This window comes from Cornus florida, unplaced genomic scaffold (assembly GCF_030987335.1).
Source record: "Cornus florida cultivar Cherokee Brave unplaced genomic scaffold, ASM3098733v1 CherokeeBrave_3.0.0_Hap2_Chr04, whole genome shotgun sequence".
NCBI lineage: Eukaryota > Viridiplantae > Streptophyta > Magnoliopsida > Cornales > Cornaceae > Cornus > Cornus florida.
Window position 1 is genome coordinate 57,090,030 of NW_026775574.1, and position 72,089 is coordinate 57,162,118.

A 72,089-nucleotide genomic window follows, 5' to 3' on the forward strand; every position below is an offset into this window, starting at 1 on the left:
TCTAGCCGAGCGCCAGGCACTTAAGCAAGATAAGTGGCAGCTGGCACCATTAGCCGAACGCCAGACACTTGCTAAAAATTTAAAGCCAAGTGGCAAGTGGCATTCTAGCCGAGCGCCAGGCACTTAAGCAAGATAAGTGGCAGCTGGCACCACAAGCCGAACGCCAGACACTTGCTAAAAATTTAAAGCCAAGTGGCAAGTGGCATTCTAGCCGAGCGCCAGGCACTTAAGCAAGACAAGTGGCAGCTGGCACCATAAGCCGAACGCCAAGCACTTGCCATAAACAAGCACACGACAAAGTTAATATAAAAGAAAATAGAGAAAAGGTATATATGTATTGAAAATAGGTTGAACAGAGCACAACACAAAGGAAAAAGGGAAAAAGAGTTCTGTCATTTCATTCATAATAAGCATTGAGTTTACAAAAAATGAGATATTCAAGTCACACTGTTACAAAAAAGTATGGAATCGAAGAGTCCGGAGGAGTCCTAGCTAGCTGCCTCAGTACCGACAGCATCCTGGTTGTGCCGACCCGCCTCCTCGGTCCCATCAGCCGTCTCACCCTCACGAGGTGGGGAATCAAGATGAATGACAGAATCGTTCTGCTGGGGGTCAACGTCAGCAGTGGCTATGGGAGGTACCACAGTTGACGATTGAGGAGCGGTTAGAGGCAGAGCGGTAGGAGGAGCTGTAATGATCCTAGAGGAAGCAATGTCCTGGCACTCATCAAATATGCGCTCCGCTTCGGTGGGTTCTGGGTCAACATAGACCCCCAGAGGGTCGATCCCTAAATCCTTGTCGACCTCATCTGGAGTGGAGCTGGTCTGTCCCTCATCCGGAACTCGGTCGGAGAAACCTTCTCGGAATCCTTGAGCATATCTAAGAGCACCGACCCTTGAGAACCGAGCATGAAGAGCCAGCATCCCACCGTTCACTCTGCTGATTGCATCAATCAGAGCGGTACGCTCGTCCAGAGCTCTCTTCTCAAAAGCCATCCGAGCAGACTGTTCATCAGCCAGAAGGCGCTGGAGCTCTGCCTTTTCGTCTCTGATTGAATCACGCTCAGTCTGCCAGACGCTCTTTTCAAGCTGGAGGGCATCCTTCTCATCCTGAAGAGAGTCGTTCTCCTTCTTCAGGACATCTCTCTCTTGTTCAGTTTTTTCAAGCCGAGCCAGTACCTCGGTATTCTTGCTGGCGAGAAGGTCGTTTTCTTTATTGGCCACCTCCAGGCTATCAGAAAACTTACGAGCCCTGGCGTTCCCCATCTCTACCTGCTTCTGCATAGCCATCATTCCGAACAAAGTCTGCATAGATGTACATTAATAACGGTTAAGCTAATAGTCAGGTCGGGCGAAGGCAAGGCCAAATAATATGAGAGAATTCATGAGTTGGAAAATAAAAGTCACCTCCATGGCAGATTGGGGAAAGCGGCTGAACACATCCTTTTGGGATAGGCCTTTCGCCGCCTCAAGGTCTTTCGGAGTCCACATGCTCCTGTAGTACGCCATGGCGGTCTGGCCATCCTTCAGCATGGTCTCGTTCGGTTTCACGAACGTCCCATCCGTTCGGGTGTACCGAGGGGCCCATGGTGGTAAGGTGGGAAGAGAAGGGGAGCCTGAAGCAGAAGCAGAGGCACCAGCTGCAATAGGCCCGGAGGGGGCAGGAGCTCTGACCGGGAGATGCAAGAGAGCACCCGGCCCGGAGACCTGGGTCCTTCTTATGAGAGGTTCCTCCTCAGGATCGACTCCACTGTCAGGATGAGGCCTTTTGCCTCGTTCTTTGTCCCGAGCGCCTCCCGCGGCAGCAGGGGCTGTGGTAATTTTGGGGGACGCGCTCGGGTTGGCAGCAGGGGTGCTGACAACAGAGTCAATAGCCACCGTGCTCGGGATAGTGTCAGAGATGGTGGCTGAGGAAGAGGCTGATGCTGGAGAGGAGGTTGCCCCAGCAGCAGTAGTGGCTGGGGGAGTATTTTTCTTCCTGCCAAAAGAAGGAATTTGAAGCCTGCTCATGTTGTAGCCGAGGGATGAGAGCGCTAGGAGGTTGTCTGAAGTGAGGAGGTCTGAGCAGGAAGGAATATCGTTCAGAACGTATTTCTTCAAGTAATTACTCCTATCCCTGCAAACACTGTAGCTCAAGTCATCACAAGGTATTCCTAAGGAACGGCATAAGAAAGTACAAAAGCGGGGAATGCATGTTTCGCAGGGGCAATCATGTTTGTGAGATTTGAATTTCTTATATGAGGAAACAGAACAGACGCCAAAGGCGCTCGGGATTGGGTAACCCTCTGCAGCCGGCGAAGACCAAGCCCCACTAATGCCCACGATGTTATCCTTCCAACCCTTTTCAGATTTTATTGTGTCCGTACATATGGACATCTTCTCGAACGGGTAGAGGTGATAGAAGGGCTCGTTAGTTCGGATCTTACTGACCTTATAACACAGAAGAAGATCTATGAGGTCAAGGTCCAGATTTCTGTCACGAATCAACAGAAGCATAACGGATATGATTCTAAAGAAATTGGGGTTTACCTGCAGGGGGGATATCCCCAGTCTATTGAAGACATAACTAAAGAAGGGGTGCAGAGGGAACCTAACGATATTCAATTGAAGGTTCGTGAATAAAACTTCACCGGGCAGGAGGCCGGCACCGGTCATAATATTAACATCCTTAGGGCAAACCCTAACTTCGATGTTGTCAGGAAGTCTAAGTCTCATACGAAGAACATCTAGATCTACAACCATAGTGGAAGTGTTTGAAGGATCTAAAAGAGGTAAAAAGAAGCCTGCCGAAAGTAAAAAGGAACAAAACTAACCTCTGAGGTAGAAAGCAACAAAGAGCACTGCAAGACCGCTGGAAGAACGACTCTTGAAGGATTTCACCGGAAAAAGCTTAGCGCTGTTCTAAAAAGAGAAAGATTTGACTGATGATGGAGACGGTAAAAAGGCATGGAGTGGCATTCTAGAGCCTTATAAAGGCGAGGGGGACCCGAGGGCCGAAGCGTCAGGAAGGTGAGAACTTCATCGAGCCCCGGAACATTGATTCTGGATCTGACCGTCCGTTCCCCCATGTGGGTTTCTCGAGCCGTCAACGTCATGATGAGACGCCTTCAATAATTACCCCCTTATTAAACAAGGGGTAATTATGGGGGCAGTTGAGGAGGCCCGATAGGACATGGGCCGGATATGACTTGCAAACGCGGCATTGAGTCCGTACAGGTAGGTCAGGCCCATAAAAAGGCACTACCATATGGGCCGAACGCGCATAGGCCCATCAAAGAGGACCGGGACTCATGGAGGAATGGGCCTAGATCCAGCAGTCCATCGACATTGGTAAATCTCTATAAATAGGAGGAGTAAGGTAAAGAAAAGGGGATCTTTTTGGTTGAGATATAGGAATTCTAGAGAGAGAGTGGGAGAAGGAATTTCTTGTATCTTCATCAATAGACCGTAAAAAGAATTTGATTGCTCCGTTTGCCCTTCGATTTTGTCTAAAGGTATTATATGTTAGTCCTGTAATCCATGGCCAGTGTGGTGTTGATATTCATTTGGTTCTGTAATCCATGGCTATGGCTATGGCGGTGCTTAGATTCAGTTTTGCTTATTTGTTTTGATGGATGAAAGATATCCGGATCGATCGATGTATTTAATTACCTGTTCAGACATGGAGGATTGCAGAAACGACGACGAATAAGAGAGGGTATCACAGAGAGAGAAGATTTCTGGATGCGCCCAATGGTAATTTTGAGAAGTATCATAGATGATGTGGCAGTCACATAAGTTGCCATGTAGGATTCGGACCAAAGCTCGGCGGACTATGTTATATTGTTTGAATTCTAAATTCAGCGTCACCCATCGTAGCATTTTCAATAGACTCTTTAAAATTATAGCCTCTGAATTTGCCACGTCAACATTTTAGAGTCTCCAAATTTTAACTACCGCATATACTCTAATAGTGTATTTTTACGCTCCAAAAATATTAATGTTTTAACACTTTTAAAATTTAAAATAAAATTTATTTTTTAACTTTTTCTGAACGACTATAATTTTCGTGTTATATAAACAACCATTTGTTTATCTTATCATTATTATATTCATCTCAACTTATTTTAACAAAATATCAATTCACATATCTTTCAATCTCAAAATTCCAATGACCTCATCACGATTTTTTCCTTTGTCAGGCTCTAATTCTTCATCTTCTTCATCATTCTCTTCATCAGATAACGTTATTAACGCAATGATTCAGCGTAATCAAGAAGCCTTTCGTGAGATTTTGAATTCAGTAAACCCAGAGATAGTAGAGCAAGTTTTTAAACCGTGTAAGAGGTGGTACATTCATCGTGATCGAGAGGGAAGCCACCGTCAACTAATGAAAGACTACTTTGACGAGAATTGCACATATCCACCGGAGTACTTTCACAGACGATTTAGGATGCGATGAGAACTATTTCTTCGTATCCTGAATGATGTTAAAGCTTATGACGACTACTTCATCCAAAAAAGGGATGCAATAGGTCGTTTGGGGTTGTTTTCTATACAAAAGATGACAACTGTAATACGTATACTCGTATATGGTTGTGCAACCGATCATTATGACGAGTATATTAAAATCAGTGAGAGCACTGCCATTGAAACCCTGATGACATTTTGTAAGGCTGTTATTGGTGTGTATGGGGAAGAGTACATGCGCCCACCCAACGAAGTCAACATAGCACGACTACTTCAAGAAGGGGAGGAGAGAGGATTCCCGGGTATGCTTGGTTCTATCGACTGTATGCACTGGGAGTTGAAAAATTGTCCAGTGGCGAAAGGACGTTTTCATACGGATACGCTCATATTGGAGGCGGTTGCCTCAAAAGATTTATGGATCTGGCATGCATTCTTTAGAATGCTTGGTTCACACAATGATATTAACGTGCTAGATCATTCTCTGGTATTCGACAGTATCGCTATTGGCCAAATTCCTTTGGTTAATTTCGTTGTGAATGGCCATTATCATACAATAGGGGTATTACCTATTTGATGGTATATACCCTAAGTGGGTAACTTTGATGCAGACCATCCCGCACCCAACTACAGTAAAAGAAAAACTTTTTGCTAAAAGACAAGAGGCCTGTAGGAAAGATGTGGAACGAGCTTTTGGGGTCTTACAGAGGAAGTGGACAATAACACATGGACCAGTGCATTTTTAGGATAAAGGGGACTTGTGCCTTATAATGAAAACGTGCATCATCCTTCACAACATGATCATTGAAGATGAGCGTCATGCCAATGTTGGAAGATGGACTCCGCCACCGGAGGAGACAATCTCAATTCTCACTTTAATTCAAAATCCATCAGTCTTAGCGGCACACATCTATCCTTGCCAAGTCCAAATTCGCAATAAAGAGACAAATACGCAGTTGAGGAAATATTTAATTAAAAATTTGTGGAACCGCTTTGGTGAAGCACGTGTTTAATTTATGTTGCATTATTTTATTTTTAAATTGTTATGAAGTTTATGTGATGGAATATTTATTGTGTAATGTTTTATTTTGAAATAAATAATTAAATTGTTTGTTGGTTAAATTATTTAGCCAATATGTATGAAATATTGATTAATGTCATTTGATTTATTAATTTATAGTGAAAACAAAGACATATTTTTTTTAAATAAAAAAAAAATCATATTTGAAATAAACAATGAAAGGTTTTTTTTTATTTATATTTTTTAATTATTATTATTTTTAAATAAATAAATATATAATTATTTTTTAAAAAAAGAAATTCAAAAAATAGGTTTTTGTGCCAATATAGCCGTTAAGGCACTGTTTGGGTGTGCTTAAAATGGCTATATGTCAGCAGGAATATTTTAAAAAGTAATTTTTTTTTTTTTAAAAAAAAAAAAAAATCACTTTTCTTTATTTTTTTTAAAACTTTTTTTGCCCAGAAAAGATTTTAAGGCACTGTTTAGGTCAGCCAAACAGTGCCTTAATGGCTCTTTGGTTCAATTATTTTGAGGAAAAAAAAAAGGAGACAAAAAGAAGCCAAAAATCTGTATATATATTTTTTTTCAAGCAAACATGCCCTTAGGAACAGTGTTCTGGGTTAAAACACTATTTGAGCCAGGATTAAAAAAAATAAAAGAATACCGTTGCGAGCTTGCCAATTGCCAAAGGGGTCGCTGCTTTCAGCGATCCATTCCCCGACCCAATGGGTGCGGCCCAATTTCTTGTGAGTCCATTGGAAGACTCCAATTGCGGAATTTGGCCCAAAATCACTGGATTTTGAACCATTGGACTTGCTCTCAGTAGACCGACAATGCAAGACCAATAGATCACCAAGTTAAGGTCCTGTTTGTAGGGGACAAACTGATTAACGGAAAGGCCCATTGGTATTTACCATTCTACATAAAAAAGGTGTAAGGGCCGTACGAGTATAAGTTTGGCCTAACTCACATAATTTCGTTCAGGAAGCCCAAAGTTGATACTTCATAAGCCCATTAAATAAAGTTTCATCTCAGCCATTAGATGTTAAAGCATCTCAACCGTTGGTTTTCTAAAGCTAAGACATATTATTACTAACCTAGAGGATATAACTAGAAGCCTAACACTGACGTGTCAGAAGTAGGGTTGCAAGTTGGGCCGGTTAGCCCAGCCCAGCCCAACCCCAACCCAAAAATTTTAAAATTTGGACACTCAATTTACAAATCGGGTTCATGCTCGGGTTGGGTTTTGTCAAAACCCAGACAATTCGGGTTGGGCTCGGGCTCAACCCGAACCCAACCCAAAACCCAAAATTAATTTTTTTTTTTTTTCTCTTTTCTCTCTCCTCCCCGAAATTTTTTTTCTCTCTCCTCTCTTTTCTTTCTCTTTCTTCTTTCTTCTTTTTGCCCGAAATTTTTTTTTTTTTTTTTCTCTCTCCTCTCTCTTCTTTCCCTTTCTTCTTTCTGCCCGAATTTTTTTTTTCTCTCTCTCCTCTCTCTTCTTTCTCTTTCTCTTTCTCTTTCTTCTTTCTTCTTTCTCTTTCTCTCTCTGCCCGAATTTTTTTTTTTTTTTTTTTCTCTTTTCTCTTTTCTTTTCTCTTCTTTCTCTTTCTCTCTCTCTCTGCCGCCGTCCTCAGCCGATTCACCGCCGCCGCCTTCACTTCCAAAAATAAAAACAAAATCCATACATACAAGTTAGCAGTTGCAGAGAGAGAGGGGGGCAAGCTTGAGACGGCTGAAGCTTGCGAACGGCAAGAACTGGAACAGCTGGCGATGGAAACTGAAACATATGGGTTTTGATTTTTTGAACAATCTGAAATGATCTGAAATATATGGATTTTGAACTTTTGATTCTTGCAGACAGATCTGAAATATATGGATTTTGAACTTCTGATTCTTGTAGATTTTGTGGTTTGAAGTTGCAGAGAGAGAGAGAGAGTTGAGAATGAGACAGGGGAGGCTGAAATGATTTGCCCTAATTTTTTTTTTGTTTTTTAATAATATATATATATATATATATATATATATATCTATATAATATATATATTTTCCAAAAAAAATATATAAATAATTTTTAAAAAGTCAACCCGTCAACCCGACCCGACCGGCCCAAAAATATTCGGGCTGGGTTTTTACTATAACCCATGTTAAGTATAATTCGGGTTGGCCCAACCCAACCTGATTCGGGTTGAGGTTGGGTTAGGACTGGGTTAGGTTGAACCCGTCTAACTTGCAGCCTTAGTCAGAAGTGCCGTTCCAGTTCGAGTTCCAGATCCACCACGTGATACAGCGCAGAGCCCTCCGCATGCGATACAACTCCCTGTCTGTCTCAAGGATCTTAAGGTGCAACACTTGCAAGATCTGTAATACAAATCTACAAGAGTCCGCTAAGTTACGCTTTCATCATGAAATTTTGTTCTGTAAATTTTCCTCGGATTTCGTGATCTAATGAACTGTCTTCAACAGTTTCCTTAAAAAGATTTTATTATTTATTTATTTTAGGATCAGCTCTCTCTTTATAGTAATTTTTGGAAAGAGTTTTTTATTTATTTTTTATGGATTTCTGTTTGTAAAACATTGAACGTCATAATAATAATACTTTTGAGACTCTCAAATTTGAGTCTGTTGTACTTCCCAGCACTTTATGAACACTTTTCTGCCTAGATCGATCGGTCAAAATAGTTGTTTGATTTATTGGTGTAAAACAATTATGACGTAACTAATAGACTGAAATATCTTTTCTTCCAAATATGCCCCTGCAGCAATACCGCTGATTTATTGGTGTAAAACAATTATGGCTTAACTAATAGACTTAAATATTTTTTTTCTTTCAAATATGCCCCTGCAGCAGTACCTTGATTATTCGACTTTATTTTTCTATTTTTCTCTAGAAAAGCGGCTTGGACCGGGCGTATGACATTGAACCTCCGTCAATGGGCCTCGAGGTCTTTTCCAAATACCAATTGCCTAAACCTGTATATATATGTGTGTGTGTGTGTGTGGGTGTGTGTGTGTTTTTAATAGGTTAAACCGGTATCACGTTGCCTAAGTTGTCTAATCGTGGTTAGACACTGAAACATGTTGTTATTACTTTCCAAGTCGGTACAAACCCAATTTAACCACTTCGCTCGCACAATGTATATAAAATCGTTCTCTTCTTTTTATCGTATAAGTTTATACACAAAATTGCTCTCTTCTTCGCTCTTGTTTGGTTTTTAAAAGCAAAACTTTCGCTGTGTAGGAAGAACGAACTTACGGGCGCAGAGCCCTCCGCATGCGATACAACTCCCTGTCTATCTCAAGGATCTTAAGGCGTAACACTTGCAAGATCTGTAATACGAATCTACAAGAGTTCTGTAAGTTTTGCTTTCATCATGAAATTTTGTTCTGTAAATTTTCCTTGACAAAAGATTAGATTTCGTGATCTATGTACTGTCTTCAACAGTTTCCTTAAAAATATTTTATTTATTTATTTTAGGATCAGCTCTCTCTTTTCTATAGTAATTTTTGGGAAGAGTTTTCTTTTTATTATTTTTATTATTGTTATTATGGATTTCTGTTTATAAAACATTGAACGTCATAATAATAATACTTTTGAGACACTCAAATTTGAGAAATTTGTACTTCCCAGCACTTTATGAACACTTTTCAGCCCAGATCTATTGGTCAAAATAGTTGTTTGATTTATTGGTGTGAAACAATTATGAATTAACTAATAGACTTAAATTTTTTTTCTTCCAAATATGCCCCTCCAGCAATACAGTGATTTATTGGTGTAAAGCAATTATGACTTAACTTTCAAATATGCCCCTGCAGCAATACCGTGATTATTCTACTTTCTCTTTCTATTTTTCTCCTATTTTTGACTTGGACCGGGCGTATGATATTGAACCTCCCTTAATGGGCCTCGAGGTCTTTTCCAAATACCAATTGCCTAAACGTGTATCAATTTATTTATTTATTTTTTAAAAGGTTAAACCGGTATCAAGTTGCCCGAGTTGCCTCATCCTAGTGAGACACTGAAACATATTATTACTTTCCAAGTCGCCCAATTTAACCACTTTGCTTGTTCAATGTATATGCATATAAAATTGTTCTCTTTTCCTTTTTATCGAATAAGTTTATACACAATTGCTCTCTTTTCGCTCTTGTTTGGTTTTTATATATCTCTAATCAGTTCATCTTCAATTATGCAGAAAACTGTAAGTTCAAATCCCATGGAGAAAACCAATAGACCAACCTCAATATGTTGTGCTAAAAACCCAAGGTACCATCTTTTTACTTATATATGGATTTATATTTCTCTATTTATTGATTTATTTTTTAGTGAATTAATATTGTTACAAAAATTCAGCACTACTGTGTTTCTGTTATCACACTTTCTTAATTATTTGTATTGTTTTTTTTCCTTCTTTAGTTGCAATAGTGATAAGGATGATAAAGGTGATAAGGATGATAAAGGAGGAGGGTTGTGTTTGGAGGATCACATTAGTGGACTTCCAGATGTTGTACTTGTTTCAATCTTGTCGCTATTGACAATGAAAGAAGCTGGAAGAACTTGTATCTTATCAAAGAGATGGAGGTATATCTGGACACACATTAGTAGTTTGAACTTCGATGCCTCACATATAATCAATGGAATTCTACTCGGTGAAAAGGAAGTTGAAGTAGAAAAGCCTTTGTATTTGAGTTGGGTTAATCAAGTCTTGAAATCGTACAACGCTTCAACTATAGATGAATTCAGAGTACAATTTGATTTTGATGAAAGTTATAGATTTGATATTGACAATTGGGTAAACTTTGCAATGGAAAAGAGAGTTAAAAGGCTTGAGTTGGACTTGACACAACGTACCGATTATAATAGAGCGGAAGAGGATTACAATTTTCCTGACCCCAATGGTATTACAAATCACCTGCCGTCATTGTCTCTCTGGTTTACTAGCTGCAACCACCTGACCAGTCTCTTGTTGACGCACGTCAATGTTACCGGACAAGTTCTCGAGTACTTCTTAACTAACTGTCCATTTTTGGAAAAATTGTATGTAAAACACTCTGACGTTCTCGTAAATCTGAAAGTTCCCCATCTATCACTCAAATTGAAGTATTTGGAGATAATTCGCTGCTTCAATGTGGAAAGTATTGAGATTTTTGCAACGAATCTCTTGTCATTTAAGTACTTCGGACCAAAAATAAGCCTGCCATTTAAGAATGTACAGCCGCCTGTTGATTTGTATATTGGGGGTGCATATTGCGATTATCTAATATATAAGTTTTTGGATATTTCAAGCTTTCTTTCTCAGCTAGAGAGCCTTACGTTGCATATTGCCAGCATGACGCAGGTTACGAACTTTAACTGATTCATTTGATCTCCTCCCCTTCATCTTTATTTTATTCCTTTTTTAACATAATTTTTTTTCATAATTATTATTTTTTACATAATTATCAATTTGTGCTGGTTGACTTTTTCTTTGATTTACTCAGCATACCTTTGAAGATCCTGGTCTTGAAGATACTAAATTTCCTGTATTACATAAACTCAAGCGACTGGAGTTGATAGTTGGTGCAACGGATGATGACAGCCTTACTGTTTTTACTCCCCTGATAGAAGCATGTCCTTTCTTGGCTAAATTTGTGTTCAAGGCAATAAGTTTTACTTTACAACCTGCATTTCTAAACTCTTGAGATTTATTGCTTTCATAACTGAATTTTCAAATAGAAATTTTGATTCATTTGGACAAGCTTTTAATTTTCACAAGTAATTGCTTCTTTATAGGTATTACAAAATTACAATATTACCAATGATAGGAAAAATGATCTTACAGTGCTTAGCTTAGCTTGCTTATTCTCCTGATTGTTCAAGTAATTTCTAAATGAATATTTATCATTAAGTTGTTCCCGTGTTGGTTTAATATTTACTGCCTTGGAGTTTTACTGGTCTTTTAATATGTTACACGTTCTTAGATGGCTTTATTTTCATGATTGTTCAAGAACTCCTCCCCGAGTAGGACCTCTTGAGGTCTGTGGCCTTTTTCGGTTAGATTTACTCTTGTTACTCTTCAAAACTCTGTGAATTCATTTTGAATGCAGTGTTTTCTTATGTCTAACATGTTCCATTTTGCCCGTGGTGGTTACTCCATTAAGCCAGTGTTTACTTATGTCTAAGTTGTTACATTTTATCTGTGGTGGTTATTCCATTAAGCCTGTTACTGTTGTGATTCTAACTTGAACGGTTATGATTAGATGCTTGGTAATTTGGTTTTGTATGCTAGTTGTCTTCAGGCGTTTGATTTCCCTGGTGTAGCAATGTTGTAATTTTAACTTGAGCAATTAGGATTTGATGCTTGGTAATTTGGTTTTGTATGCTAATAGCTGCCCATCATATGACTCCACTCCTCTTTGTTACAGCTTGTATGGGGCAAGCCATTTCGGAAAAGAATGCATGATAGGTTTACTTCTCGGCCCCATGAGTACCTTAAGGTGGTGGAGTTCATTGGTTTTGTTGGGCGTACAAATGATGTTGAGCTTGCCATGTATTTAATCAAAAGTGCTGTGAATCTTGATAAAATTACTTTTGATCCTCGAGATCCAGTTCTTATAGGAACTCCATGGGAATTCATGGTGACCAAGGAAAAAACAGCAGCGAGAAAGCGCGCCAAGAAGCTTGGAACCAAACTTCCTGTTGGGGCAGCTTTGGTAATCCTTTAATTATATATGTTTGTATAAGCTATTTCTTCTACATCCTTCTCATTCTTATTTTATGAAGGATCTTCAATCTGTATTGAACAATAATGGGAAAGAACACATTTTGTTTGTGGAATGACAGACGTTGAATAAAAATGAATTTACTAGCATTTTTTAGACTTTGTCCAATGTGTGTATAAGCCGTTGCATGTACATCCTTGCCTCATAAATTTATTTGGTATTATATATGCTTAAAAAAAATAAAAACTTGGGAAAAGGCTTTAAGTACAGAGATTTTTCATTTATTTTGTTTTTATTACAATATCAGAATTTTATTAATCCACTTTTTCTCAGTGGCTTCTTTGTTCTATTAGGCTTTTAAAACCCCGGAGTAGTAAGAAAGACATTTGGAATATTTATTTATTTATTTATTTTTATCTTGTTAGAAAAACAAAGAACTTTATTGTTTTCCTTAAATTCAATAATCAAAGGGAGATGGAAAATGAAAATCTAAAAAAACTATTGGATGCATCAATATGAAAATATTTGGTAAAAAAAAAAAAAAAGCCTGTATTGATTATATATGTGTGTGTGTGTTATATACCTGTGGCATTTGTTATAAAAAATGTCTAACCAAATTAAGCTTTATGTTGTGTTACCCAAAAAAAAAAAAAAAAAGGGAAAATTAGACTTTATGGTGTGATGCCAAAAAAGAAAAAAAAAATGCCGTTTAAAAAAAAAAAAAAAAAAAAAAAAAAGAAGGAAAGGAAAATTTAAAAGTTCTCTAGTTAATTTTGTTTAGAGTAATGATATTCTGTCCGATCAAATTGACCTACTCCTAGTCCGAATCCTATGTATAACTGTCACGAAATTATCTAAATAGTTGATATTTTATTGGGCACTAAAGATACCAAAAATAAATATGAAAAGAATTTCTCTATTCATCTTCTTTGTTCTGCTGCTCCCTTGATTCTTTTTCTCTCTTGTTTCTTTCTCTCTTTAACTCACAATTCATCATTACAATTCTTAATGAACCTCTTTTTTTTTTTTTTTTTTTTTTTAATTTAAATCAAATCCCCAAAATTGATACAATATACGGAAGCCAAAATATATATTAAAAATGAAAAAATACCTTCAATCTTATTAGTGTTCGTTTTGTCCTCTTCAAGCAAACACACACACACACACACATATATATATATATATATATATATATATATATATATATGTATGTATTTTCCCTTTTGATTTTATTAACCAATAGAGACTTCTCAATGCTTTGTTTTCCTGTCAATTTTGCAAAGTGGGAAAGAAAGAACCATGAGTTAAAGAGAGAAAGAATCAAAGAAGCAGCAGAACGAAATTGAGAGATAGAGAGAGTTTGTCAAAACATTTTCAGCTTTTTTTCATATTTATTTTTGGTATCGCAAATAAAATATCAACGATTTAGGTAATTAGTAGCAATTACACGTATGATTCGGACTAGGAGTATGTCATTTTCAGCTCTTTTTTTTGGGTGGGGGGGGGGAGGTCAGTGTAAGTAAGGTCATTCTCAGCCACTATGTGTAGTTAGGACAAACCTCACTGGGTGCAAGCAAGGACGGAGGCAGCTAATGCCCACAAGGGGCAGCTGTCCCCCCTGACTTTTTTTTTCCTTTGGATGTCATATATGTAAACTAGCCATAAGCCAAGGGTTGTGCCCCTCCTGAACCCAAATCCCAGCTCTGTCCTTGGTTACGAGTATAATTTACCTAATTCTCAATCATGTTTGTTATGCCCCAACTGTTACTAGGATTCTTAAAAGCTTGCTCCCTTACTCAAAGATGTTGCTCACTGACTGAAACCTATGTTCTCACACTTGTGGTGCAGTCTATAGATATAGGATTTCATACTATAGTCGGTTTTTTATTTGCATTATTAGTTATTACTTATTATACTGTCATGTAATGGGTCGGCATAATATTGACTTTCTTTGGGTCATGTTAAAGAGATTTTTGATTGTTTTATTGCTTTTCCTTTTTCAGGGACTAGCATATGAAGAAGTCATACAAAATCTGCATTTTAATACTGCTAAAAAAATGTGCTAGATGTATTTTTTTTCCCCGGATTTTAACTGTCTGTTTAAGGTTTAATGCTATCTTCATTCACTTCCTTCCAGAGAATAGGGTGCTAGGTTGAAGCCTCGGCTAGGATGTAGTTTTATGTCATAGTTTATATATATATATATATATATATATATATATATATTGTATAAGCACGACTTTTAATCTAATTGGGTGGACATATATTGTGGACGCAATGTTGGTGGAAACTGGAAAGAAGTACACGAAGGACCAATGTAGACAAAAATTCAACACAATAAGAGCACTGTACAAAGATTGCAAACAAATATTATCTGAGACTGGTGTAGGGTACAACAGTGAGACAGGGATGATTATGTTGGAAGCTGAAAGATGGGTTCGATTGTGTAAGGTTAGTATTTCAATACGTGTATATTTACCATATATAAAGTAGAAGGGCTTGATGAACAATAATTGTAAGGTAATAACGTGTAAGTTCTCAAGTATGGCAAAAAAATAAAAAAAACAGGGGTGCAAGAATTATGAGCAGATGGTAAGGATTTTTGGGGTTACACATGCTACTGGTAAGCATGTCCATCCTTCTACAAAAGCACCCAAACCTCACCAAATGGCAATAATGTCTCAAGTGGCAACACATGAAGCTGCAATTCATAACATTGAGTGCCATCCGGACAAGATTGATGTAGAACAACCTAATCTCCCAAACCTGTAGGTAAAAAACCTAAGAAAGAAAGTTTTTCCTCCACAATGTCTCAAGTGATGGCATGTTAGACTGATATTAGGAACACGAAAGCCGATCGAATTGTCAAAGCCATAGCAGAATCATCTTCTAGTTGTCAACTATCTCATGTTAAAGAAATGCCTAAAGTTGAATCTCCCAGTAAAAAAGAAAAAGAAATGGATCCCCAGCTTGAGGAGTGCCTTAGGATCATCAACACATTAGTGGGGATTGATGATACCCATTATGCTAAGATCATAAGAATGTTTGGTGAGGACAAGGTGTGGAGGGATACATTTCTCCACATTCCTGATGACAGGAAGGTTGGGTGGGTGATGAATCAGCCTCTGTGATATGTTCGCTATCTTACTTTTATATGCTTTTGGATGACTGTTTTATAACTCTTTTTACATTATTGTTGGATGACTGTATTTATTTTCTTTATCTACTGCTTTTACATTACTGTTGGAAGACTGTATTTAATTCCTCTATCTACTGCTTTTACATTAATGATGGATGCCTATTTATGTTCTATATCTATTGCTTTTATATTATTGCTGGATAATTCTATGATTTGCTATGTATTTTATTGTTTTTGTATTATTGCTGAATAATTGTATTATTTGCTATATATTTTTCAATTTTTCAATTTTCCTTGTATCATTGTGTTGTTTAATTTTCATTACAATAATTGCTTCTGTTTATTCTTAAATAGGATAGTAGATATGGATATAAGGACAATATTAACCATGTATGTTAATAATGATGAGGAGGAAATTCTTGTATTGATTGCAACCATATATGAGTACTATCATAAACATTTTGATAAGCAACGTTGTATGGATTCCATGTTACAAGGGGAAGATTACGTATTCGAGATTTTAAATGGACATGAAGATAGGTGTTATGAAAATTTTCGGATATACCCCAATACCTTTAAGGCTTTGTGTCGTGAGTTGAAATTGTTAGGATTGAAAGATTCTACATTTGTAACAGTAGAAGAACAAGTTGCAATTTTCCCACTTACCGTGTCTCACAATGAAAGGAATCGTGTCGTTACTGAAAGATTCCAACACTCTACATCCACAATTTCATATCACTTTCATGCTATCTTAAAGTTAATTTGTGAGTTTGGGACTAAGATTATTGTTCCCCCAGATTTGAATGAAATTCCTAAATAGATAAAGAAAAATTCAAAGTTTTACCCATACTTTAAGAATTGTGTAGGAGCGATAGATGGTACTCATATCCATGCTGTAGTGGCAGTTGATCAACAAATACCCTTTTGTGGTAGAAAGGGTGATACGACCCAAAATGTCATGGTTGTGTGTTCTTTTGATATGAAATTCACATACATTCTAGCAGGGTGGGAAGGGTCTTCTAATGATTCGAAGATTTTAAATGAGTGCATTCAGAATGAGGATTTGAATTATCCATCACCACCCGAAGGTAAGAAAATTACCTTTCCACATTTATATTTAACATTAAAAATACGTTAAGTTTATTTTTTAATATTTAACATGATATGTAAGTTTTATTTTGTGGACTCTGGGTACGCCAATATATTTATTTTTTTAATTTTTATTTATTTATGTTAATTTTTATTACTGTATTCTTGTGATTTATTTTGTTATTATAATAATGATTAAAATAGTACATATATACTATAGTACAATTAATTGAATTTTTATATTAGAGTGTTAGTAATACTATATTAAATTACTAATTAAGTAATTGGCAAATATGATGTGGCATTTCACTTAGATCCCTTCCGCTATCTAGCAGCTAGGACTAGGGGTGCAACTTGGGTTGGGTAACTCGAACCCAACCCGATTTTTCATGGGCTTGGGGTTGGGCTTGGGTTGAACAATCTCAACCCAAATTTAATTAGGGTTGGGCTTGGGTTGAAGTGCTATTAACCCGAACTAACCCAAAGCCGAATTCTAATATTATTTTCATATATATTTTTACTTTTAAATACATTATATATAATATTTAAACTATGATTACTTTTTTACTTTTCAACTTCTTTTGTTAAATTTTAACTTATTATATGTTAACATTTAAGAGAATTAATTTTTTAAAAATTTGTTTGTAATTTATTAAAAATCTATAATTTTTTTTTTTTGTTTAAAACTAATTTAAGATCATACTAAATTTTTGGTGCAAGGATTAGCCATATGAGTAATCCGAATTAACCCGAAGTTTTTATTAGTAATCTAAGCCCGAGTTGTAAGCCCGAACTTAAAAGTAGAAAGATGGGTTGGGCTTGGGTTGAGTAGTTAAGGTTGAGGATAGGGTTAGGGTTGGGCTTGGGTTTAGTATTTCATATGGTGGGTTGGGTTCAAGTTATACCTCAAACCTGCCCAACTCGCTCGAGTTGCAGCCCTAGCTAGGACTGCTAAATTGAAAATTTTGAAATATTGATTTACCTTTCAGTTGTTGAATAAGACAGAATTGGCCTTCGAATGTTTTGAAAAATTCCAATTTTGTCCTCTTCGTAGGGTCAAACCCAAAGGCCCACGGTTGCCTTAATTTCCTTCTCTCTCTCTGTGTGTGTCTAAAAAGACCCAGAGCTTTCTCTCATTTTGTTCTCTCTCCAACCACGATTACCCACCCACAATCTCATCAACTAATTTCCTTTTTCAAGGATTGAGTTGCATTCTCCCTCCTCTCTCTTATTCTTCTTCTTCAATATCTATACTGTAATTGAATGAGAGTGGTCACAGTCGCCATTGAAATAGCTTATCAGCTCTGATCGTTTCCGGCAACCTAAACCTATCCAAATACAGTAAACAAACAAAGGAGAACCTTGTGTATTGTGTAATCTCATCGAATGAGAATCCAAAAGGAAAAACTCTTCACAATCTCTATCTAATATATACCCAAACACACACACACACATAAATTTAATAATTATGATATTTTGCTATTGATTGTTTCGCTACCGTATGAAAAAGTTGTTCCCTCCATATAAAACATATAATAAAATTGAGCAATGAACCCGAATATTGCCATGAAGGACACTTACATTCACACACTCTTATTCTCACTGCACTCATTGTTGCTTAGTGAAATAGAGAGTTCATCTATGGATTCCTTTCAAGAGCATGAGATAGGCTATTGAAAGTTGGATGCACTGTAAATCTATCACAATGAACTGGGTTCTACAATCATAAAGGAATTCAACATCTATTGTGTCAATTTGCCAAGATGTTAAAATTGCACCATTGTCTTTTCACAATATTTTGATTCACAAATCAACCCATATTTAATGATTGAACATTTCACTGAACCAAAAACACAATCATTGCAATCATCATTGCCTATGAGACACCATCACCAATGGAAAGATACAATTGTTGGGAGAGATGACAATAAACAAACACAGCGGAATAATTCTTCTCCCTATATGCAAGCAAATATAGTATATCTCTACTTTTATATGTGCTGAAAATAATAGAGAACAAATCAATCACACCAAGCCACAAGAACACAAGCAATTTTTTACATGGAAAACTTCCCCAGTGTGAGGAAGAAAAACCACGGGACCTAGTCTAGTTAAAATCTCTACTATCAACCAAATAATGGGTACACAAAGTCTTCTCTAATCGCAATTAGAGGCTACAAAACATCTCATCAAGATAGCAACAATCTTGGCATAAAACAAAGAGAATTGGAAAGAAAAATACCAAAACTCGGTTACTGTTCACGGGAACGAATTACTGTTCCCGAGCTCAAAATCTGATCTCCACTGTTCAGATTGTGCGTCACTAAGTCATGAATCTCTCCTCCAAATTTCAGCTTGATCGGACCACGGACAAAGCGGGATCGGACGTTTGATCAAACTTGGGCAGAATGGAAAAACCTGCGTTTTTCTGCTCTTTGTTCTTTCACTTGCGGCTCACCTCTCTCTCTTTTTATACTAACTTCCTTAGGGTTTTTTTTTTTCCTAAAGGCGAGGCTTTGGGCTTTTAATAAAACCCACTTGGGCTTTCCTCCATATAGAAGGAAATAAACCCAACAAATTTCCCCCTTTCCGACTATGTGGAGGGAATCGCCATCCCGGCGATCGAACAACAAATTTCAAGCTTCTCTCTTGGTAATGTCTTTGTCAACATATCAGAGCCATTATCATCAGTGTGAACTTTCTCAAGTTCAAGAAACTTATTGTTCAGCGCATCTCTGATCCAATGGTATCGTACATCAATGTGTTTAGATCTTGCATAGAAACTGGAATTCTTAGCAAGATGAATAGCACTATGGCTATCACAAAACAACACATACCTCTGCTGCTTGAAACCAAGTTCTCTCAAGAACTTCTTTGCCCATAGGAACTCTTTAGTCGCTTCCGTTGCTATAATAAACTCTGCCTCTGTCGTCGAAAGAGCAATATACTTCTGAAGTCTTGATTGCCAACCTACAGCCCCACCTATAAAAGTGATCAAATAACCCGAATTAGACTTACGAGTATCCACATCCCCTGCTATATCTGCATCTGTGTAGCCAACTAACAATGGTTGTTCGTTTCCCAAACCAAGTCTCAAACTGGAAGTGCCTCGAAGATATCTCATAATCCACTTCACTGCATTCCAATGCTCTCTTCCCGGATTTGACAAGAATCGGCTAACTACACCAATTGCATGGGCTATATCTGGTCTTGTGCAAATCATTGCATACATCAAACTTCCTACTGCTGAGGCATAAGGAACTCTTTCCATGTCTTCCTTTTCCTTATCTGTAGAAGGGCATTCCTTTGTACTCAGTCTGAAGTGGGTAGTAAGAGGAGAGATAACCACTTTAGTATTGTCCATATTGAACCTCTAAAGCACTTTTTTAATGTACTCCTCCTGTGACAAATATAACTTCTTGGCACTCCTATCACGACTGATTCTTATGCCAAGAATTTTCTTTGCTGGCCCCAAATCCTTCATAGCAAATGACTTACTCAATTGCTTCTTCAACTGTTCAATCCTTGAAGCATTCCTACCAACAATCGACATGTCATCCACATAAAGCAGTAGAATAATAAAATCATCATCAGAGAATTTTTTAACAAATACACAGTGATTAGAAGTTGTCTTCTTGTAGCCTTGCTTCCCCATAACAGACTCAAACTTCTTATACCACTGTCTCGGTGCTTGTTTCAAACCATATAGGCTTTTCTTCAGCTTGCACACATAATTCTCTTTCCCTTTTACTTTGAAACCCTCTGGCTGCTTCATATAAATCTCTTCCTCCAAATCACCATGAAGGAAGGCAGTTTTCATATCCATCTGCTCAACTTCCAAGTCAAGACTAGCTGCTAGGCCGAGTGCTATATGGATCAATGACATCTTTACGACTGGAGAGAAGATCTCATCAAAGTCAATACCTTTTCTCTGACCGAACCCTTTGATAACCAATCTAGCTTTGTACCGTGGCCATGAAGGTAACTCATTTTGCTTCTTCCTGTAAATCCACTTGTTTTCCAAAGCTCTTTTTCCTTTAGGTAGTTTCACTAACTCAAAGGTGTGGTTATCATGCAATGACTGCATCTCATCTTGCATGGCCTCAACCTACTCTGTCTTTTGTTTATCTTCTATGGCTTCTACAAAAGGGTTCTCCCCCGTCAGTCAATAACACACACTGCTCTGCTGAATACCGAGTGGAAGGACGTCGGTCTCTGGCAGACTTCCTGGATGGAATCATTGGTGGAATCTCTGGCGCTGTCAACTACTCATCAGTTTCAACATCTCCCTGAACCTATAAGGGATCCGCATCACTTGTACACTAGTGGTCATCCTGACCATCATTCTCAACCTGAGATGGCAGATTCTTTAGAGGAGCTGGATCAATATCAGTCAAGATATCACCTTGTTGAGACATAGATTTCCCTGCTTTCTCAATATCCTGAATCGTCTGATCTTCTAAAAAACGACATCTCTGCTTCTCATAATTTTCTTCTCAACTGGATCATAAAGCTTGTACCCGAACTCATCTTGGCCATAGCCAAGTAATATACACTGTCGCGTTTTCACATCAAGTTTGGACCTTTCATCTTTTGGAATATGCACAAATGATTTGCACCCAAAAACCCGCAAATGATTATAGGATACATCCTTACCTGGCCAAACTCGGTCTGGCACATCCAACTGTAGAGGAACACAGGGTGTAAGATTCAACACATAAACAACTGTGCTCAATGCCTCCCCCCAAATTTTTTTTTGGCAATTGGGCTTGTGAAAGCAAACATCTCACTCTCTCAACCAGTGTCCTGTTTATCCTTTTTGCTACGCCATTCAACTGAGGAGTTTTTGGAGTTTTCTTTTGATGTCGGATGCCCTGTTGTCTACAATACTCATCAAAAGGACCAGAATACTCTCCGCCATTATCAGTACGAATGCATCTCAGTTTCTTCCCAGTCTGTCTCTCAACTAGGGCTTGGAATTGCTTGAACACTGCCAACACTTGGTCTTTTGAATTCAAGGTATATACCCACAACTTCCTTGAATAGTCATCTATGAAGGTCACAAAGTATCTAGACCCACCAAGTGTTCTCGTCTTCATAGGGCCACACACATTTGAATGTACTAAATCTAGTATCTCTGGCTTTTTCGAATGAGGGGAATTCTTGAAGGAGACTCTGCTCTGCTTCCCTGACAAACAATGAGTACACCTTTTCAGAAGTGTACTTTTCAATCCATATAGTAGACTTTTCTTCCCTAGTAGAGCTAATCCTTTCTCATTCATGTGAGCCAATCTCTTGTGCCACAATTCTGTTGTATCATTATCCTCCATCGCATTAACAATGTTGTTGGAGATCTTTGTTTGCAGAACGTACAGTGCAGAGTGCTTCATACCTCGAGCCACAACCATAGCACCCCTAGTGAGCTTCCACTGGCCATCACTGAAAGTGCTGCAATACCCTTCATCATTAAGTTTACCTGCAGAAATTAAATTCAAGCGAATGTCAGGAATATGCTTCACATCTCTGAGAACTAACCTCGTGCCATTATTCATCTTCAGATACACATCCCGAATTCCAATGACGTTAACCAAGCCATTGTTGCCCATCTTTACTGTTCCAAAATCACCAGATTTATAAGATGTAAAGAAATCCTTCCGAGATGTAGCATGAATTGAGGCACCACTGTCAATCACCTAATTAGTCTCATGGTATGCAACATTTATCATCTCATCATCATAAACAATGAGGAAGTCTGCAGGAGTGGTGGTAGCAACTTTGTCATCACCATCTTTGTCATCTCTATTCTTCTTTCCCTTCCCTTTCTCATTCTTGTTTTCTTTCTTCAATTGCCTACAATATTTCTTGATGTGTCCTTTTTTCCCTCAATAATAACACTCAACATTTGCAAACTTGTTGGACTTGCTTATGTTGTTATCTCTGTTCTTCAGACCTCTGCTTTTACTTCTCCCCCTCTTTTCTGTAACCAAGATCTCTGACTGTGAAGAGGATCCCTGTGTTTTTCTTCTCATCTCTTCATTTAGCAAACAACTTTTGGCCATATCCATTGTGATTACACCTTCTGGAACGGAGTTAGACAATGAAGTTCTGAGTGTCCCCCACGAGTCCGGTAATGAACCAAGCAACTATAACCCTTGTATCTCATCATCAAACTTAATACCCATTCCAGCTAGCTGATTAATAATTCCTTGGAATGTATTCAGGTGATCAGATAAAGGAGTCCCGTCCTGGTATCTCAAAGCCATCATCTGCTCAATCAGAAACAATTTATTATTTCTAGTCTGTCTAGCATATAGCTGTTCAAGCTTACTCCATAGAGAACGTGCATGTGTCTCTCCACTAATATGGTTCAAAACATTATCATCTACCCACTGCCTAATATACCCACACACCTGTTGATGTAATAAAGTCCATTCCACATCAGATTTGTTTTTTGGTTTTTCAGCACTAAACACCTGTAGGTAATAATCTTTCACATAAAGAAGATCCTCCATTTTTCCTTTCCATATGTGATAATTTGAACCATTTAAATTAATCATTCTACTCGTATTTGCTTCCATAACTCAAATTGCCAACCTAGCAATCTGTCAACCTAGAGCTCTGATACCACTTTGTTGAGAGAGATGACAATAAACAAACACAGCGGAATAATTCTTCTCCCTATATGCAAGCAAATATAGTATATCTCTACTTTTATATGTGCTAAAAATAATAGAGAACAAATCAATCACACCAAGCCACAGGAACACAAGCAATTTTTTACGTGGAAAACTTCCCCAGTGTGAGGAAGAAAAACCATGGGACCTAGTCCAGTTAAAATCTCCACTATCAACCAAATAATTGGTACACAAAGTCTTCTCTAATCGCATTAGAGGCTACAAAATATCTCATCAAGATAGCAACAATCTTGGCAAAAAACAAAGAGAATTGGAGAGAAAAATACCAAAACTCGGTTACTGTTCACAGGCACGAATCACTGTTCCCGAGCTCAAAATCTAATCTCCACCGTTCAGATTGTGCGTCACTGAGTCGTGAACCTCTCTTCCAAAATTTCAACTTGATCGGACCACAGACGAAGCGGGATCAGACGTTTGATCAAACCTGGGCAGAATGGAAAAACCTGCGTTTTTCGGCTCTTTGTTCTTTCACTTGCGGCTCATCTCTCTCTCTTTTTATACTAACTTCCTTAGGGTTTTCTTTTCCCTAAAGGCTGGGCTTTTAATAAAACCCACTTGGGCTTTCCTCCATATAGAAGGAAATAAACCCAACAACAATAAACCACACATGTTTCGCCGTAGAATCCAACTGCCGCTGCCCCATCATTGCCACTCTGGACAATTTTTTCAAGTAACATATGAAGAAGAAATCCAACCGCCGCTACCCCATCATTGCCACTCTAGACAATTTTGTCAAGTAACATATGAAGAAGAAATCCAACCGCCGCTGCCCCATCATTGCCCACTCTGGACAATTTTGTCGAGTAATATGTGAAGAAGAAATCCAACCGCCGCTTAATGGTGGTAGTGGTGGAGAGTGGTGGCAGTGGTTGGTGGAGAAGATAGATAGTAGAGAGTATGGAGGTTTGGTGGCGACAGCGGTGGAGAGTTTGACCAAAAAGAGAAGGGGTTGGAGTGGTGGGCAGGTGGAGAGAAAAAGGTTTGTGAATTAATATTATTGTAGAGGCGTTTTAGTCATTTTTAAGCGTGCTTGGGCGAGAGAAGTACTAGGATGGGTGACACCCTTGGAAGTCCTCATGTTGCACCCCCTTCAAACTAATCAAAAAAAATTGTCATTTCAATTTGTAAGAATTTTTTTTTTTTTTAGGGGGGGGAGGGGAGGGGTGACCAGCATCGATAAGGGAGGTCAGTGTAAGTGAGGTCATTCTCGGCCACTATGTGTAGTTAGGACAAACCTCACTGGGTGAAAGCAAGGACGGAGGCAGCTAATGTCCACAGGGGTGGCTGTCCCCCCTGACTTTCTTTTCCTTTGGATTTCATATATGTATTTTCTTATAATAGGACAAAATGCCCCATGTATTTTCTGTAATGTCACAAAATGCCCCCCAATTTTGCTGTTAGCCATAAGCCAAGGGATGTGCCCCTCTGAACCCAAATCCTAGCTCTATCCCTGGTTGCAAGTATAATTTTCCTAATTCTTAATCATGTTTGTTATGCCCCAACTGATCGGTTGGTCAATTAAACATCAACCTTCGCAATAGCACGAATCATTGTAAAATAGGGCTATTGGTCAGGTAAGTCGAACCACTGGGACTGCGCTAGTCTATGGCAACCTAAGAGTCTAGAATTGTTCTTAGAATGATAAGGGGTAATAAGGGTTTGTTTGATAGTCACTAAACTAGGAATTCAAAATGCATAAAACAATAGTGTGTTAGGAAGTAAAGAGATAGAACAATAGAGAAGAGACTAGGGAATTGACTTCACCACAAGCCATATAAACATGCCTAATTGCAATTAACTTTAGGAACAAAGTATACATGCAACCATAATATGTAGAAATGCAAGACAACTACAATATCTTCAAGAAGTTCACACATTCAAGAATTAAGTATAATCCATCCAAGGTTGGCATAAGTCATCTATCTAAACTAGGGTATAGAATGAAGTATCCTTCCTAAGCTATGAACTATCAAAGTCCTCAATTTGTGTGGTAAGTGCACATGAAGTCAAGAACTAAGCCATAATCCATCAAAGGTTTCCCTAAGCCATGGAATATCAAATTTCTTAAACAACATGCCATTAAAACCATTGTATAATCTCATCTTCATTCTCACTATAAAGATGTAAGTAGCATAATCATGAAGAAACAATTTCTAAGACAAGATAAGAGTCTCTACAAGATTAAATATGGAATGAAACACAAATACATCCAAGTGTATCTCTAGATTAGACAACTTGTTACATAAATGCAAATTTCCCCAAATATAAACGCAATTAATACATATTTACTTGACAAGGGTTACATTAACTCCCTAAGAAGAGGTTTAGTTACCTATGGTAGCTCTAGATGAAGGAGGAAGCAAGGCCTCCAACTCCATTTTCGTGCTCCCTTGTGTTGGCTTGAAGAACTCCTCTTTCTTGCTCTCTTCTCTCTCCTCTATCTTCTCAAAAAGAAGCTTAATAATGTGTGGCCTCCCTTCTCTTCTTTTGTATAGGTAAGGCCTCTCTTCCCCTTCCAAAAACATCCCCAACCACCTCATAAAGTAGTAAGTAGAAATGAGGAAACCAATGCACAAGTGGCTGCCAAACTGAGAATTCCCGAAGGCAATTCTGCCTGAATTTCGAGCACTCGAAGCAAGGCCTCGAGCACTCGAAATTGGAGCAGATTGCTCCATGCTTGCTTTGCTTCGCCCGGACCTACTTTGGTAAAATGGCGATAACTTTGTGCTCCGAACTCCGAATGACAAACCGTTTGAAGATTTGGAAAGAAAATTCAGAGCTCTAAAAACTTTATGTTTTGGTGGAGATCCAATTCTCAAGTCTGGTTGGTCGAAATTGAAGAACAAGGCAGACTTTCATTGCTGCCAGGCAGTTCTGAGCACCTCTAATAAGAAGATCATAACTCTCTGCTCCGAACTCTGAATGATGAACCGCTTAAAGATTTGGAAAGCTGATTCAGAGCTCTAAATCTTTCATGTTATGAGGGAAGTCCAGTTCTCGAGTTTGGTAGGTCAAAATAGCGAACAAAGTTTGGGCTTCACTGCTGCCAGAATTTCAGAATTGACACCTTGATATTCAAAAACTCTACAAAACACCCTTCTTGCTCCTTTATTGCAATTGAACCTGAAAATGCACAAAAACATACAAATGAAAGTAATCTACATAATTAAACGAACAATGGACTTAACTAATGCAATTAAGGGCGCTTAAATATGCAATATTCGGCGCTTATCACCAACTGTTACTCAAAGCTGTTGCTCATTGACCGAAACCTATGTTCTCACGCTTGTGGTGCAGTCTATAGATATAGGATTTCATACTATAGTCGGTTTTTTATTTGCATTATTAGTTATTACTTATTATACTGTCATGTAATGGGTCGGCATAATATTGACTTTCTTTGGGTCGTGTTAAAGAAATTTCTGATTGTTTTATTGCTTTTCCTTTTTCAGGGACTAGCATATGAAGTCATACAAAATCTGCATTTTAATAATGCTCACAAAATGTGCTAGATGCATATTTTTTTCCCCGGATTTTAACTGTCTGTTTAAGGTTTAATGCTATCCTCATTCACTTCCTTCCAGAGAACAGGGTGCAGGGTTGAAGTCTCGTTCAGGATGTAGTTTTATGTCATAGTAGATAAGGTAGTAAAATATGTTTGTTATTGCAGTGGTTTTTGTGATACGTACTTTTCTTTTGTTGTTGTATTGAGGAAAACAGTCTCTCTATGGTATATGGTGTATTTAACTCAATTTACGCTTTGCAACAATTTTGAAGTGGTTCTCCACTAGACATAGCTTTATTATAAAGCGCTGTTAAGAATAATCTAGTACTTAGTTTTATATGCATTTAAGTCCTCGCTTCTATAATGTTTTAATTTTCCATGCAGACTTGCGTTACAGAGATGCAATCTTATGTTTTAGATAAAATGGGAATCAATTGTTGTCCAGCAGTTTAATAGTATTAGATTGAAATTTTCCATTTAAAATTTTATGTGTTCCTACAGCACAAGTAATGAGTTGATTTTGCTTGGCACCTTTCATTTTAACCGGTAAGGCTACAATTTCATTCAAAGGCAAATTTGAGACCAAAATCTTTTGGGATCAATATCTAGTATAGTCTTTTCACTTTGTTGAAAAAGTACAAACTACTAAATAATTACTCCAACTTGTTTCCCAAAAAGGGGTAAAGAATTAGAGAGCATGATTAAGTAGTGGTGTTTTTGGGTCCTACATAGTTTTATTACTTCAGTATTCAATGGTGAGAGGGACGGAAGAGAATGAAGAACCCTAAGACAGTGGTGGGTCCTAGCTTCATCCTACCGTTCTAAATCTGGCTACTGCTGCTCCCACTAGTAGCTGCATATTTCGGATACTTTCACCTCTAATTAATTCTGTTTTTTTTTTTTTTTTTTTTTTTTTTTTTTTTTTTTTTTAAGTTAACATCATGAACTCACCTAGGCAGGGCCCCTTCGGGACCCACCCTAGGCTACAAACCTGGGAGTGCAGAGCCTCGCTCCAAGGATACACCGGGTAAATTGGAGAAATTGGAAGACTTGGTAGGAGTCAAATATTGGCCGATTGGATGCCAACCCCGAGCCACTACCATCACTGCTAAGCCCCCGGGGGCTAATTAATTCTTCTACTTGTCTTGCACACCTAAATTATGTGTTTATGGTTAGAAGTTAATTAAAATTTAATTTCAATCTCAACTCTTTTTTCGAACAGATCCTCTCAAAGAAAAGTTCTCTCCAATTATCTACATGTGTTAATTCTACGACTACAAAGACGTCACGTTAACAACTTATTTGAGTCATTCAAAATGCTAAAAGTTATTCCACTTTCTTAAAATATCTAATTACGTCAAATTACAAATTTACCCAAATAAAAAAATATATATTCTGTACAGATTGCTCTGTCTCTCTCTCTCTCTCTATATATATATATATCTACAAATTATATACGGTGGGAGTATTTCTTGATTCGCCATTGACAACTCTCTCTCTCTCTCAAACTTTCTCTTTCTTAAAATATCTAACTATATTAAATTACAAGTTTATCCAAATAAAAAAATAAAAAATTCTCTTTCTCCTCTCTTCGTTCTCTTTCCTATATAACACACACACACACACACACACACACACACACACACATATACAGATTGCTATATATATATATATATACAGATATGCCATTGAACAGTTTTGTTGATTGAAGGTTTGAAGCATTTGTTCGCCACTTTTCAATGGATTTTTGTTAACTTAATTCGATACGACACATAACTCTCTGAAACGACATAGAAAGAAAGAAAGAGGAGGTTTGAGAGAGAGAAAGAGAGTTGTCAATGGCGAATCAAGAAATACTCCCACTGTATATAATCTGTAGATATATATATATATATATTGCAATCTATATATATATATATATATATATATATATATGTTATATATAGGAGAGAGAAGGAAGAAAGGAGAAACATAATTTTTTTTTATTTGGGTAAATTTGTAATTTAATGTGGTTAGATATTTTAAGAAAGTGGAATAATTTAGTGTTTTGAATGACTCAAATAAGTTATTAATGTGAGGTTTTTGTAGTCGTAGGATTAATATATGTAGATGCTTGGAGAGAACTTTTCTTGGAGAGGATCCGTTCCCATAAAATTAGAGTGTTTTTTTTTTTTTTTTTTTTTTTTTTTCTAATTACCATTTATTATCAATTTGGTTACATTTTGTGCATAAAGGGAGTTGTCATCACCCAACCTCGTTTTGCCTTTTTGTTTATATTCACTAATTTTAGGGCATGTTTGGAAAATGTTATTTTGTTGATATTGATTTGAAATAGTTCACAATATGTCATATTTTTTTGCCAAACAAGCTCCGGATAGGGTGTGTGAGAGTACCAACTACAATATATATATATATATATATATATATATATATATATATATTCATATTCATGTGACTTGCATTTTAGCCTTAAATGTTAAGGTGGGTATGAAAGTTTCATTACAGTCGCTGCTTTGAAAATTAGTTATTACAACTGTATAATTTGTATGTGTTTCTATTTTTAGTAAGGGTTAAGTATAAAAAAAAACTCCCGTTATATATTAGATGCGTAAAAAACCTCTTATTGTTTCAATTTATGCAAATAAGTACATTATATCAAGGGTTAATTACAGCACTACCTCCTGAGCTTTGCTATATTGACAACTATATATAACTTAATTATTTTTTGGACAAAGATACCAACTGTGATAATTTGAATTCAAACAAACCCTTAAAACGTTAGAAAAAACGAAATTGCCCTTTAACATTTAATTCATTTTTATTGTAAAATATCAAAACTCATGAAAAGTCACATTTGCCCTTATATATATACACCATATATATATATATATATATATATATATATGTATGGAAGAGCAGAGGGGAAAAAGAGAGCAGCAGCATCGCCATCACTACCACCCACCATCACCCATCATCGCCACCACTACCACCATCACCCGCCATCGCCACCATCACCGCAGATCGACGTCGCGTATTGGTTCCAATCAAATCCTATGAGCCATTCATCAATACTGACGATACTCCTTGCCCCGAAACCCTAATCGTCAGTTTCGCTGTCGTGGGTGAGACAACCCATCTTCGCCGTAGATCGAAGATTCGTGTATTGGGGAGCACCGTCGCAGAGAGAGAGAGTATGTTGAAACAACCATAGAAGGTGGACGGTAGCTCTGGGAGAGTATGTCACAGACCCATATTCCTTCTCTGGTAGAACCAAAAGTAGTGGCGATGATAATGGTGGGTTAAATTGGGATTTTTTTATGGTGATGGAGCTTTGTACTGACGATGAGCTTTCCAATTGGATCATCGCCAAGGCACACTACTCTGAGCACGCGCTGATATGTGTTGCCAGATCGCAATTGTCGTGCACAACTACTTCGTCTTCTAGTTGGGAGGTGGTGGTTTGTCGATGGGTGAAGGGGAAAGGGTAAGGGGGTTTGGAGAAAGGGGTTGGGTGGTGGGCGAGGAAGGGCTCGTCTGCAAGAAGAGAGAGAAAGACCTTCAATCTCGCGTCATATTTGCATCAGTAAGCATGAAACGACTGATGGATTAGAGAGAGAAAGTAGTAAATAAATTAAATAATAAAGGGGGAATTATGATTGGTGTTTTTGGTCATTTTTCACTTTTGATATTTTTGTCAAAATTAATTAATTTAATAACTAATCAGAGGTATCATTGTTAACTTATTAAATATAAGGAGGTATATAGTTAAAAAATAGCCCAACTTATATATAACTTATGTAATTAACCCTTATATCAATTTAGCAATTGAAATGTCTAAAATGCCCTCATAAAAGAAATTTTTTTTTAAAATAATGAATGAACAAAATATTTTTATTTTCTGATCCACTCTCTTTTCAGCGATATTTTTTCTGTTACTTTCATATTTTCGGCTACCAAGGCTCGACGCCGATAGTGAGACAAACCAGCAGCAGTGAAGCAAGGACGGCTCAAGTTAACGAGGAGACGAAGACGACGAGTTGAAGATCAAAAGGTACATATCAAGTTAGACTCACCAACTACTTCACCCGAACTGGTTACCTCTGGCCCTCTCTCTCTTTCTCTATCCTTTTCCTTCTCATCTTCTCTCTCATCCTTCACACTTGCAAGATTTGTAATACGAATCTACAAGAGTTCTGTAAGTTTTGCTTTCATCATTAAATTTTGTTCTGTAAATTTTCCTTAACAAAAAATTAGATTTCAATCTACAAGAGTTCTGTAAGTTTTGCTTTCATCATTAAATTTTGTTCTGTAAATTTTCCTTGACAAAAAATTAGATTTCGTGATCTATATACTGTCTTCAATAGTTTCCTTAAAAAGATTTTATTTATTTATTTTAGGATCAGCTCTCTCTTTTATAGTAATTTTTGGGAAGAGTTTTCTTTTTATTATTATTATTATTATTATTATTTTTATGGATTTCTGTTTATAAAAAATTGAACGTCATAATAATAATACTTTTGAGACTCTCAAATTTCGCAAATTTGAGTCTGTTGTACTTCCCAGAACTTTATGAACACACTTTTCGCAAATCCTAGTAAGACACTGAAACATGTTGTTATTACTTTCCAAGTCGCCCAATTTAACCACTTTGCTCGCACAATGTATATGTATATAAAATCGTTTATTTTTCCTTTTTATCGAATAAGTTTTGTTGATGATGAATTCTGTGCAACCTGGATCTGATCTGACTTCCTGAATAAAGAGAAGAAAAAATAATCATACGAACACCGGTGTGTTACCGGTGGAGTAGGCTCCGACGAACAAGTTAGTGTGAATGATAATCTCCCTGGAGAAATCGATAAATTGAGTTAGGGTTTATTGCGTACCTCAAAACGTTGATTCCCCCGCCTTTTTTATAGGGCTTAGGTTAAGATGTCACGTAGAATTACCTTATTGTAATTTGTAGACTTAATCCTTATCGTAATCTTTAATCCTTATCACAATCTTTAATCCTTATCGTAATCTGTAAAGCCTATCTCAATCTGTAATCCTTATCGTAATCTGCAGAGCCTATCTCAATAGTGCGTTAATTTAGTAATCTTTCCTTAATTATGGATATTTAAATTATACATCCATCAGTTGCCCCCCGTTTCGGAGGATTGCTTGTCAAACCACCGGAACGTTAATTCCAAAATATCACACAATAATATATAGTTAGAATTGCAGAGCCTTGTCCATTAGCCTGACTTATATTGTCATTTCGCGAATACAGTCGGGGGTCATAGTATCACATTGGCAGCTCGTATATGTGGTAAGCTCGTATATTTGTCGTATATTGGCAAGCTTGTATATTTGTCGTAGTGCCACATTGGCAGCTCGTATATGTGGCAAGCTGCCATGCTGGTAGTCTACCGTTATGTGGCAAGCTGCCATGCCATGCTGCCGTGGCAAGCTGTCCTGCTGGCATGCTGTCGTCATTTGTCAAGTTGCCCTGGCAGGCAAGCTACTTTTATTTGGCAAGCTGCCCTGCTGGTATGCTGCCTTTATTTTGCAAGCTGTTATGCTAGCATGCTGCCGTTATTTGGCAAGCTGCCCTGCTGGCATGCTGCCTTTATTTGGTAAGCTGTCCTACTGGCATGCTGCCGTTGTTTGGCAAGCTACTCTGCTGGTATGCTGCCTTTATTTGGCAAGCTGCCCTGCTGGCATACTGCCTTTATTTGGTAAGCTGTCCTACTGGCATGCTGCCGTTATTTGGCAAGCTGCTCTGCTGGCATGCTGCCTTTATTTGGCAAGCTGCCCTGCTGGCATACTGCTTTTATTTGGTAAGCTGTCCTACTGGCATGCTGCCGTTATTTGGCAAGCTGCTCTGCTGGCATGCTGCCTTTATTTGGCAAGCTGCCCTGCTGGCATGCTCCTATTATTTGGCAACCTGCCCTGCTGGCATGCTACTGTTATTTTATACTTGATTTTATTGACATCTTTAGTCGGCTCGTCCCTTTAATAAGGAAAGTAGATTAAGACGAGTTTCACGTAACTCGTAATAAGGTAAGTAGATGAATACGAGCTTCACTTAGCTCACCCTTTAACAGGGGAAGTAGATTACTATGAGCTTCACCCAGCTCACCTTTTAACGAGGGAAGTAGATTACTATGAGCTTCACTCATCTCACCCTTTAACAAGGGAAGTAGATTAATACGAGCTTCACCCAGGTCACCCTTTAACAGGGGAAGTAGATTAATACGAGCTTCACTCAGCTCACCCTTTAACAAGGGAAGTAGTTAACCCCTCATCTTTTTATCGAGGGAAGAAGATGAAGCTGACCCTTCATTCTTTTAAGGGGGAAAGAGGTATGGTCTTGACATGGGAGTCATCTCCTCTGACGGTTGTCTCGGGATGTTGGCAAATCGTTGACACTTGTCGCACTTTTGAACGAAGTCAAGTGCATCTTTCTGCATGGTGGGCCAATAGTATCCTAGTCGGATGGCCTTGTTAGCAAGTGACCTACCCCCAGCATGGTTTCCACAAACTCCTAGGTGGATCTCCCTTAAAATGTAGTCAGCTTCCTCGCTAGAAACGCATCGTAAATACGACATGGAGAAGCTTCTCTTGTTGAGCACCCCTTTGATAAGCGTATACCTAGCTGCCCGCATCTTGACCTTTCGAGCTTCTGCTCGGTCTGTTGGTAGCACCCCATCCTTGATATATCGGATGATAGGATCTGCCCATTCCACACTCAATATCGCTTGTTGCACTTCAATTTGTCTCTCCTGAGATATAAATGGTTCGTCCAAATATTCCAGTGGTATATTCTTATTGATCTCAGGTTCAATGCAGTAGCTAGCCGGGCTAAAGCGTCTGCTTTCCCATTCTCTTCTCGTGGTATTTGATGAATTGAGAATCTTTGGAAGTGATTCTTTAATTCCTTCACCTTTTGTAGGTAACTCTTCATCTTCTCGTCTCGTGCCTCATATTCCGCTTGAACTTGTCCAGCGACCAGCTCGGAGTCGGTGTAATTGCTCAACCCCTAGGCATTTGCCACTTCTAATCCTGCTATCAAGGCTTCGTACTCTGCTTTGTTGTTGGTTGCGTTGAAACCAAACCGAAGTGCGTACTGTATACTTTCTCCCTCTGGGGAGACAAGAACAAGCCCGGCTCCGCTAACCTGAACATTAGATGACCCATCCACGAACAAGTCCCAGACTACTTCTGGGCCCATCTGCTCACTTAAACCTGGTTCTGTCGAAAATTGGGGTTGTTTATCCTCTTCTGGAGGGGTAAACTCAGCTAAGAAATCAGCCAACACCTGAGCCTTTACTACTGTTCTTGGCTTATACTGAATGTCGAACTCCTCTAACGCTACTGACCACTTCATCAGTCGACCAGAGCTTTCTAGCTTGTGTAGGACCTGTCGAAGGGGTTGATCTGTTAGGACCACTATCGTATGCGCTTGAAAGTATGGTCTCAGTTTCCTGGCGAACACAATTAAAGCAAAGGTCAACTGTTCCATCTTTGGATATCTTTCCTCCGCACCCCTAAGTGCTCTGCTCATGAAGTATACTGGCCTTTGGACCCCTTCTTCTTCTCGTATCAGAGCTGAACTGACAGCTGTCGTGGAGACTGCAAGGTATATGTATAGTTCCTCTCCCGGTATGGTTCGAGACAGTAGTGGGGGAGAACTAAGGTATTGCTTTAGTTCTTTGAATGCCTGCTCACACTCTGGGGTCCATTCAAACGCATTCCTTAGCACACGAAAGAAAGGTAGACACCTGTCAGTTGACCGAGAGATTAGCCTACTCAAGGCAGCAATCTTCCCTGTTAGTCAGTGTAGATCCTTGGTTGATCTTGTCGATCTCATGTCAATGACTGCTCGGATCTTCTCTGGATTGGCCTCAATTCCTCTTCTGCTTACCATATATCCCAAGAACTTTCCTGAGGAAACCCCAAAGGCACACTTGCTGGGGTTGAGTTTCATCTTATGCCTCCTAAGTACCTCGAAGGTCTCCTGCAGGTCAGTCAAATGGTTTTCAGCTTTTAAGCTTTTCACCAACATGTCATCAACATATACCTCCATGTTTCTACCAATTTGATGCTTAAACATTGCATTCATTAGCCTTTGGTATGTTGCACCAGCGTTCTTGAGCCCAAACGACATTACTTTGTAACAGTACAAACCTCTATCAATGATGAAGGCCATTTTTTCTTTATCTGAGGTGTACATAGATATCTGGTTGTATCCAGAATATGCATCCATGAAACTTAATAGTTCGTGTCCAGCCGTTCCCTCAACGAGCATATCGATTCTTGGGAGAGGAAAGCTGTCATTCGGGCAAGCTTTGTTAAGGTTGGTGAAATCCACACATAGCCTCCACTTCCCATTTGCCTTCTTCACTAAGACCACATTTTCCAGCCAGTCGGGGTAGTACACCTCTTGAATAAAGTCGACTTTTAAGAGCTTTTCCACCTCTTCTGATATAGCCTGATTCCTTTCTGGAACGAAAGTCCTCCTCTTTTGTCTGACAGGTTTAAAGTCAGGATTTACATTTAAGCGGTGCTCCATGATAGTGGGGTCTATACCCGGTATGTCTTCATGGACCCATGTAAATACGTCTCGATTCTTCCTGAGGAATTGAGTAAGTTTGTCTTTGATACCTGAGGGGAGTAAAGACCCTATACTCACTTTTTTCTCGGGCTCACCGTCACCAAGGATGACCTCTTCTAGCTCCTCTGTAGGTTCCGCTCTATGAAAGTCTGGTCTATCTTTCACTTCTAGCCCTTCAATCGTAAATGCCTCTTACGATTTTGTTTTTTTAAGAGAGGCGACATAACATTCGCGAGCCATTGTTTGGTCCCCTCTTAGCTCTCCCATACCATATTCAGTTGGGAAGCGCATCAGGAGATGGTAAGTGGACGTGATTGCTTTCATGGCATTCAATGTTGTCCTCCCCAGGATAATATTGTATGATGATGGGCAGTCCACCACTACGAAGTCCACCATTACAGTGACCTGCTTTGGATTGGTTCCTGCAGTAATTGGAAAGGTAACTGCCCCCAGTGGATGTACTTTATCGCCTGAAAATCCCACCAGTGGTGATTTCATGGGTCGGAGCTTCTCTCGGCCAATTTTCAATTTCTCGTATGCCCAGGGGGTCATCATGGGGCTGGTGAATTCCCTTGTCATCTTCTTCATAAAAGGTTATGACTGGCTCCTCAACTCGAGGTAATTTTGTTGGAGGACTTGTCATTCCAACTTCATTCACCTCTGAAAAACTCTAAATACTCCTAGCATGAGCCCTCCGAGCCGAACTCGTCTCACCACCACTAGCGAAGCCACCCGATATAACTTTGATCTCACCCATTGGTTGGTGTTGAGGAGGGCGATTATCTCGGCCCTCCCGGGCTGGGTTGGAGCCTCCTTTTCCATTTCCAGTTGTGAATTTGCGTAAATGACCTTTACGAACAAGGTTCTCGATTTGGTTTTTGAGGTCGAAACAATCTTTTGTGTTATGTCCATGGTCCCGGTGAAACCTACAGTATTTACCTAGAGACCTCTTTGTTGGATCAGCTTTTAGCTTTGGCGGCCATTTCAATGATGCGTCATCTTGAATCTGCAGAAAGATTTGATCTACAGATGTATTTAGGGGGTATTGTTATTATACCTGCCTGGGCTCACTTGGCGGCGAGACGATCTGTCAGCCTGGTTGTTTGAGAATTTCTTGTACTTTGATTCCTTTTCCTCCCTAATGTTAGGTGCTGGCCTCTTCTTCTCCGACCTCTTATCTTCACCACCTTTGTTTTTTCGTGCATTCATAGCATTCTCAGCGTTCATGTGCTTCCATGCTCTAACCATCAACTTTGTCATGCTTGTAGGGGCTTCTTTTGATAAGGAAAATAGGAACTTAGAAGTCTGTAGTCCTCCCATAAAGGCTGTGAGGGCAACCTTGTCGTCCACCTCTTCTACCTGCAGCATATCAGCGTTGAAACGACTTATGTAACCACGGAGAGGCTTTCCCTTCTGCTGTTTCACATTCAATAAGTGTGTTGCTGTCTCATATGCCTCTGCCCAGCAATAAAGTGTCCCATGAATTGTTTGCTCAACTCATTAAAGATTTCAATGGAGCCTGGCTTTATTAAACCAAGGACGAGCCCAACCCTTTAGTGTGGTAGGGAAAGCCCTGTATATAATCTCATCCGGTACGACTTGCAAATACATAAGAGCTTTGTAGGTCTCCAAATGATCGAGAGGGTCCCGCGTCCCATCGAAGCTCTCAAGAGTTGGCTGTAGGTCTCCAAATGATAAAGAGGGTCCCGCGTCCCATCGAAGCTCTCAAGAGTTGGCATATTAAATTTGCTAGGTAGAGGATAACTCATAACATAATAGCGAGGCTAAATGCTAGGTTAGTCTTCTGTACCAGATCGTTCACTGTGGCCTGGCCCTTCCCTTTCATTGCTTGCATGACGTCTTTAACCCTAGTTCTCAGATCTTGCATCTACAGATTAAAATAAGTGACGTCTTCAGTCTTGTCACCAACACAACTAGAGGTACCTACACGAAGCCTGGTATTATTCCGTTCAAGAGACCGATGGTGATGGCTTCTCTGTTGACCCCCTATTTGACTAAGCTCAGCGTCGTTGTCAATCCTACGGGAGTTATTCTTGGGTACTTCATTATTCTCCACCTCATTAAGGGCGGCTAAGCGTTGTAGAATCATTGAATTTTTCTGGACTAATTGGTTCATTCCCTTATTTAGGGTTTAAACCTGTTGTTCCAACGCTGTGACGCGTTCCTGATCGTTTGGGACGGCGGGGGGTTGCCTCGTCGAGTCCCCTTGATTAGAAGTTTGCAACGCTTCGTATTCGCCAGCAACCAGACCAGATCGCAATCGAACCACACTTTATTTAGAGAACTAAAATCGTTCCCACAGATGGCGCAAACTGTTGATGATAGATTCTGCGCAACCTGGATCTGATCTGACTTCCTGAATAAAGAGAAGAAAAAGTGATCCTACGAACACCGGTGTGTTATCGGTGGAGTAGGCTCCGACGAACAAGTCAGTGTGAATGATAATCTCCCTGGAGAAATCGAGAAATTGAGTTAGGGTTTATTGTGTACCTCAAAACGTTGATTCCCCCGCCTTTTTTATAGGGCTTAGGTTAAGATGTCACGTAGAATTACCTTATTGTAATCTGTAGACTTAATCCTCATCGTAATCTTTAATCCTTATCACAATCTTTAATTCTTATCGTAATCTATAAAGCCTATCTCAATCTGTAATCCTTATCGTAATCTGCAGAGCCTATCTCAATAGTGCGTTAAATTAGTAATCTTCCCTTAATTATGGATATTTAAATTATACATCCATCAAGTTTATACACAATTGCTCTTTGCTCTTGTTTGGTTTTTTTATATCTCTAATCAGTTCATCTTCTCCTCCTGCTATCTATTGGATCGGCAGATTTGTGTGTTAAATTATGCAGAGAACTGTAAGTTCAAATTCCATGGAGAAAACCAATAGACCAACCTCAATATGTTGTGCTAAAAACCCAAGGTACCATCTTTTTACTTATATATGGATTTATATGTCTCTATTTATTGATTTATTTTTTAATGAATTAATTTTGTTACAAAAATTCAGCACGACTATGTTTCTGTTATCACACTTTCTTAATTATTTGTATTTTTTTTTTTCCTTCTTTATTTGCAATAGTGATAAGGATGATAAAGGTGATAAGGATGATAAAGGAGGAGGGTTGTGTTTGGAGGATCACATTAGTGGACTTCCAGATGTTGTACTTGTTTCAATCTTGTCGCTATTGACAATGAAAGAAGCTGGAAGAACTTGTATCTTATCAAAGAGATGGAGGTATATCTGGACACACATTAGTAGTTTGAACTTCGATGCCTCACATATAATCAATGGAATTCTACTCGGTGAAAAGGAAGTTGAAGTAGAAAAGCGTTTGTATTTGAGTTGGGTTAATCAAGTCTTGAAATCGCACAACGCTTCAACTATAGATGAATTCAGAGTAAACTTTGATTTTGATGAAAGTTATAGATTTGATATTGACAATTGGGTTAACTTTGCAATGGAAAAGAGAGTTAAAAGGCTTGAGTTGGACTTCACACACCGTACCGATTATAATAGAGAGGAAGAGGATTACAATTTTCCTGACCCCAATGGTATTACAAATCACCTTCCTTCATTGTCTCTTTGGTTTACTAGTTGCAACCACCTGACCAATCTCTTGTTGACACACGTTAATGTTACCGGACAAGTTCTTGAGTACTTCTTAACTAACTGTCCATTTTTGGAAAAATTGTATGTAAAACATTCTGACTTTCTCGTAAATCTGAAAGTTCCCCATCTATCACTTAAATTGAAGCATTTGGAGATAATTCGCTGCTTTAATGTGGAAAGTATTGAGATTTTTGTAACGAATCTCATGTCATTTAAGTACTTCGGACCAAAAATAAGCCAACCATTTAAGAATGTACAGCCGCCTGTTGATTTGTATTTTGGGGTGCATATTGCGATTATCTAATATATAAGTTTTTGGATATTTCAAGCTTTCTTTCTCAGCTAGAGAGCCTTACGCTGCATATTGCCAGCATGACGCAGGTTAGGAACTTTAACTGATTCATTTGATCTCCCCCCCTTCATCTTTATTTTATTCCTTTTTTAACATAATTTTTTTTTCATAATTGTTATTTTTTACATTATTATCAATTTGTGCTGATTGACTTTTTCTTTGGTTTATTCAGCATACCTTTGAAGATCCTGGTCTTGAAGATACTAAATTTCCTGTATTAGATAAACTCAAGCGACTGGAGTTGGTAGTTGGTGCAACGGATAATCATAGCCATACTGGTTTTACTCCCCTGATAGAAACATGTCCTTTCTTGGCTAAATTTGTGTTCAAGGTAATAAGTTTTACTTTACAACTTGCATTTCTAAACTCTTGAGATTTATTGCTTTCGTAACTGAATTTTGAAATAGAAATTTTGATTCATTTGGACAAGCTTTTAATTTTCACAAGTAATTGCTTCTTTATAGGTATTACAAAATTACCAATGATAGGAAAAATGATCTTACAGTGCTTAGCTTAGCTTGCTTATTCTCCTGATTGTTCTAGTAATTTCTAAATGAATATTTATCGTTAAGTTGTTCCCGTGTTGGTTTAATATTTACTGCCTTGGAGTTTTACATGGTCTTTTAATATGTTTCACGTTCTTAGATGGCTTTATTTTCGTGATTGTTCAAGAACTCCTCCCCGAGTAGGACCTCTTGAGGTCTGTGACCTTTTTCGGTTAGATTTAGTCTTGTTGCTCTTCAAAACAGTGTGAATTCATTTTGAATGCAGTGTTTTCTCATGTCTAACACGTTCCATTTTGCCCGTGGTGGTTACTCCATTAAGCCCGTGTTTTCTTATATATAAGTTGTACCATTTTATCTGTGGTGGTTATTCCATTAAGCCTGGCACTGCTGTGATTCCAACTTGAACAGTTATGATTAGATGCTTGGTAATTTGGTTTTGTATGCTAATTGTCTTCAGGCGTTTGATTTCGCTGGTGTAGCAATGTTGTAATTTTAACTTGAGCAATTAGGATTTGATGCTTGGGAATTTGGTTTTGTATTCCTCTTTGTTACAGCTTGTATGGGTTAAGCCATTTTGGAAAAGAAAGCATGATAGGTTTACTTCTCGGCCCCATCAGTACCTTAAGGTGGTGGAGTTCATTGGTTTTGTTGGGCGTACAAATGATGTTGAGCTTGCCATGTATTTAATCAAAAGTGCTGTGAATCTTGAGAAATTTACTTTTGATCCTCGAGATCCACTTCTTATAGGAACTCCATGGGAGTTCATGGTGACCAAGAAAAAAACAGCAGCGAGAAAGCGCGCCAAGAAGCTTGGAACCAAACTTCCTGTCGGAGCAGATTTGGTAATCCTTTAATTATATATGTTTGTATAAGCTATTTCTTCTACATCCTTCTCATTCTTATTTTATGAAGGATCTTCAATCTGCATTGAACAATAATGGGAAAGAACACATTTCGTTTGTGGAATGACAGACGTTGAATAAAAATGAATTTACTAGTATTTTTTTAGGCTTTTCCAATGTGTGTAGAAGCCGTTGCATGTACATCCTTGCCTCATAATTTTATTTGGTATTCGATATGGTTAAAAAAAAATAAAAACTTGGGAAAAGGCTTTAAGTACAGAGATTTTTCATTTATTTTGTTTTTATTACAATATCAGAATTTTATTAATCTTCTTTTTTTCAGTGGCTTCTTTGTTTTATTACGCTTTTAAAACCCCGGATTCACACGAAAGACATTTGGAATATTTATTTATTTATTTTTATCTTGTTAGAAAAACAAAGAACTTTATTGTTTTCCTTAAATTCAATAATCAAAGGGAGATGGAAAATGAAAATCTCTTGCATGAAAAAAAACTGTGGGATACATCAATATGAAAATATTTGGTAAAAAAAAAGCCTGTATTGATTATATATATATATATATATATATATATATATATATATATCTGTTGCATTTGTTATAAAAATGTCTAACAAAATTAAACTTTATGTTGTGATACCAAAAATAAATAAATAAATAAAAATGGAAAATTAAATTTTATGTTGTGATGCCAAACGAAAATGGAAAATTTAAAAGTTCTCCAGTTAATTTTGTTTAGAGTAATGATACTATGTCTGATCAAATTAGCTTACTCCTAGTCCAAATCTTATGTGTAATTGTCATGTAATTATCTAAATAGTTGATATTTTATTTGGGCACTAAAGATACCAAAAATAAATATGGAAAGAATTTCTCTATTCATCTTGTTCGTTCTGCTGTTCCCTTAATTCTTTCTCTCTGTAACTCACTATTCATCATTACAGTCTTTCATGAACTTTTGAAGGGTTTTTTTTTTTTTTTTTAAATCCCCAAAATTGATACAATATACGGAAGCCAAAATGTGACATTTCCGATTTTTCAGTGTTTTTCATTTTTCTGGAATTTTCATTGTCATAGGGGCATTTTTGTCTTTTCACATTATGCGTACGGGATTGTGGTTGGGTCCATTTGCATTTCATATATTTTAATTTATGTGGATTAAGTGGTGCATTTTTATGTATGTGGTGTAAATTGAAATTAAAAAGAAAAAGGGAAAAGAAAAGAATTAGTGGTGGGACCCATCATTAAAACAAATATGGTTAGAGACCATTTTTGGTCTCTCACACTCTCTCTCCCCGCTACCTCTTCCCTCTCTCTACCTTCACTCCATTTTTCCTTCTTCTTTGCTTCAAATCTTTGAGACTTGATAACTTCTTTAATTCTTGGAGTTTTCGAGTGACGTTTGAGGTGAAACGAAGAGCACGACGAGCTCTACGCGCTAGTGTAAGCAATTTCAGCTTAGGTGCTTCCCTTGGATTTCGAAATTCTTGATCATTTTAAGGGTTTTGCTCAATTTGAGGTAAAGGCTTCCTAATTCACATTATTCATGCACCTTTGTGAGTTATTCTACTTGAATTGTGTTATAGCATGCTTATTGGTGTTAATTGTAGCTTAAAATGTCTTGATTGTATATATGTGAATAAGTGAAGACTTGTCTTGATTGTGCTATATGAGAAGCATGCTTATATAATGAATTTTATGCCTATTGTATTATTCACATGTTATGAATAGTGTATGAAAGCATGCCCTATTGTATTTTGTGTTAATCCATTATTGTTTAAATATTAAAAATATGAGAACATGCTTACTTGTGTTATGTCAAATTCCTCATTTTCATAGTATTGAGATCATGAGACATGTATGTACACCATTGGGTTGCATGAAGGGAAGAAATTATTTTTGAAATGAAAATGGGGAGTTTTGGGAAAGAATATTTTGATGAAAGTGTTTTGGAAAACCCGGTCGCTGCGGAGTCACCAACGGGCCGGTAGGTTAATGTAACATAGAGGGAACTAGGGAGATTGCCCTAGCGTGGTTGAGCTATTTGGGCCCCATAATGACGCTGCGGAGTCACCAAAGGTCAGGGACAGTAGCCAATCCTTCTCTCGGCGCTGCGGAGTCACCAAAGGGGATTACATTAACAGTTTGAAGGCGATGATTCTGATTGTGAAAATGGGGAGCGGCATCGGCATGCATTGCATCTCTATTGCATCTTATTATTTATGTTAAGAATGATAACCATGTTGTATTTTTTTCTTTTCCTATGTTGAATGACCCCAACTCCTATTGGCCAATCTTTGTTTTGGATTCACGGGGTCTCATGAGGTGCGTCTTAGGCGTCACCTACTGAGCAAATTGCTCACCCCACCATACTAATATTTTTTTTTCAGGTCATGGCAAAGAAATGGCGGATGAGATTCCTCCGCAAGCTTGAAAGTTGTTAGAAGATGATTTTTTTGCTATTTTGTATTTGGCCATTTCATGTGTAATTGTAATTTTGGGAATGTAAATAATTTTGTATTCATGGCCATTGAGAAAATGTAATTAACTTTTAATTACACTAAATTCTCTAGTGTATTTTGGTGACGTGTGGTAAATTATGTTAATAACATGGTTGTTGTTATTGAATTTATTATTGAAATGTATTAAAATTACACGTAAGTGTAGTGGCGTGGGTGTTTGAAATACCAATGTTGGTGTATCTAGGTTATCACTGGATAGTGGGAAGTGGAAGTGAAGATTTTCCAGAACCGGACGACGTACTTCCCATATGTCGACTGGTATCTTCACAGTGTGGGTTAATGTTGCATAAGTTCCAAACCAGTTGACGTATGACATCCCATATGTCGACCGGTATCATGTCCCAAACCAGTCGACGTATAGCTTCCCATACGTTGACCAGTATCTTGGTAATGGGTTTTCCCACTGTTCATACCCAAACCAGTCGACATATAGTGTGGATACGTCGATCGGTTTCTGTCTTTTAAGTAATATGTGTTTAGTTTTCCAAATTGCATTTTGGTACCCAAGTGAGGTTTCACGTAATTATTTTATGACCCAATAAAACGTCATAATTATATTTTTAACCCCCGAAAGGACTATATTGCCCCGAACCTTATTTCATTTACTATGTGATACAAGTTAATGGCCGTTGTACCCTTAAGTCTTAATTTATTGAATTGTGGAAAAGAGAGAATTGTGAATTAGAGTGAAAAAATCAAGGAAGCAGCAGAACAAAATCAGAGAGATAGAGAAAGGTCGTCAAAACATTTTCAGCCTCTTTCCATATTTATTTAAAGAAAATGTACTATTAAATTGGGAATGAATATGCGTTTAAAATATTATATGAAAATTTGATGATAACTTATATTTGAATATAGTTTTTTTGTATATATATATACATCAGAGTTACAAAATTTTAAACAAGAAAAGAAAAAAAAAAAAGAAAAAGGATTTGGTTTTAACAAGAAGTTATATAATAACCATTACCATGTGTCTTAATTGTATTGGACCACTTTAGTTGGCGGATAAAGTTCATCCTCTCATGGGAGGACCTAAGTATTGTCCTTTTGAAAGGGTGAAATGTAGAAAATATCCCTAAAACAGTGCATATCACACACACCCTCACGTACAATATATATATATATATATATATATATATCTCTCTAAAGTTTCAATTTGGTGCAAATAGGTCCCTTTAACAAATTAAAACCATAAGTTAACCAAATTATCCTTACTGAATCATTTTATAAAATATATAAAAATAAATAATTTTGTAAAATGACCGGAAAAGACACTATTAGAGGAATCCCCTCACGTGCAAAAAACACCCCAAAAGTTTCAATTTTGTGCAAATTGATCACTCTGACAAATTTAAACCCCAAGTTGACTAAATTACCCTTACTTAACCATTTTATAAAATATATAAAAATAAATTATTTTGTAAAATGATTGAAAAAGACACTATTAGAGGATGCCAGTAATGGACAAGTAAAGATAAAACTAAAAATTAAAGAAAAGTAAAGATAAAAATATAAAATGAAAATATATAGTTTGGTGGTGTCAAAATAATAATAATAATAATAATAATAAATCATATAGGCTGACAGGCTTGACAGCTGATTTAGTGATAATCATATAGTTTAGTGATAATTTTTTTAAAAAGAATTTGTTCGCTAAAAGAAAGCTATATCTTTTCTTGACTATCAATTTTTTATTTTTATTTTTTCAATTAAGTTTTCTTATAGGGTTTAGTCAGAATTAAGAATATCCACTCATGTTGATCAATGCGAAGTCAAGCTTATACTTTAAATAAAGAAAAAAAACTTTGAGATCATATTGAATCGTTCATTTAGTAGTAATTTTTTCATATGGTTGACATTTAAATGAAATGAAAAACTACTCAAATTCGCATTAAGAGATCTAAAATTACAGTTATATGAAAACTAGCTTGAAGCTTTAAGAAAAATTGTTACAATTATCTGAATATATCCATCAAAAGATGATCAATTTACCAAAGGTATCAAATTTGCAATATCACTACGCATGCACACCAAGTTTTTTTTTTTTTTTTACCACGAAGGCCAATCAATTCTATAAATATAGGTATAAATGTACACTGTTGGGCTGGTGTTAAGATCCAGCCCAATTAAAGGAAAAGAAAAAAATTTGGCCCAACTGATTGATTGGATCCAGATACAAAAGAGTCCAATTTTACAAGCCCAACGACTGAACCAAATTGCTGTTATTACATCTAACTGGTCAATTCCGGTTATTCAAAAACATGAGTTTAGGGCTCTGGGTACACGGACGTGTCGTGCCCCGTGCGTAATGCACCAGCCATACCGAATATATTTGTGATGCTTCTAAATTTTAGCATTTTTCATTTTTTTCTGGGAATTTTTAGCCGCAAGGGCATTTTCGTCTTTTCACTTATCGTCCGGAATTGTTGTTGGGTCCAATTTTATTTTGTGGAATTTAATTTGTGTGATAATGTAGCATTTATTTAGAGGAGTATTTTATGTGTATGAGGTGTAAATTAAGCAAAAAAAAAAAGAGAAAAGAAAATTAAAGTAAGTGGGCCCCACCACCCACCCACAAAATGGGTGAGAAACCCATTTCTCTCTCTCACTCTCTCTTTCCCGTAAGCCCTTATGCTCTCTCATTTTCTCTCTTCTTTTTCTTTTCACTTGTGAACCAAATTTTGGATTTTGATTTCTCACTCATCGCTTATCAGATTGAGGGGCCGTTTGAGGCAAAACGAAGCTCGTGTCAAGCTTTATACATCCATACCATCAATTTCCAACTTTGGGCACCTATTGGAGTGCGAATTTGAAACCCATTTCTAGGGATTTCGCTTGATTTCGGGGTAGGGGCATCTTAATCCATCTACTTCTTGTCCCATTGTGAATTATGTATCTCTTATGTGCTAACATGCTCTACTTGAGATTTTTTTGTGTTGATGATTTCTTAAATGTGGTCTAGAGAATTTCATGACTTTCATTTTGATTGGTTCCATGTAAAAAGTATGTCTAGATTGTAGCTTTGTGATGTTAAATGTGTTGTTGATTTAATTGAAAATGATGAACATGATATATGCCTAGATGTATTATGTTGTGCTTAATTGTGTTGTTACTCCATTCGAATATGTTGACATGTTATATGTTTAAGTTATGGAGTAAAATTTTGTATGTTATAATATTGAAGGCATGTCACATATACATACATGCATGCTCATGTCATTGGGATGCATAAAAAAGGGTGAATTTGTCAATGGAATGAAATGGGGAATTTTGGGAGATGATGGTTTTGTGAAATGGTTTTGATAAACCCGGTCACTACGGAGTTACCAACGAGCCGGTAGGTTAATGTAACCTAGAGGGAACTAAGGAGAGTACCCTAGCGTGGTTGAGCTATTCGGGCCCCTCGACGGCGTTGCGGAGTCACCAAAGGCCTAGGGACGATAGCCAATCCTTCTCTCGTCGCGGCGGAGTTACCAAAGGGGGTTACATTAACATTTGAAAGTGATGATTTCGAGAATGAAAATGGGGAGTGACATTGGCATGCATTTGCATTCATTGCATTGCATTGATTATATTGGGAAATGACTTGTGTGCTGTATAAGATCCCCTACGTTGAATGATCCCTATTTCCCATTGGCCTATTCTTTGCTTGAATTCACAAGGACACAAGATTTGTGTCTTAAGTGTCACCTATTGAGCATATAGCTCACCCTACTATTTATACATTTTTTTTTTCAGGTCTTGGAAAAGAACTGGTGGACGACAACCCACCTCAAGCTTGAGCGATACTAGAAGCTCACTTTTGTGTCTTTTGTATATTCCCCATTATTTTTGCAAAGTACTAAAAGTGTAAAGGTATATATATATATATATTGCAAAACTTCGTCATGTAATGTAACTAAGGTATTTGATGGTATTTTGGATGGGAATTTGGTAGCATGTAACCTTGTTGATGAATGGAATGATAATTTTAGTTAAAGTAATTATCGGTGTTATTTGACTGTGTATGATTATATACTGTTGCCGTGAATTCAGAAATCAGTTGCATGACAGGTTAAGAAGGCATTTAAACAGGTTGCGGTAGGTCTATATTTCGGGGAGGTTATGCCGAATTTAAAAAAAAAAAAAAAAAAAAAAAAAAAAAAAAATGGTATCAGTTAAGGGTCGTTACAATATTCTCCAGAGTCCTAGTCGGGATATGGGTGATCGTGGAAAGATTTCTTCGAGTAGTATATACTATACTCTAAACACAATGATTTAATGTGGTTCGGCTTATTAAAAAGGGTCAAAACAGTCCCCGGAAAAAAAATGTCAGTCCTAAATCCATTTTATTTTAGCTCATTTTAGTTAATTAAATACATAAGAGATCTAATCTAGGCTTTTCAACTATGTGTAGCAAGCTATTTTTTCTTCTACTGTTCCATACTTATAATTCTAGTATTAAAAAAATAAGAAAAAAAAAGATTTTATGGAGACAATGATCAGGCAAGAACTCCATGGGGTTTATAGAAACTAAGGCCATCGTAGAATGCTTGACAAATAAATGTGCTAACGATAACGGTTACCGTGCTAAGAACCAAATCAATAAACAGACTTGAAATTTCCATAAAATAAAGAAAATTAACACCAATAAATAAAATAAATTGATTTTTTTTTTTTTATAAAAAATGTGTATATTCCTTGGGGAAAAAATGGAAAATAAAAGAAGACTTAAGAAAGATACAAAATTGCTACAAAGCTATGCTGAGGACACTGCAATGGGACTTTTTACTATATGAATCCCATCACTCCACACATACCAACCAAATGCATATTCACCTGTTTTATTCATCCCACTCTTCTTTGACTGTAATGGTGAACTTCTTCTTCTCCCTGAAATGTCTAAATTATAAAATTGTTGGAGAGATCTCTACCAAATATCCAACTGGTTTTTCGATTGTCAAAGTGTACACACCTCCATTGCCACCGACATTTGTGACAGTCCTGTTCACAGTCATGGTGCCATTGTGTTTGGCAATTGCAAGGGATGGGTAGTTAAGATTGCTTGATGAAGGCAATTGCTCAGGGCACTGAAATGATGGTTCAAATTTATTGACACCAGTACTAAAATTGCAGAGGAAGATAAGGTAGTCCCTGTAAGTGGTGTCGTAAACAAGACCAGGATCAGCTGCTTTTGTTGGTTGGAAGTGGCCAGCTCCATACTGGAAGGGGGTTCCGGGATATCCTAATGCATCTGTCATCTGTGTCCCGATGTTATTGTTTACTCCGGCTGCAAAAGAAAAATAATAACAGTAATCAACACTCTAGGTTGTGATAATCCTGAACATTGCCTGCTTGGTAGAATACAGTTTTTTTAAACTCGGTTAAAAAAATGCCTGAAAAACAGTTTTATGTTTTTCCAAGTTCTTGAGAACTGTTTTCTGAGTGACAAACCATGCAAAAGGCGTATTCACGTGTACTTGCACTTGCACATATTCAAATATAGATATGTTTGTGTACCAGTGGTCGTTAGAGCAGATTTTATAGCCGCGCTGCTCCAATCGGGGTGTATGGCTTTGACAAGTGCAGCTGCAGCAGCCACATGAAGGCAGGACATGGAAGTGCCAGAGAGAATGTTGTACTTGACCACTCGATGATCATCAGCCAAATATGTGGGGGAGGTGTCCTCAATCCATGCTGCCAAGATATCTAATCCTGGAGCAGTAATGTCAGGCCACAAATAATCAAGTAGGTGATCATTAAATTTGAAATCACAAAACCAATTAAGTTGGTGGTCATTAAATTTAAATACAATTGATACGATGTTAAAATAAATATAGTTCTTCGAAAAGAAATTGCAAATTTAGGTGTGAAAAATGAGTTTGTAGTTGCAAATCAATGGTTCATAATATACTTACAAGTTGCAAGCATTGTATAGACATATGTTAGTTTAGCATTTCATTCCTCACTTTGTTATGTTTCTGTATTATTTAGCATTTTTATACATTCAGCAAGGCTTTTGTTTTGGCACCTATAAGCGGAACACTAATTAGTACTATAAATTACCTTGAGAATATTAGGATCAAGGCCGTTTGGACCTCTGGACGAGAAAGCTGCCATGAATGGTGCTGGGTTAGTGTTAAGAACTGTTCGCGCTGGGATTATTGTTGCGATTGGATTCTTATCAGTGCTTATGTAATTGAGAATTGTAGCTGAATCGTTGGAAAATGTCGTTGTTCCAGGAAGTGAATGAGCATCAACTGATATTCCCATGCCATTATCAGGGTTCTCTACGATCATACCAACACCCCCAGCTCTTTTCACCACCAAACCTTTTTCAGCATTTCCAATGTGTCCAAACAAGCAAAAAAAAATTAATCTTTCCTTTCACTAAATCCGGTGAGAGGCTACCAGGAAGGCATCGTCTGAAGATTAACAAATTCAAGTCATTAGGAATACAAAATAACAATCCAAAAATCAAGAACACAGGCAAATAAATATTTACCCCGTTGTTCTGTTCGTGATTGTGCCAGGTAGTTCCGCATTTCCTGCATAGACCAGTGGGTACATATTGTGCAACTTATATGGGGTTATCGTTTGTCCCTATAACAGGTTACAAAACAAGTAAGACGGTGCAAAGGAAAGAAAATCAACAAAATGTTCATAAAAGTACTTTTCTTTTCCTATTGGAGGTTAGAATTTGTTCCATGAGTGAGTGTTTCCTCAATTTTCATGCCATTTCCTAACACAACAGGCGAGCTAAAGACTCGGTCTATGCTACTTGCCCCAACAGTGATGATCCATGGTGCCACATATTTGACAGTTGATGAGGCAGGGCCACCGTTGCCAGCACTACATGCCACTACAATGTTTCGCTTCATGGCATGTAATGCCCCAATTGCAATCCCATCTTCTGTAAGTGGAACAAGATCATCTGCGCCGATGGAGATGCTGAGCACATCAACACCATCGGCCATGGCATCATCAAAAGCTGCAATCATGTCTCCATCAAAGCAAGTGTTACCATCCACTACAGGCTCCCCTGGGATCGGCCAACATACTTTGTAGATGGCCAGGCGCACAAGTGGGGCACCACCGGAGGCTGTACCATTGGCGAAACTTGTCGGCCTCCAACAGTAGAGGCCGTGTGGGTTCCATGGCCATTCTTGTCACGGGGTGACCTATAGTCCTCCGTATCGTTGAGACGACCATAGTATGCTTCATAACCCTTTAAATAGTATCTAGCACCTATTAATTTTCTGCAATGACATTCACACAAAATACATAGTTTGTAATGTAAATAAACAACAAAGTCATCTTTTACAAGAGGTTTAAAGGTGGTAATTTATTTCATCATATTAGCTTGAGATCATATGTTTGTTGCTGGGATTCATAGAAAGTAATTTTCGACCTGTGTGATGCAGTAGAACATGATACTCAACTAATTGGGGCAACTGAACAAATTTGATCTAACCTTTTATTCTTCTTGATACTTTTGTCCATCTACAGCCATGTCTTTAATTTCATGTATCATAGGCTATCAGTACCTTCCATTAGCATCTTGATTGTCCAGTGATTGTCTAGCTCTTCCTCAACTCTCAAATACACTTACACTATGTTTGGGTGCACTGAATCAACGCCTTGAATTTAGAATTAAAGAAAATTTAGTTCAAAGTTTAAACTGAATTTTCTCCAATTCCAATTCCTAGGAGCTAATAGGGTGCTTCGAAACAGACGGTTATCTTGATTGATGTTACTTTTGATTATTACAGATTATTTGACTCTACCCATTTCGTTCTCTCTCTTTCGTGTTTGTTATCCATCAATTTAATTAAGAATATTCATATATAGTTCATCTTACAAAATCTTCTATTGTAGTACATCAATTTGTTAATTACAACACTTCAGATGTATTTATCTGTATATTTTTTACTCCACCTCTAAATACCATGCAAACTTTCTATGAACTTTTTGCACCTAAAAATTCATCTTTTGTTAATTGTGCCCTAATTGAGAATGGGAACAGTAGTTTAAGAAATATTTAATGTCCCATATCTACTAAATGCTACAGGAAAGAAAAAAGGGAAAAGAATGGAAAAAATATAATGGTCCTTGAACATTAGGGTGCAGCTTGGGTTGGGTAACCCAAACCCAACTTGATTTTTCACGGGCTTAGACAATCATTTTTACAATTAAGGTTGGACTTGGGTTAAAAAATCTCAATTCGAATTTAATTAGGGTTGGGCTTGGGCTGAACTTTGAAATGTTAGTAACTCGTGTCAACCCAAACCCGAATTCTAATATTATTTTTATATATATTTTTACTTTTAAATACATTATATATAATATTTAAAGTATGATTACTTTTTTTCTTTTCAACTTATTTTGTTAAATCTTAACTTATTATATGTTAACAATTAGGAGAATTAATTTTTTAAAAATTTGCTTGTAATTTTATTAAAAATCTACAAAAAAGTCTTTAAACTTTTTCTTATTTAAGAGTATTTAATCTAAAACTAATTCAAGATCATATTAAATATTCAGTGTAAAGATTAGCCATATGAGTAACTCGAATTAATCCGAAATTTTTACCAGGAATCTAAGCCTGAGTTGCAAGCCCGAATTTAAAAGTAGAAGGGTAAGTTGGATTTGGGTTGAGTACTTAAGGTTAATGATAGAGTTAGGGTTGAGCTTGGGTTTAACATTTCATATGATGAGTTGGATTCAAATTATATTTCAAACTCGTCCAACTCGCCCGAGTTGCAGCCTTACTGTTGAACACCCAACTAATAAATAATGAAAAATGAAATAGCAATCTCTTATCTATGGCTAATTAATAAGAATTAAAATGAGACATGTGTGTGTCTGAAAGAATGGAAAATCACCTATTACAATGAGATTGGTTGAAGGCAACTCCATGTTGGCAGATTCCTTTCCATGAATTTGGAATTGGCTCCATCCCTTCATCACTGAAACTCTGCGACTCTGGCCATACACCTGGTACAATAACACACAGTCATCGAGTTATATAACTCCTTGAGTTGGGAGTAAGGAGGTGAGGGTTCTAGTCTCCTATAGGACATAGGTTAAAAGTGAGTCTTTATATTACAATCAGTGGTATCGTTTCTTCTTTTTGGAGCGACGGATTGAGTTTTGGGCAAATGGGCAAATATGAGTTGGGAGCTGTGCGCAGGCGATGGTTAGAATCCCTATAGAGCAAATCGGCATGGGTAAATGAGTTTTTTTATTACAATTTTTATTGAAGTTGTAATCTAGTTGGGAGGTGAAGGTTTGGGAATAAAATTCTGTGTGTGTAGTTTCATCAAGTTAGTGATGTAACTTACAAAAAATGAGCTGAAAATCACAACTTTTTTTGTGGGGGTGCTTCCTTAACCTGATGGAACCGAACTACTATTTCACTGGAAAAAATTTTTATCCGAGAATTTGAGACTCGGGCAAATGGACAAAGTTAATTGGGAGTTGGGAGCTAGGAGGTGAGGGTTGAGTCCTCAAGAAGAGAAATGAGTGAGTCTTCTAACAATTTATACACACACACACACATATTATAAATATGTGTATATATATATACCATGGTTATATTATACACATATTTATAATATGTGTATAATATAACCATGGTATCTATAATATGTGTATAATATAACCATGGTATATATAATATGTGTATAATATAACCATGGTATATATATATACACATATTTATAATATAACCATGGTTCGCTATAATCATTTTTCAATGGTCCGATATCGTTACATACGTACCTTCGTAAACTAGTAAGTTCGGTCGATTTACACTGATATTCGTCCGAGTTCGTTTCACCGCGACTGCAAACCATGAGTACAACATTCAAGAATTGTAGTTCAATGGTATTTTATCAACATTGTGGTACTTTTTCACCTTTCAAAGTGAAAGGTCAAGGATTCATGATAGGCAAGTGGGTGCATGTAAACACGGTTATAGTTATTTTAGTAAAACATATAAATACTATTTAATATAATAATAAGTATTATATTAAAATTGTATTTAATATATTAAATAGTATGGTTTATTTATTTTAAATCCCTTACTAAAGTTTATCAAAGTCCCTTACATTCCCATACACCATAAAAAGGAGTTGTTGTGTCCCACCATATTTTATATCTACTTATTAACGAAATACACATAGATTTTGACCTAATTTTTATGTAGTCATGCATATAGAGGAGACGTCACTGTAAGTTAATTGTATCTTGGAACTGATTAGTGCCGCCAACACCCACATGGAGAGGAGAACTATCACCTTTATGTCAATGTGTTTACACATTGCCTCCTTATCAGGTCATCTCTTTCATTCTTATTTTACTATTATTGTTTTACTATCTTAAATTCTATCATCATATAAATTTTCTATTATTAATTTAATATTATATTGTTGAATTATTTGTATTATTTAAATCCTAAACTCATTGTCGAATTAAATTTGATGGTTGGTGTTAGTATTTTATAACATATCTAAAAATTTCCCAAACAAAAAATACAGAGCATAATTAAGAGAATAGAATAGGTCCAATATAAGTTTGTTTCTAAATTCTCATTATTATGTATAATAGTTGATAGTTTTACAAAAACAAAATAAAAAATAAAACACAGAATGATAGGCTTTGGGGCTAATGTTGCTCTATTGTTCCTTGAGTCTATGAGTTCTTATGGAGGTAAGATCGACTCCCGCGGCCCTATAAAGTCTCTAATACTAGACTAGTCCTTCTTTAATTTTTTTAGAGGTGAAAAAATCAATTGAAAAAGGATAGAAATAAATTGAAAATACATAAATGCAGTAAGTTCTTTCAATTGAAATTACCACTATCCAAGACTCCAACAATGACATCTTTTCCATAATTTGCTTTATCTAGTAATTCTCCAAAATTATCTGCATTGTTCAATGAATCTCCTGCTGCTTCAAGTGAGTTTACAAAATCCCATGATCTTGTGGTATGAAGACTGTATCTTCTCGGACGGCTTCGAAACACTGAAATTACTTCTTCCTTCTCTGTTAAACAATCACTAATTAAGGACATAAATAATTGAATTCTAACCACATAAAATATAAAAATACATACACAAAGCACACATTATATGTACATATATACTATATATAAACATTCATATTATATTGTTACCACAAGCACAAATATTGTAGTCAAGAAATGACATAAATACGTAAATCATGCACTTCATAATATACAAAGATTTACTGGTTTGATCGTATAGTCCATGTCTACAGTAAAGATCAACAAAGAAATTTCATTATGTGAAGAACAAACAGAGATATTCTGACCTATGCTTTACATAAATTAACATATATCTAAGTACATGTATCTATATATATGTGTGTGTGTGTGTGTATATATATATCTGTTTACCCGGGAAAAACAAGTACATATATACCTGATAACTTGGCAGCTTCATCTGGGGTGAGAAATGCTGAGAAGCCATTAATGATGTTCTTGAAACTGTAAATAAGGGAAGCTTTTGCTTCTTCTTTAGAATTCTTTACTGAGAGAAGATACAAGTGATGGGCTTCTTCAATTTCATGTAAAGCTATGTTCTCCAACATATACTATATAAACCTGCAATTACATGTATATATCACAAAAATAAAGTGTATATATATGTATGGTTTTGAAAAATATATATAAAGAAGCAATACTGAACCTGGTGTTGGGCAAATGAGCCAAAAACATGAAGAAAGAGGAGAGCACAAAATACACTGGAATGTTTCGTCATTTTGATCTTAGCTAGACCTACTTAGACTGGTTTGATAATTTGTTCTTAACTTTATAAATATGCCCTTTATGTAAACAATTAAACTTGGGTTTTTGTCTATATATGTAGGTTAATTATTCAATAGAAATTTGGATGTATTATATAATCTGATCAAACTAGTTTCATATGAATGTGGAGATACAATTTAGAAACATCAATGGTGGAAACGAGGGTTGACAAAAGGGCTCTATATATTGATAAATATTGCATAATCATTACTACGTGACTAATCAACAAACGTACATTTTTTAAGTGCGATTAATGAGAGATATATATATATATACACACACACATACACACACAACTGCGCATGAAAAGAAAATATATATAAATGTTTCAGTCTGTTTCCTCTTGATTACCAAGTCATAGTGTCGTTTCTTAAAATGGTATACGGAAACCCCAACCATGGTCCATGAGTGGGTGAGACATGTTGATGTAAAAACACACACACGTGTGTGTGTGTATATATATATATATTGTTGTTTGGAGTTCCAATAATATTTTTTTAAAAAATTTACTCCTTAGCAGTTGCATACTTGCATGAAACGCCATGCAATGAAGCTTCAACTATCTCACAAAACGTTGAACCATTCGTAGATAATTATTAGATTTGGTTTAGAAAATATTTTTAATTTGATTATTTAAATCATATATTTACCATTTCCTAGTCAAATGAACTCCGCCCCATGAATGATTCAGCCGTTTTATTTTTTTTCATCTGTAGCATTCAAGCTTTGTCATACAAACAACCTCCAAATAATTTAATTTTTGCTTCTAGAACTATTATAGATGTTAATTATCACTATAATATAGATTGAAAAGTGTGTGTGAAAGATCCTTCGTACCACCAAATTAGGAAGGATTTTTGTATAGATGAACCCCAAATTTAGTGATAATTTTTTAAGGACAATGCTTAGCTACTCATCAGTGAGTAGGGTGAAGCTACTCACCGCTATGTGATCCAATAACAAATTAACACATCACCTTTAATAATAAAATTAATAATTCACACATTTTTCTACTTTCTCGGATCAATCATTGAATAATATTTTTAGGTGTGGATTATTTTATTTTTAAATGTGATGTTATTTTATTATTGGACCATATAGGGGTGAGTAGTTTCACTCTACTCACCAGTAAGTAGCTAAGCATTATCCATTTTTAAAAAGAAAATGACTTGTTTGCTAAAAGACAACTAATTTTCTTACGGTCATCTTTTCTTGACAATCAATATATTGTCTTTAGGGGTGCAACTTGGATTGGGTAATATGAACTTAATCTGAGTCCAGTCCGATTTTTTACGAGTTTGGACAATCATTTTTACAATTAGGGTTGGATTTGGGTTAAAAAATCTCAACCCGAATTTAATTAAAGTTGGACTTAGGTTGAAGTGCTAACAACTTAAGCCAACCCGAACCCAAACCCGAACCCGAATTCAAATATTATTTTCATATATATTTTTACTTTAAAATACATTATAAATGATATTTAAAGTATGATTACATTTTTTTCTTTTTAAATTCTTTTGTTAAATCTTAACAAAAAAATCTTAACTTATTGTATGTTAACATTTAGGAGAATTAATTTCTAAAAAATTGTTTGCAATTTATTAAAAATTTACAAAAAGTTTTAAAACTTTTTCTTGTTTTAGAGTAATTTAATCTAAAACTAATTTAAGATCATATTAAATTTTTGGTGTAAGGATTAGCCATATGAGTAACCCACATTAACCCGAAATTTTTACCCAAAATCTAAGCCCGAGTTGCAAGCCCGAATTTTAAAGTAGAAGGATGGGTTGAGCTTGAGTTGAGTAATTAAGATTGAGGATAGAGTTAGGGTTGGGCTTGGGCTTAGGTATAACATTTCATATGGTCGGTTAGGCTTAAGTTATACCTAAAACCCGCTCGAGTTGCAGCCCTTTTATAGTTTACAGTATTTTAGGGATAAGGATCCTCTGCAGGACCTCTCTTTTCCTGGAGAGGATCCAACCTCGTATTTTAGTACTAGTTACTTCAATTGACTTAAAAAAAAATGATACTACGTGTGGGTTCTCTCACAAAGGAATTGGCCCCGCTACGTCATCAAGTGGGCATTAGGTTCTCTCACATACGAATTGATCCCACCACAACAATACCTGGGCGGTTCGCGAGAAATATTTAGATTTTCTCAAAATCATTGATTCGCAGGACATGTATTTGACACAATCATTTACAAGGTGCAAATCCTCTGCTGGCTTTTTTTCCTGCAGTCCCCTGTTGTCCTGTTTCTTGAGGCTTTGGTTTGGCCACGTCTTTTGTGGTTTTAATATATAAGGTGGGGTCCACGATAACAAGAAAAATGGCTTTTTTTCGTTAAGGATAACGGAGCGAACTTTTTATTAAAAAAAAAATAAGAAATAAGAAATAAAAATTGAAGCATAAACATAATTCCTAAACAAAACAAAAAACCAAACTCATCAAACAAAACAAAGCCCTCTTCTACCGTCCTCTTCCAAAGAACCCTAAATTGAAGGGGCGACAGAACCTTGAAATTGGAAGCTTTAGAGAAGAAGGAGGTCTAATTTCGCAACAAGTGTTGTTCAAATCTTTGTTTGTTGTATCATCATTCACCACCAAACAGTGATCTGGTAAGCCTTCCTTTGTAAGCTATTATTCACTTGCGTCCTTGTCCCTTGCCACCCTCCCTTCACAACCGATGTCATCTTTTTTTAGCCGAGGTCTATTTGAGAATTTGGATGCCGGATATAGATGGGAAATCTAGTAGGCCTATTTTCCCTAAGAGGTGGATCAAAAAACAAAGAAAGTCCCCCTGTTGTCGGTAAGTGGCAAGCAATTCCAAGGCAGTGAAAAGATTATGGGATGAAAAAGTTAGGAGTGTAAGACAAAGCTTTGAAAGCCCCTTATCCATCTAGTTAGTTCAATTTCTTCACTAACTCACAAACCCTAAATTGAAGTAAGGGTTTCGAACAGAGAGCAACAAAACCCTAAAGCAAGATTTTAGGGGAAAAGGTCCAAATTTGCAACAAGATTATAGGTGAGTTCCTTCTAGCATTGTCTATGTTTAATTTCATTTAATCAAATTTAAGCTAAATCCGATTTTTGATGGATATCATAAGCATACAAAGGTGTGTTCATATGTATATATGTTCCTTGTATATGTGTGTGCTATGCTATATGCATCTATCTATTTTTGTTGTGGAAAAATCGTAAGAATTGCTTTGTGATTATGACCCATCAATGTATTTTGGTTTTTAACTACAACTACAATGGCTATTGTATTTTCCAGTATTTGGGTGATCGATGATTAAATTAAAAATTGAGCTAACATGGTACCATTTCTGTACATGTATGTGGACATCTACTTTCTGTACATGCAGTGTTTGTGTTATGTGTTTTTTTTTTTTTTTTGTTGACAATAATTGTTTCCACACTACGGCACCCTCTTTGATACCTTGAGTTGTTTCAAGCAAAGCGTCTGACCTTGACAATGAGAGATGGATTTGACCCCATACTAGCAATGCCTTGGACTCTTCTTTAGAAATATTTTTCAAAGCAAACAAATCATTAAGTCATTCAACATCAATAAAGTGTGGTAATTTTTATTTTTATTTTTATTTTTTTTCGGAGTAGTTTGCAGCTTTTTCACTATTGCTTGAGCGGAATTATAACTATCAGTAGTATTTAACTTAGTATCATTGGCTAGATGGCCATTGAAGAAATCATATGCCAACTGCTTTGGTGGCTAGTTTCGTCCCATATTGTAATGACCCGGTCATTTTCCTTCTTTTCTTTTTTCTGAAATTTTACGGATAAATTTTTTTCATTGAATTTTCTTTTCTGAATTCGGTTACTCATCACTTAGTATCATCTCGAGTGCTCGAAAATGGTTTCCGAGACTCTTTCTTTTGGATTGACAGCTTCCTTTAAGGACCGAATCATTTCCACATTTTTATTTTTTGACACTATTCACTTTTCGTCTTTTTCCCGTTTGTCACTTTGTTGGCACAACCTCACTTTTTATGTTCGGAGTTGAATTTTGACTTCACGAGTTTTCATTTTAGTTGATTTCCTCAAAACACATAATTTTACTTCTGCAGAAAAGCTCGCTAGTTGTTTCTTTCTTCCGTAGGGGTGTGGATGAAAGGATTCTTCAGAAACAGTGATGTTTCTTGGGGTGTTTTTCATAAATATATTTTGGAGATACTTTGATTAAGGGTTTTTTTAAAAATATCTTTTGGAAGATATTTTCATTCTAGGCAGTTTTGCAGTTATCCCTTTTTGTAGGGGTTATTGTGCAATTAACGAAAGTTATTGCAAAATGCCTCGTTTTGAGCCTGAATCCTCGTACAGGATTCATTTTCACTTTTTGTCCAGTCGTGTACTCTTAAAATTTCTTTCCGGTCATTTTTTTTTCAGTTTTAGGGTTTTCGGCCCCGGTTGCTACCGAACTTGTTAGAGGCATATCTTCCTGTACGGAACTCAGTTTTTGACACTGTTTCTTCCTTTGTTCATTTTTTTTTTTTTTATTTTGGTTCTTTTTCGTTCATGGTGTTTTACCGTTTGAGCACGTCTCCGCGAATTTCACTTTTTCAGACCCGGCGAGGCCCTTTCGGGGCACTTTTAAGGTTTTACTATAAATAGGGGGTTATAAAATTAAATCATTTCATTTCCCCTTCTTCTACACTGCTGCAAATCTGATCTTCAAGCTTTTCCATGGCTGCCACCCATCTTTTATCAAATTAACCTTCTTCCCTTAGGTAAAATGCCTTAGTACCTTAGTGTTTATCGTAGGCCTTGGCAAGGCGCTCCTTTCCCCCTTACTAGAAGCCGATTCCGACCATTTTTGAGTTTGGGTTTGGATTTTCATGGTGCCTCAAGGGTTAAAGTTGCTTCCCTCGTAGTCCCCGACATAACCTAGAAGTATCGTCGGATTCGAAGCGGTTTTCTTTCGGTGGGAATTTGAGATTTAATCTCAAAGTAAGGTAGGGGATGTTTTAGGTTTATATAATTGTTGTATTGAGTGTTTTATAAGTTTATACAACATATATGCATGCCTTTGTAATTAATCTAGAATTTAATTTAATTATTTTCTTTGTATAAGATTTAATTCTTATGGTTGTATATAACTTGGAATTAAATTGTGGCATGCTATTAAATTAAGCCTTGATATGTTCATTATCATATAACTAATTGGGAAGATTTGAATAAGTATTGCAACTTTTATTTAATCCTTCACTTGTATGAAAATTTAATTCACATGGTTGTAACTAGCATGGAACCAACTTGTAATGTGATATTAAAATAGGCATTGGTATATTCTTTAACATAGGTGAATTTGAAAATATTCGAAATTGTTTTAAAATCTAGAGAAAATTAATTAATGAGATTAATTAATTTTATTTTAAGTTTCCTAAATTAGATTTTGAACATGATATTGTTGATGAGCTTGGCATGTTCTATCATATACATTAAATTGAGAATATTTTAATAGGTTTTGAGACTTTTATTTAAGTATTTTCTTGAATGGAATTTAATTCACATGGTTGTACCTAGCATGGAATGAACTTACAATGTGATATTAAATTAGGCCTTAGTATGTTCACTAACATATATGAAAAGGAGAATATTTGAATGAGTGTAGAGAACTTTATTTAATTATTTTATTGTATGAAGTTTAATTTACCTAGTTGTAATTTAGGTAAAAATAACTTGTAATGTGATATTAAACTAAACCTTACCGTGACCTTTGACTTGTATTAATTTTAGAATATTTGGAGTTACTTTGTAATCTTGAGAATTTAATTATTTAATTAAATTAAATTCCATTATATGCTTCTATTGAGGTAGTTAGGTATTGAAGTTGTTTTCATGCTTAACTTGTAAATTTGAAACTTGTTGTATAATTACATTATAGTATTCTATGAGTAGAAGTTATAGTTTAATTTACTTATATTCACATTATATATTTGACATGTCGTATGCCTTTGTAACTTGAAGACATAGGACGAATATTTTGTGTTTTACTTGACTTGTTTGTACATGGTAGTTAACTATTATATTGTGTATATGTATTATACCTTGATGCACAACTTGTTGATTTTAGGAAAGCTTACACGAACATTGAAATATGTTACGGCTAGGGCATGACTCTAGTACGGGGGATGAAAACTCCCCGTACAACATATAGTGCGCACAGGGTGGTTCCCTGAGGGCTAATAACCCTAAAGCACCAATATACGGTTTGATTTCGAGTTTAGTGCGCACTAGGTAGTGCCTTGCGGGCTAGTAACCCGAGATCAGTTTGCTTGGTCATTGAGACCGTATGTCCTTGTCTTTCCGCCATTACTTGATTTCGCATTCAATTTCAAGTTGTTTAATATGGATTATTTATAACTTGTGATGTGATGTTTGACATTTCAATTAGGTGTAGTATACATGTGCTTAGTATACTTGCATGCCTTGTTTTTCAATACAAGTTAATAACATTAAATTGTCATAACTTCTTGTTTCCGTAGTTTATATTTCAAGTTGTTAACTTTGATAATCTATGCCTTGATGCGTTATACTAGAAGTTCTAATGTTAGTTAAAATTGCATTGATATTGTAATTTGGGTATTAATTGTTTAATGTAGCTTAGGATGATTCCTTAGACTCATTTGGAACATAGACGTTAGGTGGCATGAACCATTTCGGTTGTTTTTACATTTTAGGTCACAAGTTGATAACTTTGAATACCTATGCCTTGTTGCATTACACTATATACTCCTATGTTGTTAAATTGCATGAATGATGTGGTTTATACTAGAAATGCTCTAAGGTAGTTTCGTATGCTCCCTGAGTCTCACCTTTGATATAGACGCTAAGTGGCATGACCGTATGAATTGATTTATAGCAACTTAATAAGTTTGTAAAATGCTACGTTTATATATGCTCATCTCCTACAAGTAGCTTTATGTTATTCATCCACGTAGTGGGGACATTTTTCAGATATAGGATTCAAGATTTGGGGCTTTGCATTTGCTTTGGGATGTCTTGTAGACTTGAAGTATCTATTTTATGAAAATGTTAGCGTGAAATGCTATTTGTAGCTTTATATGTCAAAACTTGTATATTTGGTTCTAAATATATAATGAGCACCTAAGTGTATCATTTGGGATGTATTTGACATGTATGTAATGAGGCCATAGGTCAAGGACATTTTATTTGTATTCTAAGTACTTTTATTTCTAAGCTATTTTGTTGAAAAATAGAAAAATGCAATGCTTTAACTCCATCACATTTGCATGGGTGGTGGGAAGTGGGTTTTAACACTTCTATAGGGTCTCTTCAATCATGCATGAAGTTTGGCCAAGGGGCAAACGGTCATTTGAAATACTTTTATGATTTTAAGTTTCAAATTTTCATTTTAAAGTCCATTTTAGGCATTTTTGATGTTCGGATAGGTCGTATTTTGCATCGGGCATTTATGGGGCTCACGGACCATTCTCGCGCACTTAAAATCACTACATACATTTGCGTGCATAATCGTTTCAACCTAGAAATACATTTAGGGTCAAATGAACACTTGGTGCAAAGTTGTTTACCTTTTTTTTTTTTTTTTTGTGTTTTTGACCTAAACTGATTTAGGAGCATTTTGGAAATTTTCTTTGAAAAGTAAATTTCAACCTTGACATGGTTACATAGAAAACGTGATTTAGGGGGGGTTTCTTCACAACATTTTTCCAGAAAATGTCGTTTCGGTCTCGAAAACCCCGCATCAAATATGATTTTCTATGCACGTATACATTTTTTGAAAAAGTCTGTTATAAGGGCATTTTGTGGATTTCACGTCAAAAATAAATTTTTATTTTGATATGGTCAGCTTGAAAAAATTATTTTAAGGGGGGTTTCTTCTTTGTGTTTTTTCAGAAAATGTCATTTAGTGCCTCAAAACGGCACACGATTTTAGTATTTTGCCCGGATTACTATTCATTGCTGTCAAAACACTACTCACGGCCGCGGCAACGTCAAAACTTTGTTTTAACTTTTCTCTTCCATCCAGACTCCTAATCAAGTGATTCTTGAGTCTAACTTGATTAATTTTTCGCTGTCTTTCTAACGGTGTGCTCGGTAGTACCCAAATCTTGCTAGAAATTACTATTTTGCCCTTGGGGCTAAACTTGTCCGTTTTTACAATGCCGCTTCCGCTCGTTTTCCTTTTGTTTCCGTGGCTTCATGAGAATTCATGATTGTGTCTTAAGGATGATGTACATTTCTAGAGACATTATTTTCATGTAAAAGACTATTTTGCCTTTGGGGGCTTATTTGGTCTTTTTCTGATCTTTCACTTCCGCATTTGTTTTCGTTGAGACCCATGACCTCATGGAAGGTCACTTTGGCGTCTTAAAGATGCATTGAATCTCTAGAAACTTATTTTCTATTTTTGCTTCTACATTCGGATCCATTATCGGGTCAAATTTTGGTTCATCACATGATGCACTGGCTTGAAAAACCATGGCCGTCACACATGTAGCTGTATCGAATAAACCATATCATAGCAAGAGGTATAATCAACACACCTCCTGACTAGTTCTTCATCTTCAAAAACTTCTTAAATCTCAAATATTATGTACGACAAACTGTTTAACTATTCAATTGTATAACTAACAAATAAGCATAGCATGTAGTGGATCCAAAGATTCGTCATTTTCCCCAATTATCTTCTTTTTTCTAGTCCAAATATAGATAAGCCCTGCCATAATATTTCTTCAAAATTTTAAAAAAATATCACAATGTTCATAACCCATAAGTAACCAATCAAAAGGAAGTAAGGAAATGCTAATTTTCTTTTACATTACACACACACATACGCATATATATATATATATATATATATATATATATATATATTTAAACACAGATAAAAGCATGGATATAATTAGGAATATTCTGAAAAATCATAAATGCATAAAATACATAAATATAGTTAAGGTTAATCTGAAAGCAGAGAACTTTACAATTATTCAAAAGCCAAATCACTGGGATTACAGTAAAGATTTTTCCAAGTCTATGCAATGTCTTCATTTGCACAGATGTTGAAATTACTTCTCTTAGCTTTTGGGAAGCAAAATCTTTATAGAAAGCAAAAAAAAAAAAAAAAAGAAAAAAAAAAAGGAGGTTGCTTTGAAAAAGTAAAGAACTGTTTCCAAAATAGATAGGAAACAATTGATTGGCATTAACAAAAGCACAAATCAATAAGATTTGGAAACTTTGAAGCAAAATATGCATAAATCCATACCTAGGTAGATTCTAGAAGTAACTAGGACGAGCTTGTTTGGATCTAACAAATGCAAAACAAGTTTCCAATTGAACCTAAAAGTTGGAATCACTTTACTCTTTTCACGTCATTCTATATGATATTATTTATTTTGTACACTATACTTTATATATATGTATACTATTAAGTATGAAGAATGCAAGCTCTAATATGTCTACTTCCACGGAGTCATGAACATATTATTTATTCTTTTTTTGAAGTTAAATTTTTTTATTAAAAAATATAGTGTTGGCCTAAGGATTTTATCTAAAGGTCAATCTTATGTTTTGATGATTACAATCCATTAATGATGTTTATGTACTAATATTTTCATTGAGTGAAGTATAGTTGATCAATCATTCAATCCTCAACGATGAGCTAGAAGTTCCATTTCAAGCATTCCAAACACTCAAGCAATGATTTCAAAGAAGCATCTAAGTGCAAGAAAATAAAGAAGAACTCGGACTTCAAAGATCATTCAAACTTTTCAGCAAATCTTCATCAAGCCTAGACGATCATGATTAAGAAATGAAGAAAAGGGTAGATAGGATGGTGAGAGACTTAAGGTTTAATGTCAAAGTTTAGTTGAATATATTTTGAAGCTCAAAATTACAATTCATGCATATCATTCTCATTTCATCTCTCAAAGAACATAAAATTAGCTCATGAAGTTTTTGAACACATTCATATGAGCCTTACATCATACTGGAATTCATTTTAAGTCTCCTACTGAAAGTAGAGAAGGCTCTACAAAAATTAGAGAAGGCTCAGGGGAAAGTAGAGAAGTCTCTATAATTCTAGAGAAGGCTCAGAAAATTAGAGCAGGCTCTATATCAAATAGAGACGGCTCTCAAAGCTATTTTTCAACGAAAAATAAAGTTTCCATCCAAAGAGCAGGCTCCCAAAAAGGAGAGCCGACTCTCAAGGCTAGGGAGCCGCCTCCTCTTGTTTACAAGAGCCGGCTCCTTCTAGGGTTTTGATCTCAACGGAAACTTTTTCATTTATTGTTTTCCAACCACCTGCAATAGCTATATTGACCATTGTTTATCTATAAATACACAGGTTGGTCTGCATCAAAATATACATTATTAATGAGAGCATTCTACCATTCTTGAAAAGCATAAAAAAGAAGCATTCGTTGAGCTTTCATTCCTTTTGCTTTCATTTCCTCTCTTACATTTCATTCTACTGTAGTAATTCTGAGCTTCAGATATATATTCATCTTTACTATAGTCGTGAGCAGAGCTGTGTACTTCTATCTTTAAGAGATTTATTGTACAATTCATTTCTATTCCAAGTTATTGTAAAAGGGTTGGTGTGACCCAAAAGAAAGTCTAGGAGAAGGGTGTTCTCTTAGCAAGGAAGAGAAGCAAGGTCTTGCTACTCTCCACCATTAAGGAGAAGCTCTAGTGATTTTGGGAAGTCTCAAGGGGGACCTTGAGCCGAGGAGTAAGAGTTTCCGAACCTCGCTAAATCGCCGAGTCATAGTTTGCAATCTCTCATCTCTATCTCTCTTATACTTGTGCCATACACTGCTTGAATATTTCAGTTTCTCTGTGATTAATAGTTTGTTAGATTTAATATTTTTAAATTGCAAAAATTGGCCCTTAACTCTATTCACCCCCCTCTAGAGTCAATTAGTGACTAACAATTGGTACCAGAGTCTAATCTCTAGAAAAAGATTTAACCATCTTAGAGAACGACCATGGCCAATACAAATTTTCATCAAGAAAGTCAATCTAACAATAGACCTCCTTGGTTTGACGGAAACGACTACAACTATTGGAAGATCAAAATGAGAGCATTCCTAAGAGGTGTTGATATAGATGTCTGGAAAACCACAGAAAAAGGAGACCATGTTCCAACCAAAATAGTAAATGGTGAAACTGTTCCAACACCTGATATTGAATGGACCCTAAATGACCGTAGGCCTGTATAATGTAACGTCAAGGCTATCACTAATCTCTATTGTGCTTTAAGCAAAGATGAATTCAATAGAATTTCAGATTGCGAAACGGCCAAAGAAATTTGGGATAAACTTGAAGTTACCTATGTAGGGACCAGTCATGTAAAGGAATCCAAAATGAATATGCTTGTCTATAAATATGAACTTTTCACTATGAACAGCAGAGAAACTATTAGTGAAATGTATTCTCGTTTTACTAACATTGTGAATCCTTTAAAGGCTCTTGGAAGATCATATACATCGTCCGACAATGTGAGAAAAATTCTTAGGTCTTTGCCTAAAAATTGGGAAGCCAAGAAAACCGCCATCTAAGAGGCCAAGGATCTCAATACACTCCCCATAGTTGAACTCATTGGCTCATTAATGGCCTATGAGTTAGAGATGAATGATAGAGATGAAGACAAAGAAGCTCAAAAGAAGGATATAGCTCTTCAAGCTACTGCAAAAGAAGTCATAGTTGATAAAGTTCCTAATGATGAAGAAGAAGAAGAAGTTGCTTTCATTACCAAGACCGTGAGAAGAGTTCTTCAAATGAAAAAGTTCCAAAAGAGTAACAACTTCAAAAGAAATGGTGTATCAAGTGAGCAAGGAAAAAGAGAAGCACCTACACGTTTTCATTGTGAAAAACCGGGACATTTCAAATCCGATTGCTATGCCTACAAAAATGAAAAGGAAAGGAAAAAGAAAGGCAAATCCATGCGAGCTACATGGGAAGATGATGATTCAAATGGATCCGAAAGTGACGATGAACTCAATGAATTGGTTAATCTTTGTCTCATGGCCAATGAAGATGAGGTAAATTCTAATCATGACTCATTTGATTTGGAAACTTCATATGAGGAATTAGTTTATGCACATAATTATTTGCTAGATGCTTTTAAAGAATTACATGATGAATTAGGCAAAATGATTCAAAATTGTGCTAGCCTTAGAAGAGAAAAGCTTATCATCTCTCAAAACCTTGAAAAATCTCAACTTGAAAATGAAACCTTGAAAAAGGAAAAAGAATTAGCTAAAGAAGCGGCCTCAATTGAGTTAATTTCTGAAAATGAATTATTGAAAGTCATTATTGAGGATCAAGTTGAAACCTTAGCCAAATTCACAAAAGGCAGAGAGAATTTAAGCATCATTCTTGGAAAGCAACGAAATGCTTATGCTAAGGATGGGCTTGGATTTGATCCTCATAACAAAGATTCATGTTTATTGAAAAGAAGAAAGCCCTTAAACAATTACTTTGTTAAAAATTCCTCCTTTAGTCCAACATGCAATTATTGTAAAAAGATAGGACATATGATCAATCATTGTCCTATTAGGCCATGTAGGACAAAAGAAGTTTGGGTTATTAAAGGGACTTATGTGCTTCTTCCTAACTCTCATGGACCCAAAAGAATGTGGGTACCAAAAGAAGATTACTCAAATTCATTTTGTAGGTTTGCGTGAAGTCTTCATATTCATCCAAGGACAAATGGTTCCTTGATAGTGGATGCTCAAGACATATGACGGGAGATAAATCAAAATTTCACTCTATCAAACCTCACAAAGGAGGAAATGTTACATTCGGCGACAATTCAAAAGGCAAGGTCATTGGCATTGGAACTATTGGTATCTCCTCTTCCTTATCTATTGATGACGTTTTACTTGTTGAAGGCTTAAAACATAACTTATTTAGTATTAGCCAACTATGTGATAAAGGATATGATGTTTTATTTAAATCGGATAAATGCATTGTCAAAAAGGATAATAATGAAGTTTTTCATACTCTAAGAAATGGTAATGTGTACACTTTGCTTTTGTGTGAATTACATGATCAAGATGTCAAGTGCTTTGTATCCTCAAATGAAAATTGTTGGTTGTGGCATAGAAGGTTAGGTCATGCTAGTACGGATTTGATTTCAAAGCTATCTAGAAATGAATTAGTTAAAGGCCTCCCAAAGACTAATTTTTCTAAAGATAAAACTTGTAGCGCATGCCAAATAGGCAAGCAAATCAAGACATCATTTAAAAGGAAAAAGGATATAACAACTACAAGGCCACTTGAATTAATTCATATGGACTTATTCGGTCCGGAGAGAATTGCTAGTCTTGGTGGAAAACTCTATGCATTTGTCATTGTTGATGATTACTCTAGATTCTCTTGGGTATTTTTCCTTACACACAAATATGAGGCTCATGCAATCTTTGCTAAATTTTGTAAGAGAGTCGAGAACGAGAAAGAGTGTAAGATTAAGTCCATTAGAAGTGATAGAGGAAGAGAGTTCGATAACCAAGATGTAGAAAGATTTTGTGATGAAAATGGATACAATCATAATCTTTCGGCTCCTAGAACTCCTCAACAAAATGGAGTTGTTGAAAGGAAAAATAGGTCTCTCCAAGAAATGGCTAGGACTATGTTAAATGAACATAAATCTCCTAGAACTCTATGGGCCGAAGCCGTTAGTACCTCATGCTATGTCATAAATAGAGTAATCATTAGAAAACTTCTCAATAAGACTCCTTATGAACTTTGGAACAAAAGGAAACCAAATATTGGATACTTTAAAGTTTTTGTGTGTAAATGCTTCGTGTTAAATGACAAAGATAGTATAGGAAAATTTGATCCTAAATCGGATGAAGCTATTTTTCTAGGTTATTCAACTCGTAGCAAAGCATTTAGAGTGTTCAATAAAAGAACACTAGTGGTTGTGGAATCTATACACGTCGTATTTGATGAATCACCATTACCTCCTCTTAGGTGCTCATTGGATGATAATGAAGATGTGATTGAGATTGAAAAGAACATTGAAAATCTTGATTTAAATAGTTCGTCTATTGAAGATCACTCCAAAGATGTTCCAAAAGATTGCCACTCTCATGAAGATACTCTTCCTAAGGCTTGGAAGCAAGTGTCTAATCATCCAATAAATCAAATTATTGGCGATCCATCTAAAGGAGTAGGCACTAGATCTCAAATAAGTAATGTTTGTAACTATGTAGCTTTTGTTTCCCAACTTGAACCAAAGAATATTCTTGAAGCCGAAAATGATGAATCTTGACTCTTGGCCATGTAAGAAGAACTTAATCAATTTGAAAGGAATGATGTTTGGCATTTGGTTCCAAGACCTAAAGATAAACCAATCATTGGCACAAAGTGGGTGTTTAGAAATAAAAAGGATGAATCGGGAACAATTGTGAGAAATAAGGTAAGGCTTGTTGCTCAAGGTTATAATCAAGAAGAAGGAATTGATTATGAGGAAACTTTTGCCCCCGTAGTTCGACTTGAAGCTATAAGAATGCTTCTTGCATTTTCATCTCATAAAAACTTTAAGTTATATCAAATGGATGTAAAAAGTGCTTTCTTAAATGGCTTCATTGAAGAAGAAGTGTATGTTGAACAACCACCTGGCTTTGAAAGTTATAATTGTCCAAACCATATTTTCAAATTGACAAAAGCATTGTATGGTTTGAAACAAGCTCCAAGAGCTTGGTATGAAAGACTAAGTGGTTTTTTTACTTGCAAATGGGTTCATTCGAGGAAAAATTGACAATACTCTTTTCACTAAAACCATTGATTGCAACTTGTTGGTCATTCAAATTTACGTTGATGATATTATCTTTGGATCAACCAATAGTGTATTATGTGAAAAATTTGCCTCTTGTATGCAAAATGAATTTGAAATGAGCATGATGGGTGAACTAACCTTCTTCTTAGGGTTGCAAATCAAACAAACACTTGATGGTATTTTTGTTTGCCAATCTAAGTATGCTAAGGATTTGCTAAAGAAAATTGGCTTGGAGGAAGTCAAACATGCCATTACTCCAATGAGCTCTTCTTTGAAACTTGACAAAGATGAAAAGGGCATTAATGTGGATAATAAAAAATATAGAGGTATGATTGGTAGTCTCTTATATTTAACCGCAAGTAGACCGGACATCATGTTTAGTGTATGCTTATGTGCTCATTTTCAATCTTGCCCTAAAGAATCTCATCTATGTGCTGTTAAACGCATCTTTCGCTATTTAAGTTATACTACATTCTTAGGTCTTTGGTATCCTAGACATACATCATTTGAACTTGTTGGTTACTCGGATGCTGACTTTGGAGGATGCAAAGTTGATAGAAAAAGCACTAGCGGGACTTGCCACTTCATTGGACAATCACTGGTTTCTTGGTCCTGTAAGAAACAAAACTCTGTTGCTTTATCAACGGCGGAAGCCGAGTATATTGCAGCCGGTAGTTGTTGCGCTCAAACGCTTTACATTAAGCAACAACTTGAGGACTTTGGACTTCATTTTGATCATGTTCCTATAATGTGTGATAATACAAGTGCAATTTGTATTTCAAAAAATCCGATTCAGCATTCTAGGACAAAGCATATAGAAATTAGGTACCACTTTCTTAGGGATTGTGTCTCTAAGGGCGACATTGAACTTATGTTTGTCAATACGGAAAAACAATTAGCTGATATTTTTACAAAACCACTCCAAGAAGATAGGTTTTGTTTGCTTAGAAGGGAAATTGGAATGTGCTCAGAAGAAGAAATACAGCAGTAAAGCAAAGAAGTAGCAGAGCCAGCTCCATTCAGAAAAAGAGTCGTCTCTTTGAAGAAAAAGAGCCGTCTCTACTCAAGGCAGAGCAGTCTCCACAGATGATATCAAATTGCTTACTCTCAGGATCTCAAAATTTTTAAGAAAAAGCCTGCTCTATAAAAACAAGAGCCGTCTCTCCAACCTGCATACAAATTGGAATAGGAAGAGCCGTCTCTAGAAAAAGGCAGAGCCGGCTCCTTCAGTGCTAAATTTTTTCCAACTCTTGGGATCTCCTCTGCAGTCAATTGAGCCTGCTTAACAAAAAGGAAGAGCCGGCTCCTAAAATGCCTTAAACATCCATCTCTCGGCATCTCTGAAAAAGCCCAAAAGAGCCTGCTCTACAAATTTATTGAGCTGTCTCCAAAAATTGGTTTGAGCCGTCTCTACATTCTTTCTTGAGCCGGCTGTTTCATTTTATTTATTTTTTTATTATTTTTTTTTGCTTGGTAAGGAGCCGGCTCTAAAAATTTCAAAGAGCCGGCTCCATCTTTTTTTTAGAGCCGGCTGCCAACTTAAAGAGCCGGCTCAACAACCTAAGAGCCGGCTCCATTAAACTTCAAGAGCCGGCTCTATTAAAATCCAAGAGCCGGCTCCATTTCCTTCATACAGGCCCTTCACGAATTGCCTTTTGTATGTCATTTCTATTTACTCACTGTTGGGCATAATCTCATTCACTTCCAGAGAGCATCTAGGCTAGGGCAGTCTTCATTTTCCTCTTGTTTCTTCAAGTAAGTGAATTTCCATCTAATTCTTTCCACATTTCATAAATTCATTGCTTGTTTATTGATTTTTCAGTAATTAACTTTTAATTTCATCCTTTGAATCCATCATTCCATGAATCCCTTAACTATACAGTAGCTTTTCTCTTCCATATGAAATTTGCTTGTTTATGGTCTGTCATTAAAAATTTATTCCACAAACTTCCATTTGTCCTTTAATCAATTTGTCGATCCATCATATTTAGATCAAATCTTGTGTTCTTGTATAAATTTTGTCATCAAACCCATTTTTTTTCTTTTATTATTTTTGTGCTTTATTATCTGAATTTATTTTTGAATAATTGTGATGACTTTGGTTCATTTGAGTAGTACATTTCACAATTCTGTCGAATTTACACTCTTAAGATGAATTTATATATATTTCAATCCTAGAGCATGTTATATAAAATCTTTTTTGGTTTATCAAGCACACATTTTAGAATTGTTCCATGTACTGTCTTGTCAAAATTCCATATGCTTCCATTTAAGTCTAAATTTAAATCCTCCATTATGATTCCATTTTGATTCTTCTTGTCTAGATAAATTATTTTTCACTCAAAATTCTAACTAATGTGTAACTTTAATTGGGCCTTTTCATTGGTTTAATATGTTTTATTATTTCTAATGTTAAT

General features: G+C 36.4%; 4 protein-coding genes and 1 pseudogene across 4 annotated transcripts; 3 read left to right on the forward strand and 2 right to left on the reverse strand.

The window, feature by feature from the left end:
• Positions 1-4,542: 4,542 nt before the first annotated feature.
• LOC132305005 (uncharacterized) lies at positions 4,543-5,191 on the forward strand. The gene is made up of 2 exons (XM_059802692.1): positions 4,543-4,968; positions 5,057-5,191. The coding sequence occupies exons 1-2, from the start codon at positions 4,543-4,545 to the stop codon at positions 5,189-5,191; spliced, it is 561 nt and encodes a 186-aa protein (XP_059658675.1).
• A 3,285-nt stretch (positions 5,192-8,476) lies between these two features.
• Positions 8,477-12,342, forward strand: LOC132303300 (putative F-box/LRR-repeat protein At3g18150). The gene is made up of 6 exons (XM_059800517.1): positions 8,477-8,600; positions 8,705-8,819; positions 9,660-9,730; positions 9,881-10,802; positions 10,945-11,103; positions 11,869-12,342. Exons 3-6 carry the CDS (start codon positions 9,681-9,683, stop codon positions 12,166-12,168), a joined length of 1,431 nt encoding a protein of 476 aa, XP_059656500.1. The 5' UTR covers positions 8,477-8,600; positions 8,705-8,819; positions 9,660-9,680; the 3' UTR covers positions 12,169-12,342.
• A 23,520-nt stretch (positions 12,343-35,862) lies between these two features.
• On the reverse strand, positions 35,863-37,080 carry LOC132305006 (uncharacterized). The gene is made up of 3 exons (XM_059802694.1): positions 37,003-37,080; positions 36,264-36,608; positions 35,863-36,198 (listed from the first exon to the last, which is right to left on the reverse strand). The coding sequence occupies exons 1-3, from the start codon at positions 37,078-37,080 to the stop codon at positions 35,863-35,865; spliced, it is 759 nt and encodes a 252-aa protein (XP_059658677.1).
• Positions 37,081-37,173: 93 nt separating this feature from the next.
• On the forward strand, positions 37,174-40,656 carry LOC132305007 (putative F-box protein At3g29830). Its single transcript, XM_059802695.1, has 6 exons — positions 37,174-37,250; positions 38,299-39,045; positions 39,159-39,210; positions 39,354-39,512; positions 40,242-40,529; positions 40,600-40,656. The coding sequence occupies exons 1-6, from the start codon at positions 37,174-37,176 to the stop codon at positions 40,654-40,656; spliced, it is 1,380 nt and encodes a 459-aa protein (XP_059658678.1).
• Positions 40,657-47,808: 7,152 nt separating this feature from the next.
• Positions 47,809-54,834, reverse strand: LOC132305008 (subtilisin-like protease SBT5.6; annotated as a pseudogene).
• Positions 54,835-72,089: the final 17,255 nt, after the last annotated feature.

What these genes read in the sequence shown, in the direction of transcription:
- LOC132305006 (XM_059802694.1), bottom strand. Translation starts at nt 37,080, where the DNA reads ATGCAAGATCTGAGAACTAGGGTTAAAGACGTCATGCAAGCAATGAAA. An exon ending in AGGCCACAGTGAACGATCTG is followed by an intron (nt 36,609 to 37,002) that starts GTACAGAAGACT and finishes AATGTGAAACAG; the next exon opens with CAGAAGGGAAAGCCTCTCCG. An exon ending in ACAGATCGTCTCGCCGCCAA is followed by an intron (nt 36,199 to 36,263) that starts GTGAGCCCAGGC and finishes ATCTTTCTGCAG; the next exon opens with ATTCAAGATGACGCATCATT.
- LOC132305005 (XM_059802692.1), top strand. Translation starts at nt 4,543, where the DNA reads ATGACAACTGTAATACGTATACTCGTATATGGTTGTGCAACCGATCAT. An exon ending in CTATTGGCCAAATTCCTTTG is followed by an intron (nt 4,969 to 5,056) that starts GTTAATTTCGTT and finishes ACTTTGATGCAG; the next exon opens with ACCATCCCGCACCCAACTAC.
- LOC132303300 (XM_059800517.1), top strand. Translation starts at nt 9,681, where the DNA reads ATGGAGAAAACCAATAGACCAACCTCAATATGTTGTGCTAAAAACCCA. An exon ending in TGTTGTGCTAAAAACCCAAG is followed by an intron (nt 9,731 to 9,880) that starts GTACCATCTTTT and finishes TTCCTTCTTTAG; the next exon opens with TTGCAATAGTGATAAGGATG. An exon ending in ATATTGCCAGCATGACGCAG is followed by an intron (nt 10,803 to 10,944) that starts GTTACGAACTTT and finishes TGATTTACTCAG; the next exon opens with CATACCTTTGAAGATCCTGG.
- LOC132305007 (XM_059802695.1), top strand. Translation starts at nt 37,174, where the DNA reads ATGGTGATGGCTTCTCTGTTGACCCCCTATTTGACTAAGCTCAGCGTC. An exon ending in TGGCTAAATTTGTGTTCAAG is followed by an intron (nt 39,513 to 40,241) that starts GTAATAAGTTTT and finishes TCTTTGTTACAG; the next exon opens with CTTGTATGGGTTAAGCCATT. An exon ending in TTCCTGTCGGAGCAGATTTG is followed by an intron (nt 40,530 to 40,599) that starts GTAATCCTTTAA and finishes TATTTTATGAAG; the next exon opens with GATCTTCAATCTGCATTGAA.